General features: G+C 39.4%; 2 protein-coding genes across 3 annotated transcripts; one reads left to right on the forward strand and one right to left on the reverse strand.

The window, feature by feature from the left end:
• Positions 1-30,271: 30,271 nt before the first annotated feature.
• ZIC1 (Zic family member 1) lies at positions 30,272-34,608 on the reverse strand. The gene is made up of 3 exons (XM_066599275.1): positions 33,301-34,608; positions 32,362-32,525; positions 30,272-31,335 (listed from the first exon to the last, which is right to left on the reverse strand). The coding sequence occupies exons 1-3, from the start codon at positions 34,271-34,273 to the stop codon at positions 31,138-31,140; spliced, it is 1,335 nt and encodes a 444-aa protein (XP_066455372.1). The 5' UTR covers positions 34,274-34,608; the 3' UTR covers positions 30,272-31,137.
• An 8,374-nt stretch (positions 34,609-42,982) lies between these two features.
• LOC136610373 (zinc finger protein ZIC 4-like) lies at positions 42,983-48,304 on the forward strand. 2 transcript variants are annotated; one of them, XM_066589614.1, is made up of 3 exons: positions 42,983-43,511; positions 43,620-44,231; positions 47,059-48,304. In XM_066589614.1, the coding sequence occupies exons 1-3, from the start codon at positions 43,073-43,075 to the stop codon at positions 47,490-47,492; spliced, it is 1,485 nt and encodes a 494-aa protein (XP_066445711.1). In that variant the 5' UTR covers positions 42,983-43,072; the 3' UTR covers positions 47,493-48,304. The 2 variants fall into 2 exon arrangements, with proteins under 2 accessions (XP_066445711.1, XP_066445705.1); XM_066589608.1 differs by having other exon boundaries at positions 42,983-44,231.
• The last annotated feature ends 23,785 nt before the right edge of the window (positions 48,305-72,089 follow it).

Genomic DNA, 72,089 nt, shown 5'->3' on the forward strand with positions numbered 1-72,089 from the left:
TGGATCAGACCAGAGCCGCTGTTGGCACCCACTTTGTCTAGGTGCTGTGATAGTAACATAGTATGTTAGGCCAAAAGAAGACAATGTCCATCTAGTTCAGCCTCTTTCCAATCCCCTTGTTGATCCAGAGGAAGGCATGCGCCCGTTCGGCTGAGTGGGCGCATGCTGTCAGCACCTCAAACACACAGAGGTTGGCATGGAGACTTCGGCTGCTTCTGCTCCGTCCCCTGTGTATTTGCAGTTCTGACAGCATGCCCCCGCTCAGCTGATCGGTCGAGGTTCCGAGCAACGGACCTCAGACGATCAACTATTGATGACCTATCCTAAGGATGGGTCATCAATAGTATTTTTCACGGAAAACCCTTTTAAATCAATGTGCTCTATGTAATGCAGGACAGCACAGGTCCTCTAGAGCAAGAGACAATCTTTGTAACCTCTCTCCACTCTGGTCCTATCACATAGCAGCATATTAAAGCTTGTATAACTGATCTATATCTCATCATTGGTCGGGCTCTAAGCACACAAACTGAACTTTACGAAGAATTTTTTGGCGACCAAGTTTATACCATATCTGATGCAACTTAAATACGGTATAAAGTTGCTTTTCTGTTTTGGAGCATTGTCCTTTAGCATTTTCTTCTTAAAATGTTCGCGTGCAGTGCAGAATTTATGATTCCCTTAATAATGGATACGTTGTCAGGTCTTGAGGCAGTAAAGCATCCATGAAACACCGCCACCTTTATGTCTGACTGTTGCTGTAATGTTCTTGCTTTTGAATGCCTTATTTGCTTTTTAGCAGACATAATAGAATATATGTGGCTTGTTCTATTTTCTACTTCTTTTCTAACTGCTTGGGGGTCACCCAGGTGTTTTTCTTAATATGAACTGGACCTTGATGTTATTCTTGGGTAGCAATGATTTTCATCTTCCTATTCTATTATTCTCATTTTTGTAGAGCGTCCTGCAGTTTTCTGGATATTCTTCTGTCATGTTTTGTGACTTCCTATATCAGTTATAACTGTGCCCATGAAGTAGTTTGGTAGGCCAACCACCAATGGGAAGTTTCACTACAATTCCAGGTCTTCAGCATTCGGAGATAACGCCTCTCGATGGGCCTTAGAAATGATCATTTAACACTTTCCACATATTTTTTTTAACTCATATTTTTTTTCTTCTGGAATTTTCCTTGTTTCCTATTATTATGATAGTTTCAACATAGCTGGTAGCAATGAACCTAGCTGTGTTCAGTATCTAGTTATCTGTTATATTTGGTGAATTGGTTAAGGTAACTAAAGGGGCTATTACTTTTTCACATGGTTGTCAGGGCCCAAGAAACAAGGATGAAAAAAGGAGTCTGCTTACAACCAATACCTCCACCTAATACTTGGTTTGGAGCAGGGTCCCAGCAGCAATGGGGTCCATTAAATTCTCCAAAGTGCCATGATCTTGTAATGCCAACTGCACATCAGCAGATAAACTCATCGCTCATCGGGCAGTTTAAACAGCAGCCATTCAATAGCGAATGGCCGCTGTGAAACTCAATAGAGAGGGACCGGGGAGCAAGAGGAGAGAAATCTCCTGCACTGCTCCGCCCCCCTGCTGGCCGCTCCGTGTGCAAGCAACTCTGCTAGTTCCCGTGTAGGAGCATGGGAGCACAGAGACGCCCGACACTCGTCTTGTGTAAATGGGCCTTAACTCTGGATCCCCTCATCTCAAGATAATTAACTGCAACAATAAATATCTTAGTGCGGATATGCTCAACATTAAGATCAACATGTTGGCCTGAAGAAACAAGTGTGGCTCCTCATGTGTTTGGGAAATGAGGAATGCTTCTTCAGAGAAGAACAAGACTCCACTGTCAGGAGCTTGAGGTGGGTCCTAGTTTTGGGTGTAGTCTGGAATTTAATTCAGGCTGTGGTCTGCATAAATTTTGGGATCTCATTTCAGAATTAATTTAAGAGTCTAGTCTTCGATTTGAATTAATCTAAGGGCCTGATCTGGGGTCTAAAATAATTTGGAGGTCCCTGGCAGAGTCCCTCCCAACATATTGTCTCTACCCTACCCCTACACATAGCTCCCGCCAATTTGTGTTTCATTTCACCCTTCAAGACTAATGAGGTACAGACTGCTTGGTTGCATAAGGCCCAAAAATTGGTGGCCATGGCCTTCAGCAGTCGCCTCAGCTATCAGTTAAGAGGGGGGTGCAATTTTGGGGGATTGGAAAAAAAAGCAAAGGACAGAGGTGAATAAAAAAAAAAGGTGAGGAGCTACAAGAGCTAGCAGACCCTACAACAGATAAGTGGTAGGAGAACAGCACATGGGTATAGGGAATGGGCCTGGATAGAAATGTTGAGATGGTAATACAAAGAAGAATACTAAGGATTGTAGGAAAGAGAGAACAACAGGGGGTAATTAAATTCATAAGTATTCATCAACCACTACCATGATGAACTTTAGGGATCAAGGATAGGGGTACATTTTGAAACCCCTATGTACCAAGACAGCTTGTCCTGCTACTGAATCTGGATAGTACTTTTTCACAGTACTGTATACATTATATATTGTCTCAGTAATATGCAAATACTTCAACAATTGGTCACACAGTTCACAATTCCTTTACAAAATACTGAGTGTATCTAAATGCCATCTGCTTTAATTTGTGGGATTGGATGTTCTGAAATACTACATTTATGTTAGATTTCCTACACTGCACAGCCATAAAGTTTAGATAAAGTTCTTCCATATCTTTCCTTTAAATATAATTTCTCGTTTGATGCACAGCAGAGATTAGTAGGTTTGGATTCTGCGTTCCGGTGATAGAAAGTATCTATGGATCATTCGCAGGCAATGTGAGATGAAACCAAACACTGATTTGTTGACTCTTATCACATGTTAGAATGACATCAGATAGTAGTAGGTCCCAGGCAGGAGATTAGAAGGGAAATTACAGTCTGCTATACCTTGATGGACTCAGATCATGTGCGCTGGCTCAGTCCATATCTTTAATAGCCATTTCCACAAAAATGTATTATTTTGTAATTATATTTTGTGCAGCAAGATATCACATCTCTATATACATGTTTGGATGACATGATAACATCAGTTTAAAATGTGCAGTCCTGATTTGTCTTTCTCACAACTCATTTTTTTAATATATGCTTATCTATTCTATTTAGAGCATGTATAGAGACCACCTTTTATTGCTACAACGACACATCGCCAACAACGGTGTTCTAGATATACAATGTATTCGTATACTGAGATACACAATATATTGATATATGAACATATTGTGGCTTTAATTCACCATGCACATTAACAGCCACAGACTAAATACAATTATCCATAATTACTATTATGTGGATATCGATGTGGATGGTAATTCGGATTTAAGTGGTCTTCCTATGCAAGGATTAACTGACAGATAACTGGAAAGGAAGTGTTGTCATAGGAACAGCGGAATAAAACAGCAGCATACCTGTGCCTTCCAGTGTTTCTCAACTCCAGTCCTCAGGACCCCCCAACAGGTCAGGTTTTCAGGATTTCCTCAGTATTGCACAGGTGATGTAATTATTGTCAACGCCTCAGACATTGCCACAGGTGTTCTTACTATAGGAGATCCTGAAAACATGACCTGTTGGGGGGTCCTGAGGACTGGAGTTGAGAAACACTGCGAGTTTAATCAAAGATATATCCAAATGGGGAAACAAAAGTTTCAGTCAAGTACAGGTTCTATGTGGGGCTTGATTCTGCAGAAATTTGATCCACACCAAAATCTGAAGCATATTTTGCACTGTGGATTTTGGTGCAGATGTGCACCAAAATCCATGTCAAAATATGCACTGTTTAGTGCTGATGTTGATGCAGAATTGAATGCGGATTTTGGGGCAGATTTTCTGCTGTGGAAACGTTGCACCAGTTCAGCTACATGTGAACGTACCCTCGAGGAGTTTGAAAAAAATAAATGAGTGTGAAATAAATTAAAGGAGTATTGCGGGATTTCTGTTATTTTTTCTTCTGATGACTGACAGGTTATCGATAGATGATCAGCAGGGATCTGGAGACCCGCCTCTCAGATCCACGTTGATCATCTGATGCCCACAGAAAGCACTGACAATGGCCCCAGTTGTTACTACAGAGCAGCAGCCACGAAAATCAACTTATTAACGGGAATCCCCCCGATCATCTAGTGATGACCAGATAGTCATCAACAGAAAAAATAAGAAAACTTTCGGACTATCCCATTTTCACAGGAGCAATAGTCGTTTTGTGAATGAGTGGGCCCATGATCACTTCGAGCCGCCTGCCTCCATTCACAGTAAACAGGCAGTTGTTCATACATGAGCGATTCCTGTCTACACGGGCCGCTTGGTTGTTAGTTCAGCAAAAAAACAAACGACTCTGACAAGTGAGCGATTTTTCATTTAATGCTCGGGCAGCGGCTCTGTGTTTATGGCATGACTATCTGAATTTGCTGTTTCCAGCGATGGTTCAGGTGGTAATCGCGCCGTGCAAAGGTACCTGAGATCAGGAGAGATTGCCAAAGACTGATAACAATAAAACTATTTGTGTGTGGTTACAATACTGGAATCCAGGATGGGGGTACTATGGTAATGGTCACAAGGTGCGCCCATTGACTAAACTACTGGACACTAATAATAAATAATCAAAAATAATAGGTCAGCATACAAAGCTTCCAAAAAACAACTTTTCTATATTTTATTCATTACAATTAAAAAGATGTTACAATATAACAGAGATGAGTCTCCAATGTGCAGCAGACAGGCAGAAGGAAGGCATACAACATATCAAGTTCATAGAATAATATATAAGTTCAAAAATGCATGTATGCAAAACCAGATATCAATCAATAATTTAATCATATAGAATGACATATCAAGCATACAAAAGATTGAACCTACATACCTACGTAACAGTACATAATGCATAAAGCCCCCCTTACAACCTGCAACCCCGACACGTGTTTCGCCCCAAGCTTCCTCAGGGGGTTCAATTCAGCATTGAATTCATTAAATGTCCGAGCACTGCCAGTGATTGGCTGAGCGCTGTGACCAATCAAAGGCAGTGCTCAGATGTCATTCAATGAATGGCTGAGCACTGCCTGTTATTGGCTGAGCGCTCAGCCAATCAGACACAGTTCTTTCAGCAGGCAGGGATTTTAAATCCCCGCCTGCTGAAAGAACTTCATTACAGTGAAGGGACCCAAGCGGTTAGATGCTCCTGAGCCCCGGCAGTGGTGGAGAGGTAAGTATGTATTTTTTTTTATTTTTTACTACAACAAGGATTGATTTTCAGGGAATGGCTTGCATTTAAAGCCCTTCCCTGAAAATCACTGTAGGGATGCCGGCATCCTATTGGTTTCAATGGGGCCACTGGCAGCAGCAGCCCCATTGAAATCAATGGGAGAGCCTTGCGATTGTCTGCCACAGCTGTGACAGCTGTGGCAGGGGATTCTTTACTTCCTGTGGGAAGTCCCCTTGTCACTGAACACTGTGACAGTGCTGTCACAGTGTTCAGTGATGAGGGGACTCCCCGCGGGGAATATTGACATGCACCACGGACCTATGCGTGTGTATGCATGCATGTCCTATCTTTTACAGGTGCACACATTTGCATGCCTGTAAAACACGGACATGTGAACACAGCATAGGAAACCAATGGTTCTAATAGACATTATGTGAGCATGTATGTATGCACATGAACTTGCTCGTCTCAATGCACCCTAAACTTAACATGTCATTGGCAATGACAATGACATAATTGCATTTTTGGGGTTTTTTTCTTTCATTTTACCCCACTTACAAATGTTTCAAGTGTTTCAATGCATTAAATGGTACATTTAATAATATCATTGAAATTTCAACTCCTTCTTCAAAGGACTCATATGACTCTGTTGATGGAAAAATAAAAAACTTAAAACTCTTGGAATGAAGTGATAAAAAAACTAGAGTGAAAAACTGAAAATTGCCTGGTCTTTAAGGAGCTTAGATGAACAACACCTGAATACGTTATATAGCTTAAAGTATGATCCTTATGTACTACAAACTATAGTACTACTTCTGACACCATGGCCTCATGCACAAGCCTGGAGAATGGATTCAAGTTTTGCAGGTCTGTAATATGGTGCCCATAGATTACTATAGGCCCATATTATACTTCCGTGGGCCTCCATATTTATACAGAAGTCACAAGAAAAAAACTTGTAGAGACTAAATGAGTTGCCTACAGGATCTAGATGCTGGAGAGCTTCTTTTAGAGGACTTATAGGAATTCATAGACTTGGAAATTTCAGATGCAATTATAAATAAAACACTTTATAGTATGATATTTGGAAAGTGGATATTTTTATATACCTGAAGTCAAGGGAGTAATTCCTCCTTTTCATAGTATGCCGAAGTCTTATCTCAAATATCATTAAAGAGAACTTGTCACCACTCCTGACGTTGTCGGTTCTAGTAAGTACTTGCATTCCTCATGAAATGACATTTCTGGAGCATCTTTTCTTATGACTCTGCGTTGTGCCATTCATCTGTTATCCTTCCAAGAAATGCATGAATAAATTGACTCCTGGGTGTTACCAGCATAACGTAGAGTTATGAGAGAAGCTGCTCCAGAATTGATATTTAAAGGGGAATACACTTATTTACTAAAGAAGATGTGTCAGGAGAGCTGACAGATCCTCTTTAAAGAGGACCTGTTATGTTGTAAAGTCAACAGGGCTGGTTGCATGGCCGCAGCCCCACTGACTTTATTGCCTCTTTTCTTTATTTCATGCAGACTCCAGTTCACTCTTAGGGGCTCCCAGTAGATCTGGCTCCCATAGCTGTAAATCTGTCAAGTGGGCGATCCCTAACACTCACCGTCAATAGCTGACGTTTAGCCTGATTGAAAGTCTGGCATCACCTACTGACAGTAAACAGTGGGGACCACCCACTTGATAGATTCACAGCACTGGGAGAAGAATCTAAGAAGAGCCCATACAGGTGAACCAAGGTAGATATCAGACTACATTGGTTCACCTGAGAACAAGAGTTAACATTAACAATCGACAGAACCAAGGTTAAGGACCAGTTTACCTCTTGAGTCTTTGTGGGTCTGGCCAGTGCTTTCACGCTGGGATCGGACACAACTGATTCCATTTTGGTGAACTTCTTGCACCAGTCTTGCTTCTATAGCTAGACCTATTCAGACAGAAAAAGACCCCATACAGCATTTTTCTGTCCGGTACAGGGAGACGTCAAAACTGATGCTTCGGATATGTTGAACTGTCCCACAAAAACTATGGGGTCAATTTTGGCATGAGTTTCCCACCGGCTTATCACTGCAACAGGGAACACTGGAAACTGGCCATGAAATGTTTAACCTAGCAGAATCGGAAGAAGACTCAAGAAAAATGCTTGCCAATGTGCATTTTTCACACTGATGCGAGGTATTTTTCATTCAAAAACGCCTCCATGACTTCTGTGAAATTTTGATCCTCAGGCACGTTTCACATGTGTCAGAGGATTGCAAGTGTTTCCATTGATTTCAGTAGGATGAATCCCATCACACTCGCATGAACATCGCACAGCATGCGAGTGCCATGCAATGTCTTTTAAGGTCCCACTGAAAACAATGGGTGAGCCGTTCCGCGGGAACACCTAAAGATAAAACATGCTGTCATTCTTATCCTCACAGAGTCACTTTATGAGTAAACAATCACTCATGTAAATAAGTTCATTCCAAGGAATGGAGTTCATATTCGTGGAAGTTTTTTTCATCTCACAATGCACAAAATTTGCTCCAGATTCTCGCCATTGTGAATAATCCCTCAAGGAAAGAAATGTGCCTTACTCTGGATCAACAACGGGGGGTGGAAACAGGCTGAACTAGATGGACATTGTCTTCTTTCAGCCTAACATACAATGTTACTATGACAGACGTAGTAGGGCTGCAGCTAAAGAACTACGCAGCTAGCCCTACTGAATTCACAACATGATAGGTCATCTTTAAGTTTATGCAATTAAAATGAGGTTTTAGTTTTACACAAAATTCACTGAATGCTAAAAAGTTCTGCAACTTTCTATAATAATTTGTTTTCAATCCATTGTTATCAATGGCCAAAAACAATCTTGATTATATTCTGATCCTAAAAGCCTGTATAGTTTGCTGGCTCTAGCAAATTCTGTAGGTCCCTTCCAAAGATGATTCTTATGATACTGCTACATATATAGATCATTTGGTTAAGTGTTTATTAGAAAAATCACCTAATGATGGCCTTTCTGTAGCTTTGGAATGTCACTGGCAACCTCTCAAATAAGGGGACTTGGTTTCAGCATCTATTTAATGATATGAACCTGTTTTGCTACCTTGATGCCACAAATCCCTAGATCTCTAATTCCTGCATGACTGTGGCCTCGACATTAAATTCTAGATATACAAAAGCGGCATTGTTTCGGAGAAATTTATAAGGGAATTTATTAGATTCAACTGTGGTTGTTCTTTTTATGCATATAGCCAAATTGTTCCAGATGTACTTAGAACTCCACAAGGATTCAGTTTACACAGTTCCACTATTTTTACAATTCATTGAAAACTGAAGAGTGCTATAAGTAGAACAATAAGCTTCACGGTTGTCAAGTGTTTTGTAATACAAAGTATTCTACAGACATGGCATTTCATTTTTATTTGCATAACAGAGACAAGTTATGAGCTTTGGCTATGAGTTTCTTCCAATATAACTTAAAGTCTTCTTCCGATTCTGCAAGGTTGAACATTTTATGGCCCGGTTCCAGTGTACCCTGTTGCAGTGATAAGCCGGTGGGAAGCTCGTGCCAAAATTGATCCCATAGTTTCTGTGGGACAGTTCAACGTATCCGAAGCATCAGTTTTGATGTCTCCCATGCTGTATAGGGTCTCTTTCTGTCCAAATAGGTCTAGCTATAGGTGCAAGACTGGAGCAAACAGTGCACCAAAATGGAATCAGTTGTGTCCGATCCCAGTGTGAAAGCAATGGCCAAACCCACCAAGACTCAAGAGGCAAACTGTTCCTTAATCTTGGTTCTGTCAAATGCTAGTGTTAACTCTTGTTCTCAGCTGAACCAATGTAGCCTGATACCTACCTTGGTTCACCTGTATGGGCTCTTCTTAGATTCTTCTCCCAGTGCTGTGAATCTATCAAGTGGGTAGTCCCCACTGTTCACTGTCAGTAGGTGATGCCAGACTTTCAATCAGGCTAAACGTCATCCATTGACAGTGAGTGGTGGACATTGCCCACTTGACAGATTTACAGCTATGGGAGCCAGATCTACAGACCTATAGACACAAGACTGGTGCAAGAAGTTCACCAAAATGGAATCAGTTGTGTCCGATCCCAAGGTGAAAGCACTGGCCAGACCCACCAAGACTCAAGAGGTAAACTGTTCCTTAATCTTGGTTCTGTCGAATGATAGTGTCAACTCTTGTTTTTATTAATTGCACACAACGTTCTGACTAATGGAATTCTTCCAATTCCCTATGGGGTTGCAGTTTGTTTCCACTCCATAGGCAGAATACAATCATGCTGCATGGCGGTCTTTATTCTGCTGACAGATTTGCAGGACATTAGTGGTAAGATTGAATTCCCTGCAGGTTATAAGCTTACTGTCTAATCACTACTACTTGTAAATAGAGAAGTTGCAAAACTGAGAATATATTAGGAAACTGCTGTTTATTCAGTTTCATGATATGTTTGTGCAAATTCTGAAAGCTGAACCAACACTGAAAGGGCATGTATCACCTATATATATTTTACTAATGAAAATCAGGTTGTGAAACATTTGCCATTTTTCTATTCTGTCTTTATTATCTGCTGTAAAGATATGTTTTACAGCAGCTTTTAGAGATATGCTGTAAACCAACCTCATACAATGGACAGGAGCTGACTCATTGACTTCTACGGGAGAGTCTTCTAGTCATGCTCTATGGCTTGCAGAGGTCATTGTGCAGGGAGGGAGAGTACATAAGCTGTGGTTATTGACTATAGTGAGTGGTGGATCCTTTGTTATGTACATATAGGCGCCACATTTCATTGTAATCCCGCCTGTGATTATAATGAGATTACTGCTAAAATGTTTTCTCTACAGAACAGAAAGTGTCAGACGATTATTGAACTTAGTGATTAGTGTGAAAACTGCTGAATTTTAAGATTTTTATTTTTAATTTTAAAATATAGATGGTGACATTGAAAATTTACAAAATCACAAAAAATTCTTTAAAAATGTGTAACTAGAGATGAGCGAACGTACTCGGATAGGCACTACTCGTCCGAGTAATGTGCCTTATCCGAGTACCTCCCCGCTCGTGCTGAAAGGTTCGGGTGCCGGCACGGAGCGGGGAGCTGCAGGGGAGAGCGGGGAGGAACGGAGGGGAGATCTTTCTCTCCTTCTCTCCCGCCCGCTCTGCCCCGCTCCCCGCTGCGACTCACCTGTCAGCAGCGGCAGCTCCCGAATCTTTCAGCACGAGCGGGGAGGTACTCGGATAAGGCACATTACTCGGACGAGTAGTGCCTATCCGAGTACGTTCGCTCATCTCTATGTGTAACATGAAAAAACCTGATTTATGCAATAGGTCTTTTTCTGATAACACATTCCCATTGAATGAGATGCCTGATTTAGGATCCCATTTTTAAATAGAGTTAGTAGAGGGGGAGTCAACTATTCAGGACCCTCATTGAGGGTCTCTAACTCTAAAGAACCCTGACTGTTTGTACATTACATGGACAGTTCGTTGATTTCAAAAGGATTTGTGTAATGCTTTATTTCTCCTGCGGAGGTGCTGCAGGGGAATTGAACACTTGCTAGTAGGTTTCCTCATAAATTATAGCTGATTTCTGGGAATCCAAACAGCAAGATACTTTCTAATAAGATTATCATTGAGGGACCATTCTAACAAAAACCCAACAGCCTATTGAAATATTTGTCTCTTTATTTCATTTATTGAAAACCCATGATCTAACAAGATTATTATGGTGGTGATATATACAAATCTGAAATGCTGACCACTTCCAAGTAATAAGGAATCAATAATAATGGCATATGTTCACCAGACTACAACGGCATGTGATTTCATTTATTAGAAACTCTTGCCCATAATACATCACACATTTTGGAAGGTGTCTCCACCTTCATTCTGCAATACTAATGTTTCTAACGTACTTTCTATTCAAGGACTTCAGTGTTGCCAATAGGGTTTAGGTGAAAGTAGGGAAAGGGATCGTCTTCCTTTTTTCCATCTCTAAATGGAATTATCTGTCCAGATGGCTGCGGATGTTACCAACAGAGCATTCGAATTACTAATGTTTTGGAAAAAGATCAAAGGCTCAAGTTCACTGAAATGCATTTATGAATTGATGTATCAGTGTTGATGTTGCAAGACTTTTACGTGAAAACGTTGCTCAAGATGGTCATACATATAGGATAACCATCAGTCAAATGTGCTGATTTCAGCAGAATCAGCCAATGATCTAATGTGCATGGAGGCCTCCTAACCCACTGATCACAGATATTCAGTCAAAGAAATATAAAGCATGTTGAATTTCCACATATCCGATGCTTTCTGCTGTCAGAGGAGTTTCGTTCTGCTATCTGATGTGCAGTGGGCATCATGTAAGGTCCATCTACACTAACAATGATTGTGAACAAACGTCATGAGAACGTCTCTTCACCCAATAATTGCCCCAATCATTGAAACTAGAGCAAATGTTCATTTGTCAACTGATTGACTCACTTGTACTGCTTGAAAAATTATTGTTGTCAACAGAACATATCTCTGTGCAAACAGGGAATGTGCTGCAAACAGTGGTGAAAGTATATGGGGACAAATGATCGTATGAACAATCATCCGTTCTCCATACAGTCTGAATTGGACTGTGTAAAGGCCATTTAAATGAGTGCCATTCTCGTTGATCAGCATAATCTGGGAGCATGATAAAAGGGGGAAAACTGTTTGTGAAATGAACTTTGGAGTCATTGTGACATCCACAGAAACTGCTATGTGTCATTTTTTTGTTTCTGGATAAAGACTAAAAGGTTAGGATGCCATCAAGAGCTATTTTACCAAGTGGATGAGTTTACTAAAGGATTCATTGTAAGGTCTCGTTCACATGGCCATATGAGTACGATGCTGCAAGTCTCACAGCGTTGGCTCAACGCAGCCCCTATGCTCTGTTGGCAGAACAGTGGGCAGAGATCGCATAGGGGCTGTGATAGGCACTGTGCATGCCCGGGACTATGACGTCACGGTCATGCACAGTGTAACTTTTTTTATTTCAAATGATCCGCTCTGTACATCAGCACTTTATCAGATTAATTGGCATGTAACATTGCCATTGTTCTCGCATGGGCTGTCGGCATGAATACAATGTAATCTTCAACTCCCGTGCAGAAGACAGCATGCGGCCCCTGTTATCTCTCTCTGGCTGAACTATGGATTTTCAGCTCACCTTAGAATCATCGTTCAGCCGAAGAGTGAACAATGGCAGCATTTACACACAATGATGATCACTCGTCTGCCATCGTTCTAGCAGATTTTGAATGATAATCGTTGCATGTAAATGGCCCTTAAGGTAAACTTTAGAAGAAGTATAAAAGCCTTCTGTATACAGAGTTTCATGGGCTACTCTAATATCAGCATTGAAGAATTAAGCATTGAGAATTAAAGTTTTAAATAAACCAAATATAACAACTTTGGAGGCATTAACCAAAAATATCCTGAGAAACATGAGAAATACAAGTTGCCCCCAAAAAGTCATGTAACAATAGCTAGAACTCTTTCAGGAAACAGAATGGCATCCACAATTCAGGTTTAAGGGTTTTTAAGAAAAGGTGCTGTTCTGTTATTGTATATTTGTCCCACTCTATACTTTCTCAAGTCTTCATAAATGATGCATTGGATAAAGTGAACGCATGTATAAAAAACGTGTGACGAAAACTTCAGACGCGTTTTTCATTCGCACTTGTTGTGCAATCACACGATGGTAAAATTCACTCATAAAAAAAGTGCGGCCCCCTTCGCTATCCGCTGCTGCAGCTGTGACAGCTGCAGTAGGATATTCCTTGAATGTGATACCTCTGGATGCTGTCACATCCAGGGGTTTCACCTTGTGGTCAATTGGGTCAGCAGCAGCGCCGGACCCATGGAAAACATGGGGAGAAGATCGTGCTGCTCTGCCACTGCTGTGACAGCTGTGGCAGGGGATTCCTTCATCCCCGCGGGGAGTCTCCTCATCACTGTAACAGCACTGGAAAAATAAGCCCTGGATGCTGGGGGAGAAAAAATTAATACATCACCAAGACGCGGTGTCCAGGGCTCCACTGCATCTTCTCCCCTGGTCTCCAGCAGTGTTCTTCCTCATTTTCTTCTGTCCAGGAATTGAAAAATCCGCACCTCCTGGAAGCATTGCCTCTGATTGGCTGAGCGCTTTCACCAATCACAGCCATTCTAAAGAAGAAACTGAAGAAGAACAGTGCAGCGGACCTGGGGAGAAGATGCGCCGGAGACTTGGACAGCACTTCTAGGTGATGTATTAATTTTTTTCCCCCAGTACCTAGGGCTTATTTAAGGGCTTTGACAGTAGAATTTCCTACTGTCACTGTAGGATTTCCTACTGTTAAAATGGCATCAATTTGCACGAAAACCACACTCTTGTGTGAATCGAAAAACGCAGTCCTTTTTTTTTGTAGATGCAAATTTTATTCACTTGTAAAAAAAACGGACATGTGACCGTTTTCATTGTAAAGCATTGGTTCTAATAGAGCCGGACTTTTTTCGCACCTATGCATGCGCGGAAAAAACGCTTGTCTGACTGAACCCTAATTCCCAAGTTGAATGGGTAGTTAACCCCTAATGACCGCTAAGGTCATTAGCACTCATGCAAAGCATTTACACTGAAGGACTTATCACATGATCTCAGGCTTCTCACTCAACATTTCACCTTCTATGTGAAGCGCTGAGCGGGTAGCGTTTCCACATAACGAGAAGCCAGCGATAGTTTTTTCGCTGACTGAAAGTCACACTGCACAATTAAAGCTCCAATTCCTTCTTTTGAACGAATTTTGAGCAATAATCGTTACATATAGATGACCCATAACATCATAGTCCGAGATATACTTAAGTAGAGATATGCAACCTAATCCTTGTGCCACAATTCAATCGAAATTAAAAGCAATTTTGCAGGCTCAGTGGTACAATTAAAACATTGTGAGTGCCATTATGTATAAACTTGAGGAATTGGAACGGAGATGATTCTTTCCAGAAGTGTCTGTCCTGCCAAAGTGACTTGAAGAACATAGCAACAGTTCATCGTGGAACACAAAACATCCAAGAACTACGTATAAGAAGAAAAACAAACCTAATGGTCTCTTAACTAATATCATTGTTTGAATCTAAAATGAGCAAGAGATATGGGGCAAAGGTTTGAGAATTACATCTTAATTGCATACTAAGGGCAAAGTCAGACAAGCATGTGCACGTGCCTATGTGCACAAAAAAATGTGCGTCTGATATAACCATTGGTTCCATATGATGTGTTCACATGCCCATCTTTTACAGGCACAAAATACTTGCACCTGCAAAAGATAGGACATGTGTACAGCGGTAAGGTCCATGCTGCGTGTGAAATATCCCCTCATCATTGAGCACTGTGACAGCACTGTTACACAGAGGATCGCGATCTTCTCACATTGCTTTCAATTGAGCCAATGCTTCTGCAGCCAGCCCCATTGCTTTCAATGGAATGCAGGCAACCTCCGCAGTGATTTTCAGGGAAGGGCTTAATATATAAGTCCTTCCGTGAAAATCATCCCTAGCTTGTGTGAAAAAAAAAAAAATATATATATATATATATATATATATATATATATATATATATATATTGTCGCTTGGTCCCCGGCACTGCTCTGAAGCACTTTCTACTTGCCGGTGGTTTAAAAATTACTGCCTCCAGAAAATGCTAGTCTGATTGGCTGAGCACTTAGCCAATCACAGGCAGCGCTCAGCCATTGATTGAATAACAGCTGAGCGCAGCCTGTGATTGGTCACAGTGCTCAGCCAATTAGGGGCACCGCTCAGCCAATTATTATATTCATATATTTCAAGCCCTTCCCCGAAAATCACTGTGGGGGTTGCCTGCATCCCATTGCTTTCAATGGGGCCGACTGCAGTAGTGCCGGCCCCATTGAAAGCAATGGTCATGGAGCTTCGGTCATGCACATTTTTAACACGCGTGAAGCAGAGTTTTTTTGCGCACATAGGTGCATAAAAAACGCTCGTCTGACTGAGCCCTATAGGTGGTTTTATACCGGCAGATAGTCTATCCATTAAAGAGCCATATTCAACAATATAGCATGGAGTTTGATGCTTGTTACATGTGACAGAAATCACTTCTACAGAACAAACAATTTTTAATCATAGTAACATAGTTTGTAAGGCCAGAAAAATATGTCCATCTATATGATCTTGCGTTGTTGATCCAAAGGAAGGCAAAAAACCCCAATGAGGTAGAAGCCAATTTTTCTCATTATAGATTTTTAAAAAATCCTTCCCAAATTGAAATCTGGCAATCAGAATAACTCCCTGGATCAAGAACCCTTCTGAAGTAATCCAGTGACTCTAACGTAATATTGTTGGCCTCTCTTGAATCCTCTTAGTGAGTTTACCATCACCACATACTCAGGCAGAGAGTTCCATTGTCTCACTACTCTTATAATAAAGAGTCCCCTTCTATGTTGGTAAAGAAACCTTTTTAGTATATTTCACCACTATACGGATTGTATTTACCTGCAGCACATCACCCTATTTACAAGAGGAATGTGTTGCCAACCAGTGAGCATTGTTATGCCAGCACTAGAGATCCAATCACCCAGCCAACAAAGGATTGTTTGTTTGTTAGCTGATCGCAAGCATATTTACATGGGCTGATGATCAGGAAAATGAATGTTCTTACCAACATTTAAAGAGGTTGTCCTGTTGTAAACTATTAATGACCTGTCGATGGCATAGATCATCAATAGTAGATCAGCAGGGTCTGCCGCCTGGGATCCCCCACCAATCCACTGTTTGCCGGTCTGGTGTGCTTGTGCACTGAGTTGATTTCTGCAGGAAGCAGACAGCTCCGTTCCCAGTGCAGTGGCCAGGCTTGAAATTACGAGCAAAGTTCCCATTGAAATGAATGGTTGTAATACCATGTCTTGCCACTGCAATGAGAATGAAACTGTCTGCTTCCTGCAAAAATCAGCTCAGTGCAGGAGAGCACGAGCCCAGAAAAAAAGCTGATCTAAGTGGATCTCTGGCAACAGACCCCTGCAGATCTATTATTGATGGTGTATCCACAGAATAGGCCATCAATAGTTTACAGCTGGACAACCCCTTTAAAGCAACCCTCCTATACAAACAAACATGGCCGAACTGCTTCTTTGCCTACCTGATGCATAATGTGTATAGTATGCATTGGTAACCTAAGACACCACATGCTCCTCTGATTGTCTAGAACTGCTCATGTGAATAGCATTCGTCAATGAAAGTGGGTGTAGGGTCTTAGACTAATGATGCATAGTGTGCATCAGGCAGGCAAAGAAGTTGGTGTGGCTATCCGTGATTGGCCAGACCCTGGGGGTCACTTTAAGACAGTCTAAAATTAAAAAAAAGTTTAAACAGGGGATCTGTTTGGGCAACATAGGTTCAATTATGTTATATAGGAAATTCAATTTCCCACAATTTCAACATTGGTAGGTTTTTTTTGCTGCCTTGGGACCAGGGCTACTCTCTAGTGAACAATTAATTCTGCTCTGTACCAGAAATTTCTTCTAATAGAATATCTGATTGGCTGTCCATACGCTGTAATGGTTTGAAAATCTGTCCATACGCTTCCAGAAGAAACTGAAATCAAAAAGCGAAAAGCTATTTTACATATAAATGGCATAGGAAGAATAAAAGTAAACTTTGTGAGCGGCCTGGTTATAGTCCTGGTTTAAACTCAACAGAGATGACATGGTAGGACATGAAAGTGGCAGCTCACTCCCAATCATCTACCAATGGTCTAATAATGAAGGCTAATAAGCTTGAAACAACTGTATGCAAGTTGGAAAAATGATTCTGTACGTCTTAGTCCTCTTTCACACGAGCGTCATTTTGATGCAAAGTAGGCGCATCAAAAAATCGCTTGCTATAGACATAGGACATAGGCGCGTTATTTCAGTGTCCAATTTTCTATCGCGTCAAAAGATAGGACTGTCCTATCTTTTAATGGCACAACACAGTAGACTCCATAGACTCCTATAGGAGTCTATGGGAGCCGTCTGAAAAACGGAGGGGGAGGGAGTTTAACAGCAGCTTAAAGTGATTTAAGTAGTTCTGCTGATCGAGAGAATTCATTATTTCACCGCAGCCAGATGTTGAATTGATTTTTAACCGAGTTAGTTGCGATTTTTTAGCGCAGTAAACTCAGCATCAAAATGACGCTCGAGGGAAAGAGGGCTTAGGCTGAATCGGGATTGATTTCTTTGTAGACATGTGATGAAACTGAGTGAACGCTTTGGTTGAAGCAAGCTTTTATCTGTGGAAATGTGGTGGAAGAGAACATTAAAAGGCCTTAATGTGTTTGACAGTAATAAGAAAGACTAATAGCAAGTTATGGTATCTGTTAAGTTGTAAGTAGTGCTGTTAAAGTTGGTGCAGTCTGTTTTTGTTTTTTTTAAGAACATGCTGCAATCTATTTCTCATGCGGATCTATACTCAGTGTCTACACGCACATGTGCATGGGTCAGTCAAAGTCCATTGACTTCCATTGACTCCATTCACCTTGTATCACACGCCCGTGCAACGCACACATAATACGCGGTGAAAACACGGTCGTGGACATGAGCCCTCAGTCCAGAAGGGCATTTACTTTGGCACATGACTGGCATTGGTGTTTGTTAATTTTAGTCCCTAAATAAATACAGAAGTGGTTCAAGAACGGTATTATATATTTATTCAGACCCCTTTCATATAATATTACATTTTGCTTTAGACCACAAGTCACTCAGTGTTATAATATTCATTAATAGGGGAGATCTGGAAGGAAGGAGGAATACGTTTTCACAATACTGGGAATATAACACATTTTTATATGAATTACACATATTATGTGTACAGTATCTGGTAGTTGTCGTTGGGTTTTTATGTGTTTTGCATTGTCGAATTCCGATAAGGTAAACCACATTTTATCTCTGGTAATCAGTTTGGACGGCTGAGGTAAAATGCAAATCCAAGTGCGGAGGTGGGTTGGCCTATGGTTAACCACAAGCTAAGAAAGCATTTGCTGCTGCAGTTGAAATAAAATTAATGTTCTGCACTTTATAAAATCCTGAATTTCTTGTACAAATATGTAATCCCCCAGCATTTTGTTAGAGCAGATTTGAAAGTCATACGTAATCCTATAGAGTGCCACTGGGACCTGTAACACATTGTGCTGTAGTGCATGTAAAGGCTCAATGGCACTAAAGGGTTTAGTTACCTGCCATCTGATACAATTTTACAAGCACTGTAGCCAGGGGAGCCTTTGCTATAATAATTAAGTTATCATAATAATGCATTCAGTACATTCACATGATGGGATTTATCAAGCTTCTTGCTAGATTCATTCCTCTGAGATGTATAATGAAAACATAGACTTCTAAACTTCGCACTCTGGTAAAGTTACACAAACCTCCTCCCCACTTAAAATAAATTTGTTCAAGATATCACATATATGTGGTTACTGTCTCCATATCATAGCTTTACTAGGGAATTATATCCTAAATAGACCTCCTAGTTTACAAGTATAACTCATTGTGGACACAGAAACAAAGACTTGTAAAATAAGAAATATTAGTATTTAGGATGCAACGTATGTGGGTGCTGTGCGTGTGTGTCTGTGTGTCTGTGCCTGTGTGTATGCAAGTGTGCTGCACTTGTAATAACAAACATTGTGCCACCCAAGTGTATAGAAGGAACATAAAAATATAATTAAATAACATAGCACTTTTTTTTCTCATTATCGATCTCATATCTATCATATTAATGTGCTATCTACTGTATTTGCTCTGTGCAGCCACCCATTAGCCAGATATGGTAGTACAAAGCTATGTGATGTATCTGCTCCGAATTGTTTGCTTGTGGCCCATTTTTTAACTTAGTAGTTCAAATTTTACCAATCAGTTCTAGTTCTAATTCTTGTGCAGTAGTATCATGGTATAGCAGTCAGTTATAAAGCATATACCCTGAAAATAAGACATACCCTGAAAATAAGACATAGCAGGATTTTCCAGAATTTTTGAGGATGCAAAATGATTTTTCAGGCTTTTTGAGGATGCTTGAAATATAAGCCCTACTTCAAAATTAAGCCCTGCTAACAGTTAATTAAAAAGTCCATTTAAATAGTGTCCAGGCAGCTATACATGTAAAAAAAGTTAAACCTTTTTGAACAAAAATTAATATAAGACACTGTCTTATTTTCGGGGAAACACGGTAGTAGATTTTGTCTTTTGTAGTGAATCTATTCATACCCTAAGCATTATTATACTAGAGATGTCAAAGTACATGCACTATATGCCCTGTGCAATGATGTCCAGCTAGGATTACATTGGAAGGAAGCCCCTGCATTCGACTCAAAATCCCTGCCTATTTTAAGTGCAGTCATCACCCTGCTTGAATATTATCTATGGAGGGATTGAATAATGTGACTTCTCTTTTCTGTTTTTGTTTTTCATTATTTATTTTTTTTGCAGTTGGAGTTTATTACTAACTTTTAATTATACTAGAAAGTTGAAGTGTTACTCCATCTAAGCCTCCAATATTTGAACCCTCCCTAAAAAGTGCTTCAGAGGATCTTAGAGTAAGTCCGGTTTCAGACCAGTATAAAAAATGTCCATTTCTATGGATCCGTATTACATACGTGTTTCAAAAGACATTGCATCCGTATGTCATCAATTTTTGTTATTATTTTGTATTGGGCAAACACTGATTTGTGTTTGTCTGATATAAAAGAATATAAATAAGGAGGCAAATATACAAAAAAATAGATCATGCTACATTTTCAAAAAAACAGCTGTAAAAAATACAGTGATGTGATTAGCCCTATAGATTTACATAAGCTCTACATTACAGTCCCCTGAATACGGACCTAATGCAGAGCAAAAATACAGCAGTCTGACAGTGGCCTAACTGCAAAAGTCATACAATGATAATTTCTTGGCAACATCCTTCAAACACTGAACAAATGCTATGAAGAAATATCACACTGCAATACAGAGAATTAATCTGATGTAACCTGAAGGCTTTAACCTGTCCAGCTAAAACTCTTGAGACATTATTATTATGTTCAGATAGTAAGGAAGACTATGTTATTGCTGTTACCAAAGCTTATCTGCCAGTGTATCTATAGGACGGAGATACCTCCCAGTAAAAGGCAGCAGCCACCTAGTGGCAGAAGTGCAGCACTAGAATATGAAAAACACATTGTGTCACAATCCATTCAATAAATAGCTGAATCATAGTAGGCCTAACTGCTTTATATCACTAGTGTATTATGTATATGTACACTTTTAATGTGCTAAAGTGAGCTGATATGCAAAAAGACACACATAGGAACTATATGTAGGATGGTGTTTATTAACCTAACCATGATACATAAATGTATAAAAACAAACATATTATTATGCAACTGAGTTTTAGATCCCAATGATAGATAGATAGATAGATAGATAGATAGATAGATAGATAGATAGATAGATAGATAGATAGATAGATAGGAGATAGATAGATAGATAGATAGATAGATAGATAGATAGATAGATAGATATGAGATAGATAGATAATAGATAGATAGGAGATAGATAGATAGATAGATAGATAGATAGATAGATAGATAGGAGATAGATAGATAGATAGATAGATAGATAGATATGAGATAGATAGATAGATAGATAGATAGATAGATAGATAGATAGATAGATAGATAGATAGATAGATAGGAGATAGATAGATATGAGATAGATAGATAGATAGATAGATAGATAGATAGATAGATAGATAGATAGATAGATAGATAGATAGATAGATAGAGATAGATAGACCATGTTGACAATATATATTTTAAACAATCCTGATTGTATTTTATTATTTTACACCATATTCAGCATATATCACACAAAATCACTGAACTGCATAATATAGACATGTCTGTGATTTAAAACAAATAATAAAATGTTTTGAATAATTAACTATCAAAACTTTAAATTAAAGACGCAGCCTGGTAGGTGTTTATTGGTTACTATTAAAATGTTCAAATATTAATCAAATTAATTTTAAAAAAAAACAATAACGTGTCATTATCTATCATTACTTGGGTGCATTCACATTGGTGTTTTTTTACACTGTATGTTAATGGGATTGCACGACTGCTTACATAATTTATTTGATCCCCATTGATAAAAGAAAAGAATACCAAAAAATACAGGGCTGTGAACAACTAAATGCAAAGAAATGCATCAGTCGTACATTCCCATCGGAACATAAAAATATATAGTGTGAAAGTTCAAAAGACCATTGTGATGATGTGTTCTTTTTTTGATCCATCCTAGCAGTAACTGTCCAGTGTAAGAGCACAAAATGTGTGCTCTTACACATAATAAATTACACATAATAAATCTACTATTTAGCCTTGATTTAGAATTTGTTGTGTATATATATATATATATTAATTAATTAATTGTTATAGTTTTTATATGTAAATGCTTGCCTTTTCTAATAAGTATATCGATACTCCTCTAATCAAATTTATGTTCAAAGATGGTAGTGTATGTGCGCCTATTGTGATCAACTTCGGTGACACCAGTTGTTACTTAAAAAATAGTGACTTGTGAGCAGCCTGTACACTGGTTTCATATTTCCATTATTTTGCAGATTTTCTATACTGATAGAAAAAAGCTGTTGACAGTCTTTTCAATTACATTCTTCAGATATACACCCATTGATCCTCATGGTACACACACACACACACATATATATATGTGTGTGTGTGTGACTGTGTGTGTGTGTGTGTATTTAATGTATGTGTGTGCAGATGCTGTAAAGTAAAGTCAGATAGCAATACAACTTGTAAGGTTTACTGAATCTTGCAAAGATGAATTGCATGTGTTGATTGATTCCTTGCAATATTTTTTTTTACCAATAAACATGTTGCAAAAGGGTGTGAATAAACATTTACATTGACAATTTGTATGAATAGATAAATAGATACAACATGTTACATTAGACAAAAGAGTGGTAGTACAAGCACTTGTGGTCCACATTGATTCTCCTATCTCTGCCCAAAGTGAAGCTAAAAGGTGCACTGTACCTTTAACTTGATAAAGTGATCAAATGTCCATTTATAAAGTGCAGTCAGAGAAATGTTAAAATGCCTTCATCATGTTTTTTGCCAATATGTGAACTTGATTTGCAAATCTCATGTGTCTTGTTTCAAATTAACCTAAATAAACCTTCCCTGCTCTTATGTAAATCAGAACTGCTAAACATGTTCCCTAGCAGTGCGGGCTCTGGTGTGCTACTTTCCAAAGTGCAGGCAATCCAATGGTAGGGTAAATTTGTTATTAATTATTCAGGGTGCTGGTTAAGACTCTGCTGATTGCCTCCCTTATATGATGATGCTGTTGACCACTGAATTCAAACCAAGCCACTCTTTAAATCAGCAGCTTGATGAATAAAAAGCCATTAAATGAATTTAACAGTACCATACAGGTTTTCTCAGTAGGAACCCAACACTGCATATGACAGATGATATCATGCTATTGAATAGACCAAAAGATGTCTGGACTGTGCATTTTATGTCTGTCACTATACAGTAGTCTTAGCTATAATCACATTATATAGTGCAAAAACCATATTGCAATTACTAATAGTGGAACAACTTGGATATGCACTTGAGTCATTGGAAAATAGCATTTGTTGTTGTTGTTGTTGTTGTTATTATCCTCTTTATTCATTATAACAACATGTAATATTATAAATCCTCAAAACATTTATCATGCTAGTGAATTTAAATGGTGACCTTATATATTCTAATTCTCCTTACAGCCCCCATTGAGTAAAGATGATGTGACAACTTTTTGTACAGACACATATGCATCTGATGAAATGCTGAGTGGGTAATTTAGTACATTTGGGAAGCAAATATCACTCGTGTGGAAAGATTCCATAGAAGCTGGTATATGAAGAGGTGGTTGTATATTGAATGGTGCTGGCTTAGTGTTAAAAACAAGCCCTGTTCTGAGGCTACAGCTATTTCCACTAGTGACAATACAAGCTCTGAAGCACAGGAGACACCTGCAGAGTAACTGTATAGGTTTCTAAGATACAAAGAGCACTATACAGGCATTAAAGTGTGAAATGGTGCTGCAATTATAATGAACAGTTATAACAGTTATAAAGGGATTAGATCATCTACAAAAGAAGGAATATTTGCAAGTAAACGAATATATAACATAACAGCTATCTGTGTGCTCTGCAAACGTTATATTAAAAAATCAAATAAACAAATAGTAAGCTGAAATATCAATAGTGATCTATTCCTCATCGCCGCTGGATTCACTGGCAGAAAAGTACAGAATATAAGAAAGGTAAAAGCGCAATAAGTTGCATCATTTCTATAGAAGAATAGAACTAATTACGCTGCATCTCCGAAAATCTGTAAGTACCATTCTATAGGACTACACAGCATACAACTATTTGGACATGCTGACACTTTAGTTGCCATCGTTACACTATAGCTATAGATTAAATAATAAAATGTTCCAAAAATTTCGCACATTAACGCAACTGCATTTGTAGAAAACTATATTACACGTTTGTCGTTTTCCTGACTTCAAAATTAAAGAAATTTAACGTTCTGAGCCCAAGAAATGTGTGCGCCTGCTTTTGTGGCAGACAAGGACCGCGTGCTTTTCTCTATAATGAAGTGTTACAATGTTGTAATGTTATGTTTGTAATGCCCAGTGTCTTTTTCTATCATAAAGGAGCAGTGTACATGTGCTTGACATTGTGCCCTTGTCACCCCTCCCCCATCACCAAACACACCCACCCTGCCCCAGCCCCCTGCGTCCTACCAACTCTCTCGCATTAACCCTCATTACTAACGAGAAGTATTAACCCCTATCCCTTCAACTAATAAATGAATATATATAATATACACACACACACATATATATATATATATATATATCCCTGTTTTTCTTTTCACACTTTCTCTCACCCTCCTCTCGTTCTTTTTGTCTATATTCTTTCAACTCTCCTTTTATCGCTGTTTACATCTCTTGCTTTCTCTTTCTTTCTCTCTCTCGTTCCTTCTCTTTATTTCTTTTTATGTTTATCCAGTAGTATTCTAATATAATTGATACATATCAGCTTTCAATGACTAGCTATGGTAAATGTGGTCGCCAGTACATATATGGTTAAATAGAAGTGGGATGCGTCTAATAATCTGATAATTAAGATTCCTGTTTTTCAGAAGAGGTCAGTAGGTGTACAAATATTTATCCAGCCTTTAGTTTCAGTAAATGCTTCTGCAATGACGCATGTATTAGAGACCCCCTTTCCAAAACCCCACAGTCCTGAAAGATTTGCCTGTGGGTTTTTGCTGCCAAATTCCTACAATCAGATGTCACTCAAAATCCCCTTTCCCCATACAAAGTGTATCTTGTTACAAGATAATTAAATCTCCACTTTGCACATTAAACACTTGCTCTCAATGTGACTTTGTGTGTTTTCAAAATAAATATAATCATCTAAATAAACAAGGCTTAAAAATTGACGTTATGGGGCTTCTTGCCAGAGTGTCTAGAAGTTTATGCCCCCCATGCAGCAGTCCTCATAACCAGCAACGCCAATCATTTCCTGTATAAAACTGTATAACCACCTCCTAATATTTATCAATGTGATGTGCACATGAAACGTGTGCTTCCTACTAAACGTTAGAACTGAACTGGAGAAGAGATTAGGATACACTATATTCATATAAGTAAAGATGAAGTTCTAGGAGGGAGAACTGGCCGGCTGCACTTGTTCCCAGGCACCATGCATGCTGCACAATCACATAAAGACCTGTAGCTGTTGCCTGTATCACTTACCCAGCCCGAGGAAAGGCCATCACGGTGCAAAAGCCGAGAGCACAAAATAAAGGAAATCTCCCAGACTGGAAGTGTAAGCTGGGTTCCTGGAGAACTTGTGTTGGAAGAGGGTGGGTGCTTGGGGGGATCAGAGCGTTCCCATACTTCACTCCGGCTACCTTGTACACAGATTATTACCAGCCACCAGTGCCTGACCACTCACAGCCTCTACATCCTGCCTTTAAGCCTATGGGGCAGCACAGCTGCTGCAGGACAAACCCTGCCTGCAAGCCTTCCAATGCTATATTATTGTTTGTATTATTATTATTTTTATTATTTTTTATTATTATTTTACTTCAAATGAAAAATCTATTTTTATTTTTTCATATGTAACATGTATTTGAAGTTTTTAGTATTATTATTATTTAACTCTTTACCATTCGAAATTCATGCTTCAGTGTAACTACTTCACTTATATATCCCACTAAAAGTTTTTAAAAAAATCATATTTTCCAAATTACTACAACATGCATCTACAAACTTTTCCATAGTACTTTTCATTAATATTATAATACTGTATAACATGAGCAATGTGATTAAATGTTGTTTTTATGTAATATCTAGCATATGTTGTAATATGTACTATGTAATATGTAGCATGCACTATAATATGTAATTTGAAATGTGCAGTATGCATTATAATATGTACTAAACAATTTTAAGTATGCACCATAATATGTACTATGTAGTGTGTAGTATGTACGTACTATAGTATTCACTATAATATGTAATATATAATGTGTAGTATGCACCATAATACGTGCTATGTAATTTGTAGTATCCACTATAATATGTACTTTGAAATGTGCAGTATGCATTATAATATGTACTAAGGGATGTGTAATATGCACCATAATATGTGCTAGGTAATGTGTAGTATGCACTATAGTATGCACTATGTGCACTATAACATATATTATTCACCTATTTCATGACAAGACTAAAAGCAAAATCAATAACATTATCAACCTGCAGGACATATGTGACATATATGCAGTGACATATATATGTCTCATCACTAGATGTATGTTAAATTATCCATAGTAATCGTCAAATTAAATTAATTTAATATAACAACCTAGTCAAAGAATGTAATCGCAACGCTGCTGTACTGTGTTCAGAGCAAGTTTGTGCTTTAGGACAGTTGTACATACCATACCATCATATCATAGAAGTAAATCTAACAAGGACATATGAGTCTGATATAAATGTGAATATTCACGTAGTAAATGAAACGGGTGATCTGTAGCACAGAGAATACATTGGAGGGCTGCAGACTTGCTGTGTTTCTCGTGGGAACGAAGTTCGCAGAATAATCGTCCTGTTGTGTACATGATGCACAATAAATGACACAATGCTGATCAGTGCTCTCTGATAACAGGTCACACAGTGCTAAATCTGAGAGCCAATGCCAAGCACGGCCACTTTTTCATTGTATATGTTCATGTTTACTCACAAGATGCTGCTAATTACCATGGCAGCTGATGATGATAGACATTAAAGTAGCATGATGTGCAATAAACGTGGTATCCACCTCATACATGCATAGCAAAGCACAAAAATGTAGTGTACACACAACTGTACACCAAGAGCACTGCTATTGATAGTGGCAGTCATATTATTGGTAGTAGGGTTGTTGTTATATTATTATTAGTGTTGACGATAATATTATCATTGTAATAATAATAGTAATAGAAACAGCACTGGTATTATGATACCTTTAGTGCTGGTGTTGCTAATAAGGTTGCTTTTCTTAAAGTAGCAGTGGTAGTAGTATTGTTCTTATTACTATTTTAGTTGTAGTAGTGTTGTTACTATTTGTTACTGTTACTACTATGTTTATTATTGCTAGCAGTAATATAATATTAATATTGATATTACTAGTAGTAATGTGGTTATTTGTAGAAGCACTTGTATCTTTGTTGTTGTGCATAATATTAGTTATATGATTAGTAATATTATGTCTTTTAAACGGCTTCTTGTACTTTCGTGCATGCTTTATGGACAATATCAAGTACACTGTTCTTCACGTGTGTTTAATGTAATCAGATTTTTGCTTTCTGATTAAAATGCATTGTACTTATCATAGCCATTATTTAATTTAAGAACTAGGAATCATTAAAAAAAACTGGAAATTTCTGGCATAAAACATAAACAATGCTATGACATAACACGAGTATGTAAACTCCTATGAACTTTATCCTCAAATATACGCTATGTTATTTTTGCAAATATGTAATTAGAACATCAGTGATGAAAACAAAGATGATTGTGTCTATTGGAAGGGGGAAAACAGGACAGATACGTACAGGTCAGCTACACGTCTCCTTCAGATAGCAGCTCTCCAATGTTTCCATGGGCATACTTATATGTAAGGATTCTGGGGACACTTATACATATTCATTAGCACTTAAAGTTGGGGTACCAAATGCTCTTCATGGCGCATGCTTAGCATTGACTTATCCTGGCCTATACTAAATTGGACAACCTATAGTAGTAAACCTGCGGGTGTGTGGGATAATCGAAAGCACTATGCTGTGTAGATAGATGATAGATAGATAGATAGATAGATAGATAGATAGATAGATAGATAGATAGATAGATAGATAGATAGATAGATAGATAGATAGATAGATAGATAGATAGACAATGTTGGCATAAACATGAGGATGGGTGTGTGCAATTTGCAGTGGATAGAAGAGGAGAGCCCCACTGACTATGGAAATGAATTTTATTAACACGTTCCTTTAGCTGATAGTATTTGATTAGATAGATAGATAGATAGATAGATAGATAGATAGATAGATAGATAGATAGATAGATAGATATGTTGGCATTAACAGAAGTAAAGGTATGTACAATATGCAATATACAAAGGATAGTCCCACCAGTATCACTTATATAGACCACAAAGTGTATATATGCTGTATGCTATTACGGTACTCAAATAAATACTATTATAATTTCATCTCATAAAATCAGAATATTAGTGTTAGAAGAGGGACATGCTAGAAAGAAGAAAGGAGCAATAGGGGTGGGCATGTTTGTATGTATAGAGACAAAATATATTATGTTATTGTCTAGTACTAAGTATGGAACTAAATTTTATTATCACCTTCCTTTAGCTGATGGTATAAGATTAGATAGATAGATAGATAGATAGATAGATAGATAGATAGATAGATAGATAGATAGATAGATAGATAGATAGATAGATAGATAGCACAAACAGTTAAACATGCCGGATTATGAAAATATTAAAAATATATTCAATCTTCTCAAAATAAGCCTTTCTGTATATTTGTCTGAAAGAAAAGGAAAAACACATAGAAACGCACACACACAAACGCACACAATAACCAGGAGAGCTCACTGCTTTGTATCAGGCCATTTGTAACACAATCTTGGCTTCCTGCTAAATAGAGTTGAACAACATATTTCACTGATAACATTCATGTATTTCAAAAGCTAATAGCCCGTGAAGTAAAGTATGAAATATACATCTCAAGAAGCAGACATTAAAGGTAGGAACAAAGTAATAGACTACATTTAAGTTAAAAAGGCCATTTCATCTAACCTCCATCATTAATATCGGTCTGAGAGATACAGTAGAGTGCAGACAACAGAAAACGGTAATGTTTCTAGTTAATTAGATCACAGGATGACTGATAATTGACGTCCACAACAACAGGAATGAAAAGCCAGGTTACCACAACAGCAGTTGTAAACTATCTAATTTATCTGTGTGTATATTTATTTAGTACTATATCCTTATAAACCAGCACTGCAAAACTTCGGAAATGTGAAACATCTGAAAACCTGAACGTTTAAATATTGTCAGAAATTATTATTTATTATTATTTAGTCACAACCCCCTCCCCCACAAAATAAGCTGAAATATATAATATATACTGTTCCATTACTACCACTACTAAATTGCATTTTATTCTGCACTGATTTGTCATTGAGAAGTGCTGCATTGCTAACCTTTCGTATTTTCCTAAAGTTTTGTTTAGTACATGCAAGGTGGCGCTCTTCTCTTCTGCTGCCACTATTCCATGCTTTCTTCCTTTCCTCTGCCTGATCCACACTGCAATAATGTATTACTGTAGGACACAACACAGAATTTCATGCTGGAATGTCAATAATTCTCTAAAAACGTGGAATAAATCAGAAAGAACGGTAGATAGAGCAAGCATCACATCCTGTCTCTCTGAGAGTGCCAACTCCTGGGTGATTCCTATCCCAGCTTGCTCCGAACTTTCTATGTGCTGTGTGTGTCTCTGTGTGCATAGCAGAGCTGGCAGCAATCAGGACAATAGAGAGCACTCCATAACCCCCAAATCTATCAAACTAATCTGCAACAAAGACAATTTGATTTCCAGAGAAGACGTCCTGCAACACTCATTAAGCACAAAGTCATTTCCATTTTTTATATCGCCTCCTCATTTACAAATCTACTGTATCAACGCCAGTCAATGGAACGAATTTCTTAAGTAAATTAAGAATAAATAAAAGACATAGATAATCAACTTACATACAATTAGTGCGCCTTGATTTATTTTGGAAGAGTCTGTTAATAATTAGCAAAAATGCGGCGATAACTGCAACCCTAAGTAATTGATTTCGATAAAAATCAACACTTAAGGCGGTTACAATGTACTGCATAATATACACTGGGAATAAATATATTACCAGTTGTAATATTAGGAGGAGCTATTTTATTATTCAGCCACCATAGACATGTATGTATTAGAACATAATATAGTAGAACATAATTTGTTCGCATTAGAACAAATAGACGTCATTTTTCATAGCTACTAATATGGTAAAGGTACTTTTTAAAGTCATATTATGGTCTTCTTAGCATTTTGTAAGCGTCTAGAGATGAACAGGAAAATACAAATTCAATTTACTAAAGTCAATGCAGTTAGTAGGATTTCTATGTGGTAAGGGTTCCTCCATATATCACAATGGTACTCTAAAGTGGGTGGGGGTTGGGGGTCATTTATTAAAAAAGGATGCCTCCCACAAAGTACTGAGATTTTCATAGTCTTTAATCGTGTACGAAATATTACGAAACAGCTTTGCGAACTAAAATTTTACATACGAATTTTTTTCTATCCATAAATATTGAATATTCTGTTAATTACATGTATAAGCCGGCCTTTTACATGCGGATAAATAGGAAAATGATGAACTCTATATACATGGATGGTGCAAAAGCAACGGACAGATATATATTTTTTTTATCTTTTAATATCACTTTACATAAACAAAAAATGTAACAGATTGTAACACGTAGTTTCAGGCTTGCACTGAACGAATTCATTGACATGACGTGTAATAACAACATATCACTGCACTAAATAAACCGGACTGGACTTTGGGACGAAGAGCTTGCACTTTATACAGAGAAGCACATTGAAACCAGAGTCTGTTTAGATGGACGGAGACTGTCATCAGAATACAATGGAGTTCACATTTTGGTACACATTTACTAGAACATCCTTGCTGTCCTTCCCCACCCCAACACACATAGATGCAGTGATCACAATTCCACATATCCCTTGTTATACAACTATTTACAAAATCAACAGTACATTTCTTCTTCAACTAATAATTCTGTATTTACAACAAAAAAAGGCCGCCAGAAGAGACATGCAGATTGAGACCTCTAATTAGTGGTTCATTAAACCCTACACAGTTGGCTTTTGGCCTGGGAACTCTTCTCATGCATCCTACAATCCCCTTATATTTTGTTCTACCAAAGCCTGTAGACATTGCAATACAAGGTTGCAATACAAGGTCTCATTCTTCATTGTTATTCCATCCTGGGTCTATGTGGCAGCTTTAGGATTAGACTGGAAGTGTTCATCATTAATGTGAAAGTCTTTTTTGTTAAATATGTGTTTATTTAAACGTACCATTCGTTAAAATTTGATGAGAGCGTGCTGTGACTGGACGTGTGATGTACTGCTGAGGAGGAAGGGGATAAGGAACTTGTGCTCTGGTTTTCTGAAGTAGGAGACACAATTGTTGGGGGCGTTGAAGATTCATAGCCTGAGCTGGCTGCTGGGGAAGGCTGGGACCCCTGGGAAGAAGATTCGTGGACCTATGTAAGAGAAAGAAAAAAAATATATATGTATCTATAAAAGCCATTTGAAATCCTAATCACTATAGATCCATTATAGATTTACTATACATCCACTGTAATAGCAAGCAATTGGTACGGAGTTTGCTGGGTTCCCTCCATCTTTTATTATCTAACACACACAATCCTTGTTTATTCCTTGAAGAATACAAGAGATTGGATGCGGGGTGTAGACTGTCAGAAAGCTTTTTGTTGGTTGCCAGGAGAAATGGGCTTCAATCACAAAGTGGGCAGCATTTGTTCTCTGTTATCAAGGAGTCAAGACATACAGTATAGACTCTGTACTATATATACAGTACCGCAGCAATAAGTAAAGTTAGGGTTGTATACATTGTTGACTGTATACAATGCAGTAACAATAGATATTCAGGAATGCATGCATTCTATAGAATACATTTATATTTATATATATATACTCTCAAAGGTGGCAGTAGTATACAGGTATAAGGGCATACATTAAAGCAATACCCTGTATGTAAATAGACCGTACACGGAGTAGCAATACGTAAAAGCGAGACTATCTATGCTGTTGCAATAGGGTGTTAAACCTAGGATTGCATTCACAGGACGAATCAGTTAAGCTGTAATTGAATACAATGCAGTATTATATTCAGTATTTTATACTAGGAATGTAAACATTGCAGCAATTTAGAAACTTAAGGATATATATATATATATATATATATATATATATATATATATATATATATATATATACTATGAAATCTACTGTAGTATCACATTATTCAACTATATAATATAGTACAGACACATATAAACATATAATATATAAACTATGACGATGTAGTAAATGCACACTCTGCAGCAGAAACTAAAGGGTCACATTTTAGTAAAGTTTTTGCAAGTGAATAAATAAAGCACAGAAAACTCTCACAATAATATATTGGAAAACATGAGCTAAATGAATTTGGTTTCTGTGCTGAATTCCTGGACGCCAGAGTACAATACACAATACAGTTTATTTACCTTCATGTGTTTTCTGAGGGAGCTTGGGTGGGTGTAGGACTTGTCACACATCTTACAAAGATAGGGCTTGTCTGAAGTATGGACGTGCATGTGTTTTTTACGGTCGCTGCTATTTGCAAATCGTCTGTCACAGCCTTCAAACTCACACTTAAAGGGTTTCTCTCCTATTATAAAATGCACAAGAAAAACAAATGGAACACAATCCATTACCCAGTGAAATATGGATGACATGAATTTATAATGAACATCTGAACATATTTTATACTTTTTATTATCTATGCAAATTTATTTTGATAGTTTTACGTATTAAAATAAAATTAAATATTATTTAACAATAAAATCCGTATCACTTTAATGATGTATCCGTATTTCCTATATACCGTATATTTAAGCACAAATATTAAAAGCTAGATGACACAATCACCATGCCCCCCTCCCAGCCACCCCCTTTTCTTCGCTGCCTACATTTGTTTCCCGGTCACTGCTATAGCTTGGCTTTGATTGATGGCGATGACTACATAACTCGATTTTTAACAAATATTTGTCAATTCCAAATGAAAATTGGATAATTGAATATTTAGCACGAATTTCCGCGGTAATACAATTAAGCTTATCCAGCACTGAGACAGTTCTGACAGCTCGACAAGTTTATTTTTGTGCTGCTGGAAGACAGCAATAAATAAACATAGGCTATGAACTTGCCGAACGAATATATCGCCGATAACGGATGTAAGAAAACGCACAATGTGTAATTCATCAGTTTTTATTTTTAGGCTGCAATAGTAAACGTGCAAAATATTTAAAAAATAAGATTTTTTTATCGGGTTTATAATAACATTCTAACGACTATAATAATATTTAGCGTTTCAGATAATGATAGCTTGAGTGAACACAATACTATAATAATTGTAGCATTTTTAGTAAAATAGTAACAAATACCTGTATGAGTTCTCTTGTGGATTTTTAGATTTTCTGATCTGGCAAAGACTTTCCCGCATCCAGGGAAGGGGCAGGGGAAAGGTTTTTCACCTGTGTGGACTCTGATGTGGTTGACCAGTTTGTATTTGGCTTTAAAGGGCTTTCCTTCTCTGGCGCACTCTTCCCAGAAACATATATGATTGGACTGCTCGGGTCCCCCAACGTGCTCCACTGTGACATGTGTGACCAGCTCATGCATGGTGCTGAAAGTTTTGTTGCAGGACTTTTTGGGGTTTGACAACTGTTCTGGTTCAATCCATTTGCAAATCAGTTCTTGCTTGATCGGCTGCCTCATGTAACGGAAGAAGGCCCCTGCTCCGTGATGGGCAGCCATATTCATGTTCATAGGGCCGTAACCATGAAGTTGGGTAGATGCATAGTGCTCAGACCTGGGGCTGGTCACCTGTCCATACTGATCTGGTCTACCATACATGTCTCCAGAAAAGCCCAGTCTCATTTGTCCGTTCACCACATTTGGGGAACCATGGCTGGCGGCTTGATCATGTAGTCCTGGGAAGATCAAGTGTCCTGCGGCATCTGTGTGGCCGTGGGGGCCACCAAAACCCCCCGCAGCGGAGGCAAACAAGCTGTGCTGGGCACTGGCAGCTTCACCGAAACCCCGATTACGGAAAAGAAAGTCCCGGGTGGAGTTGAAAGCTGCGCTGGAGTACGAGCTGACATGTCCTGGGTGGTGGTGATGCCCCAGCGCCGCCGCTGCAGCGTAGCCCGGAGCCTGGGAAGTGAATGCAGTCTGGCCAGAGGCAAGATCATGGCTGCTGGGGTTAATCTTGAAGGCGCCCATTCCATCTGCAAAAGGGTTGATGCCCAGACCCACTTCGCGATCCGTCACGTCGCCCGTGGAGTGATGATGCCTGGAAGAGCCGAAGGTAGTGACTCCTATGGCCGGATACTGAGGTCCTGCGTCCAGCAGCATTGCTTCTTCTGTCCTCGATCGCCCAACAACAAGACTGTGCACGCTCAGGAGGAGATCGATCGTGATCGCGCTGCTTTACATCGATGAGATCTCAGAGATGGAGCAAAACTGGAGCTGTTTGTGCACCGGGATTGCAGCAGCACAGACTGTAGACAGAGGATCGTGCATGGGAATGTTGTTGTTATTATTCTGGGAGATTTCTTCCTTTTCTTGTTTGATATTTTTTTTTCTCTGTGATCAAATCATGCACAATATTGTCTTTTGCGGTTTATCTTCCTGGGGAGAAACTTTCACCTCCTCAGCCGGGCGTTGAGCTGGAGACTGATAGCGGCAATCATTCCTGCAGATAAATGAATTGAAAGGACGACTCAGTCCCCCCTTGATGAATGGGAGGAGGAGGCGGAGTCACGTATGGATGGACGTCAGAGCCCATTGGTGGTCGCCCTCTCCCCCTGCACCCCTGCCTCTCCTAGCAAGGCCTCCCAGAGGCCCAGCCTCCCAGTCATTGGCTGCCTGCAATCATCCATCCCAGGTATTGTGTCAGGGAGGCTGACACTGCTCAGGACAAACAATGTTTTTAGGAGTAGCAACTTTTTTTTTCCTGCCCAAATTCTATAGGAGGGAAAAAAAATCTTGCAAAACCCCCATTACTTCTTCATTTCTCCACATCTTATTCCTACAACAACAAGGCTTCTTTATTTTCTCAGTATACATCTACAGTGCAGTCTCTACTTACACCCCATCACTTAAACATTATATTACAAGGGAGGTGAATTTTCTGCATGCCTTCCCTTTTTTTTTCAGAATTATTCCTTGTATTCTGTACCCATCACAACACAGGTGGGTGACAATTTGTTTGTTATTTTATTATTATTTTGTTATCTTTATTATTACTTTGTTATTTATTATTTTTCCTAATCTGTTATTCTAATTGTTAACTCTTTGTGGGTATGTTTCATTTTCTCGCTTGTCAGAATCTCTCTCATATTATATATACATTTCTTTTCCTTCTTAGTTTGTAAATGGAGCAGTATAAATTTAGTGACACTGACAGCTCCTTTTTTATAGTTCACAAATCAGTCACAGTTATTGAAATTCCCCAGGACGGTGGAAAAAGCAGGAAAAGTCATTGTTACTGACCGCCAGAGAGAATGTACTTACCTTCAGATGAGTGAGCAGGAAAAGGACTACACTCCCTTTGATTTGCTCAGGAAAATACAGAGCAGTGCAAATATACAACACTTGCTTGTTTTATTTTAGAAGCAAATCACGATTAACCTGTCTGTCCCCTCACAGCAAAGTCTATAGGAATAATGAGCATATATTCTGATTGTGCGACCTACAATAGCAGCCAAGACCATATATTACACTGAGGACCGAATAGCCTATGGGCTGTTTCTGCTGCAGCCTGTAATGTACTAAAATACATGTGATATGAATTTTACACCATCAGTTGCCCCTTTATTTACCCTGCCATTATTCCCTCTTGCTCATATTCATTAGCTATAATTATGTAAGCTGAGGTAGGGTCGGAATTATTTCATTTGCTCTTTGTTATTGCCTCAATGACTCTTTCTTGCAATTCTCGCTGCTTGACAAAGAAAACTTAGAACATCTCTTCAATAGAAAGCCTGAGTAAACAGCCAGGCCAGGTAGCAATGCTATTCAAATGGCAATGGGTTCACTTTACATGTTCTTAACATAACAAAGGGCAAAAACTCACATTTCCAGCTAGGGAAACTCACATTTTGGTCACGTGAAATACCCCAAACCCATCCTCATTATTTGCATTTTATTGTGCAGGCATTTATTTTAGGAGAGGAAAATAAAATGGCAACACCATCTAGAGATTCTGACTGTCTATACACATGGTTAGGGAGAGGAAGAGCATGGGGTTAGCCATACCTTTGTATTGCTGTATGACAATACATTTAATAAAGCAAGACTAGTGTACTGTAGATATGTGCATAGTGCAGATGATCGGTGTTGCAAACATCAAGATAGGCTTCACATCATTCCCTTTTCTATGTATATAAAAAATGTTTAGCATACACACCAAATAGATACTACAATGTTGCAAAATTTCGTTTATTACAGTTCTGATCCAGTACAAATTAGGTAGGTATAGGGAAAATGTGTAAACTTCCATGCAAAAAAAAAAGTTGTAGTTGTAGTTGTAGAAGTTATCAAGAGGGATTTGCGGCGCTCTCTGCAGGGAAGGAGACTTGTGCTAGTTCAAAGCCACATGCACCAACGTGACAATATAAGCCATTAAAATATCATCCTGACGGCTCATTTCTGCCTCATCATTATACTTTCCCTAACTGCTTCTAGACAAACAGGAAAGCAAGAAATAAACGATGACAGCATGTAGGAATTTCTAAGTTTCTCCCAAGAAGATCTGAAACCCCTTTTCAACAGGTGGAGTAGGTAAGCCAGGGTATTACATAAGTCAGTACTGCTACTATTTCTAGTTAACTGCCCCATTTCCACCCTGTCTTATGCAGATCGGGCATATCTTTTCACATGGATTGTTTGTTCAGAAAACCCATTGTAGTGACCCTTAAATAGCAATCAGTAAGAATATCTTAGGTGAGAATAGGATGGAGGGACTATTACCATGCCAATAGACTGTGGGAATGGGAAGAACAGGCTTCCGCTGGTGCTTTCTAAAGATCCCCTAATTCTGTGTTTTAGCATCGCCTCAGGATGGAAAATTAGGGGAAAAAATCAATTCATTGGCTCTTATATTTAATTACCATCTTCATTGTCCGCTCAGATTAATTTTTACATTACTGAGCAACCAGTCTTTCACCTATTAGGACTCCTTTACATCTCCACCTATGTATATAGTTTATGTGTGTATACATATATGTATGTGTGTTTATAGTTGTAAATAGATAGATAGACAGGCAGACAGACGGACAGACAGATAGATAGACGGATGTGTGTGACAGAGAGAGACTATTACAATAGAATGGTTTTGTTTGTAAGGTTTATTTAAGTCCACGATTAGTTTAGTGGCGGGGTTATTTGATTGTTCTCTGGTCCAATGTGAAGTAATGCTAATTTACAAGATACTTTAGCTTCACAATGGAGGCACAATGAGTAGTGCCAGAACATGATGGAAGGAAATGTCTGCAGTATTTTTAGCTGTTCTTTGCTGTATGTGAATAGGATTATAGTTGTATTATTATTATTGTTGTTGTTTGATGAGTCTTGATGGATTTTGCAGGCTTTTGAAATACCATGGAGTTTGACCTCTGACCTAAGACCAACCATATGTGTATTTGGAGAGCCCTAATAATACATTGATACATCTGAAAATCCTCATAATATACTGTTGTCCTTAGCATGTAACATGTTAAATCACACTACCATTGTTCTACATTAGTGTATATTCCTGCATAATACATGGTTATTTTCTGAAACATTTACACATGGACCTCTATTGCTCTATCAAACATTGCACTAGTTTACCCAAGTGCCGTTATATGAGACACGTCCGCAAGTTCTAGGGCCAGCAAGTTGCGAGTATAAAGAAGTGCATACTTCCCCTCCATTCATGACTCACATAACTGTGTGATGGCTATGTCGCCATGTGTGCACAGTGAGACAGTGGAAGATATCATGTGTGTGTGTGTGTGTTTGTATATATATATATATATATATATATATATATATATATATATATATATATATATATATATATATATATATATATATATATATATATATATATATATATAGTGCGTGTGCTTATGTATGTGTGTACATATTTTTCATTGTAACTGGTAAATGCGCAGGTGGAGCACATTCTGCACATGCATGTGCTTTTTACAGGCTTTTTAGATTGATTTTCAAAATATATAGGTGGGAATGTGTGTGATAATTATCATATTACTGTTATAGAGTTAAAACTATATATAATGTGCTGTCAAATGACATCCTACACACAGTGTATTTGTTTTCCATACTATATGAATGTGCAAGTTAGAGCACCTGAGCTATTACGATACACATCACTCGTGGTTTATTCTACACTATGCAATATGATATAAATATGCAGAACACACATATTAAATATGTATATATGAAGTATACTTTGCACCTACTGATCAGTTTTACAGCTGAGCTTTTTACTAGAACTGCATAAAATCCAAAGGAATGCAGGCAGGAATCCCTAGCTGTATGCCATCAATAAGTGGAAACATGACCGGTGCATTCACTATCATGCACAAAAATCCTTCAGGGAGCTGTGCATGCAGAGCCTGGTCATGCTTCACATGTGTGTCATACCTTCTAGACTTGGCAAAGTACATAAAAATCCAGTAGAGGAAATGGAGATTATGTATTGCTTGTTATCACCAATGTAAATATGTTTACAGGGCAGGGTTCCACTTATCCTTAAGTTACATTATTTTCTAAGATGGGGTTCGGCTACGGCATAGGGACCAAGTTTGGGAAGTTCTGTTCCATCATGAAGAACTCCAGAATGTATAAAATATATCCTTGTTAAGGCTCAGGGGGGATCATATATTTTTTAGCTTTGTTTCCAAGTCCATTGCCTGAACACAAATCAGTGACAGAGCATCTGCTTAATCCTGCTCGCTGGCCATTCATTTGGAGGTGCTAGAATTAATATTTGACGGCTCTCTCATTGTAACATGCACCCCTGACCCGGGTTGACTGCATTGTCACATTACTCTATGACATATTCATCTGGAATTCATTTACGGACGATTTGATTGGAATGAGCTTTGACATGTATTGGATCTTATTAAAAAAGAGGACTTTGATCTTTGTGATGGGGTTTACATGATATGTCCCATCCTTACTAGGGATACCATGCTTTGACAATGTGGTGGCTACCACGTCTCCACAATGAGGACTGAGTAGTTAGTGCTGACTGACGCCTCTTTTGACAGAGATACTTTAATCTGGTGGCTGGTATGTCAAATACCCAATGCAAGGGACACTTATCGCCCACTTGCTCCCTATAGAATCATTTTGCTACTCAGATCCGAGAAGGATTCAATTGATTAGCAGCTGGTGTTGAATAGTATAGAGAAATATAGTTTCTAAACTTATTGCAAACTCTATCAAACTCAGCAGTATTTCAAATGCCTGCAAAATCCACAAACACTCAACTGACAAAAACAACAACAAACAATAACAACAATAATATTTTTTTTCAATACAAATACATTTAGACTTCACAGTAAAGACAAGCAGAGGATATTTTTATACAGTTGTAGCTATTTTAGTAATAAACTACATATATATTTTTGCTTTATTATATACTCCCCATTGTAAGAATGTGTATGTGGATGTATGTGTGTGAGTCTGTGTTTGTAGGCATGTTTTTATGCATGTGTGCAGCGAGTGTTTTTTGTGTGTGTATGTCTGTGTATGCGTGTAGCTATGTATGTGTATACAGAAGCTCATGCTTCAGATGATCACAGCCAAGACATTTAGTATATGTTGATGCCGGATCATATGTCCCCATTTATTTGCATGGTATAAATGATGATGGTGTTTACATTTACTTTTGGTGTTGGTGTAAATCAGATGCGTTCAGTAAATGAATAGACAGATCCCCCAGATGTCTTGTGTCTCCATTGAGTGCAGTGAGGATACAAGTGGGGGAAGGCGCCTGCAGAGAGTGACACATATGAAGTCAGGAGGCGCTTGGAGGCCGCAAGACAACTAGGTAAGATTTCTGTCTGCATGATCAACCTACAGGTTGGCTTTCCAAAGTTGACTAATATTTTATTCCTTTGGATCGAAGTTACTAATTTCCATGAAATAAAAGTTGACCACACGAGTAAAGACATGATTGTATTTATCCCATGGATCTAATCAGTCCCATCAAAGAGTGCAAAGGAGTAAACGGGAGAGCTAGTGTCATCTACTATGTTGTAAAGTACAGATCTTTCATTTTTCTTACCTTGGCACAATCTAGATCATTTCCCATACATTGCATCAACTTTCATAATAAAAAAATATTTCAATGAAATAAAATTGGAAAGTGTGTTATTTAGTTATACAAGTATGTGTATCGGTTTCAGCCTTGGTCTATCTATCTATCTATCTATCTATCTATCTATCTATCTATCTATCTATCTATCTATCTATCTATCTATCTATCTATCTATCTATCTAGTTATATGTAAACCATGAATACCTGTAGAGCAATTTATATGTACTATATTTGTCTAGAGATAAATCTATACCATATATACTATCTCAAATCTATCTATCTATCTATCTATCTATCTATCTATCTATCTATCTATCTATCTACGTTTGAGTAATAAAAAGGTCACTTATCAAATCTATGAGATTTAAAACTTGGGAGAAAATATGGGAGAAAATATCGCAGACGGATCATAGCCATCTTTATCAATGGTTTAATACGGTAAACTTTGCATCTGCTACTAATACCCCGACGCTTTTAAAACAGCGGATGTGAGTAGTTGCTTATGCAGAAACATATACAGTCAACTTTCTGACAAAAACTGTAGTGCTATCCTACAGATTCTCAGCACGTTCAGGTTGCAGAAATTGCATATTTTCCACCGGATGGTCATAAAGTCAGAACTATCATAAGAAATAAAAAATGTTGTACCAAGGAAAACAATGTTTCGAGACCCCAAGTATCTGCCTTTGTATACTAAACTAGTCACATATTGCTTACCTCGCAAATATTAAATAAATACATGTATTGCTACAATATCTATCTATCTATCTATCTATCTATCTATCTATCTATCTATCTATCTATCTATCTATCTATCCCTCTATCTTTCTTTATCTCTATGAGGCATTTTTTGAATTTTCATGACTATTTCTCTATAAGTATACTCAAAGTATTAATTTAACTGATTATCCATTAGTTCCCCTGAACACATTAATATTTCAGCACTCTCTAAAAACTCATTCGTCTCACTAGGAGGCCATATTGCAGAACAAAAGCAATAAACAATATTTGCAACATTAACTTCCATACACATTGAATCATAACATATCTGTCTATCTCATATCTATCTATCTATCTATCTATCTATCTATCTATCTATCTATCTATCTATCTATCTATCTATCTATCTATCTATCTATCTATCTACTATGTACACTCACGAAAACACGCATATATTCACGCCACACTGTTCCTCTAATAAAACCTTGAACTCTATGGTGTTGTTAAATAATATGAGCACCATGAGAGTGTACAGACCGCACAGGCCCTGTACCCGCTGGCGCACCATAACATAGGTTATATGTGTCGTAGAATACTAATATTGGTATTAGAAGCTATGAATTACATAAGTAAACGGTAAAGTATGGCCTTCTAAGATAGTGTGTTGCAAACTGTGACACATTACAACACTGCACTGAACTTTGTACTCAGCCTCCCAAGAGGCCAAAATAACCTTGCCAATAAATGATGAGGAGATCTGAAGAGTGTCAGAAGATCTGTAAATATTTCAGTTTGCAGGCACTGTATCTTTACTGGCAGAGTACTAGGCACATCCCGTGCAAGAATATAAGAATATGGAACAAAACTACCTCAAAGTATGTACAAACGGGATATATATATATATATATATATATATATATATATATATATATATATATATATATATATATACCCGCGCATCTGTACCATGAAAATTTGACATGACTTCATACATTATGATGATTTTCTTTGCCACAGCTAACTACCCTTTTGATTACAATGGGCTTTGTTGTGTTAAGATAGGAGAACAATAGCTTTTCTAATGGGTTAACATAAAATAACTTGTAGCAGAAAGTTATCACAATTAAGTTAAACATTGCTGAATCTATACACACATATACATACACAGATTAGTCGAGTCCTTATCATTTCACCGCTCTTGCCTGCATTATGATAATTAATAATCCTTTTAGCTACAGTGAATGGGAGGTAAAAAAAGAAGATTTCAGGCACATGCTACTAAATGACAGAGGCAGTTCCTATGCATCTCTTCTTGCCTCTCGCTCTACATAAGCCTCCTGTATGTCTATATAATGGTATGCATGCACACCATAATATGCCATTCGTATCTACTGCTTGACTGTTGCAGTCAATATCATACAAAGCCCTCGATTAGTATTGCCGGTATATCTCATTAACATAAAATTCATCTTCTAATAACTACCTCATGTCCTCCTGAGCACCAGTTCCCACCTATAGCCTTCATATGTAATATTAATATGTAATTTTTAAAATCTATTTTTAAAATGCCAGAACTGATTATCGTGCATTATACAACAAAGGTCAAGCATCGGGCTTGATGAACTGCCATCAACATTTTAGAGGTTGCATAAAGAAATATAAAGTTTGATTGCAAGATTTTTTTCCTGCACGTTTTTATCTTTCGAGTTTGAATAATGCAGAAAAAAAAACAAGCAGTGTCAGAAAGCACCAGGCAGCACAGCACTGAGTATAAGGGGGGAGATGCTGCAACCCGGGCTGTGCGCAGGCGCGCTACGAGCTCTCCTACCAGCCTTTCAGCGGGACCTGTCAGCAGTGACGTCAATCATCCTAGAACAGCCAATCAGAGCGCCTGGGCTATTGTTGAGCTCTCTGGGCAGTAGCAGTGTCTATGAATCTCTATTCAGCGTCTCAATGCTTCCTGCTGCTGCTTCTCAGGCGTAGGGGATTCCACTTTAGACATAAAAGAAAAAAAACTTGGAAAAACTTTTGGAACACAAAAAAAAGTTTTTCTTTTCTTCTCTCTCCCACAGCCGGTGATTGTAGCTATAGCTGCAATGAGTGTGGATGCTTTGGGGAACACACTGATGGACCCTGCTTTTTCCAAACGGAACCCGGCGCTGAGAATAGTAGACTTGGCAGGGGCTCATCATCATCACCACCATCATCATCATCACCACCCCCCACAGACTATGACTGGCTTCCCCGGGTACATGGGTCATTCCCACTCAATGGCTCCTATGCACCCTGGGGAGTTCGCTGCTGCGGCTGATTCTCGCCTAGGGCCAAGTCCTGCATTCCGGCCAGAACACATGGGGCATCATCCAGCGGCCCTGAAACTCAGCCCTGCCCATAACCCTCACCACCATCACCACCATCACATGGCAGCAGGCCATGCTGAGGCTGCCTCCAGTCAAACAGGAGCATTTGTCCCGGCTCACTCAGCAAGTGTGTCCTTCTCCACAATCCCCCACTCAGCTCAGTCTATCCCTGCAGGTAGGGACTACTTAATAGGGAGAGATCTGACAGTACAAGTGATGCCAGGGCTGAGTGATCAGCACTCTCCAGCATCTACTCACCATGGCATGTTTGTCTCAACAACAGGTAGCTACCCTGGGCAGCATGGCCACCACACGGATCCTGGAAGCCATCCCTACTTCTCTGGACCACATCATGAGCAGCATTCCCATGCAACCCCAGGTGGCCACCAGCCTCTAAACGGACAGATAAGATTGGGGCTACCTGGAGACATGTATACCAGGTCTGATCATTTCACTCAACCAGTGTCTAGGACGGATGCTTTTTCCTCTGCAGCTCTACACAGTGGATACGGCAGTGGCATGAACTTGAATATGAACATAGCCGGTCCTGGTGCTTTCTTCCGTTACATGAGGCAAACTATCAAGCAGGAGCTGATCTGCAAGTGGATAGAGGAGGATCAGCTTCCAAAAAAACTTTGCTCCAAAACTTTCAGCACCATGCATGAGCTGGTCACACATGTCACGGTGGAGCACGTTGGGGGACCCGAGCAGTCCAGTCATATATGTTTCTGGGAAGAGTGCGCCAGAGAAGGGAAGCCCTTTAAAGCCAAATACAAACTGGTCAACCACATCAGAGTCCACACAGGTGAAAAACCTTTCCCCTGCCCCTTCCCTGGATGCGGGAAAGTCTTCGCCAGATCAGAGAACCTAAAAATCCACAAGAGAACTCATACAGGTCAGTGCATTTTGCTATTTTTATTGCATTATTATTACTACTATTATTGTTGTTATTGTTATTATTAGTAGTGGCGGCAGTAGTATTAGTATTATTATTAGTATATTTGTTGTTATTGTTATATCACAAGTTGTATTTATACTATATATTGCGTTTGAACATCACACATTAAAATAGCCATAGAAAGAAATGGATTACAATCCCCAGAGATATTTTATGACCAGTTCTATCTTGTGATCTGATTGATTTAAAGCTCTGGGGATTAGAAATGAATCAAGCTACTAAAATAAAAGGGTAAATAGATTTGTACACGTGGTTGTAAACTTTCATTCCTACCTAATTAATATTTATGAAAAATACTATACAATTCATACGGACTACACAAATGGGATTTTATGTTTAGGAAGGAGAAACTATTAAGCGTGGATTACTGTATGCTGAATATTTTGGGTTGTAATTTCATCTGACAACTTCTTTTATTTCACTGTTGTTGAAAAAAAATCGTCTGTGCAGAATTGACACACACGATGCTAGATAAGTAGATAGATAGATGATAGATCGCTGTTGAGTCTGTCGTAGTATTCATAGTGTTGTTACGCTATTATTAGTAGTATTGTTGCTGCTATTGTTACTATTTTTTTTATATATACTGACTACATCAATTTGACGATCTATTTTATATACACTATATAAAAGACATTTTCTGAAATTCTAGCGTCATTATGCATAGGTAATTTCTCTACACACACACACACACACACACACACACTACATATATATATATATATATATATATATATATATATATATATATATATATGTGTGTGTGTGTGTGTGTGTATTTATATATACACACATACACATTTACATAGTGTTACATATTCCATATGCAGCACTGCATATAGAGGGATAGACCCCTAGTGTATTTTAATGATTCCATTTATTACTGTAAAAATAATATTCACATACACAAGTGTCTCTGTGTGCACTGCCTCCAGCATTTCTCACTTTGTTTTCTAGCAGTGTGTGGATGCTTTGCTTTCCATTCCATTTATAAAGATGACAAATTCTCAGTTTTACTGCTAGTTGTGAACAGGTGCTACTATGCATCTTGAAGAACATGTTGCCTTTGATGACAGACTGTTTTTCGAAGTAAGCAAACTTTCCTTTTTTCCTTCAGAATCTCATATTCTACAAACATGATGAAGAAAATCCTTAGTTTCTGAAATCTTCATTAAAACCCAAAGTATGAAAAGAGAAAAATTCTTTTTATATCTCTGGAGACTAGAATAGGTAGAAATGTGAGTTTCTGTCTAGGATAATTGGGAAGTTTAATATAAATGGGAGACAATGCCCCCTACATATATAATCATGTGGGGAGGCTGGAGAAAAGCATTATCAGCAAAATATCTATCTATCTATCTATCTATCTATCTATCTATCTATCTATCTATCTATCTATCTATCTATCTATCTATCTATCTATCTACACTCCATACTAATATATACAAAATCATCTGAATATTAAGATCAGTTGCAAATTTTAGATGTATATTTCTGTTTTTTTCAAAAAACAATTGAAGTCCTTCACTACAGACAGTAATGAATGGCTGTATTTACTGTTACCGAGAGGTAGTAAACCACATTGCAAATTCCACACTTAATATGGACGATTTCCCATGAGATTCCTAAGTTAGTGCTTGGATATAATTTTATAATGTGCCTGACTGGTATTTAAGGACAACAGATGGAGAGCAGTTTAGTGTTTAGCTGTTTAGACAGTGGGTTTTAGCCTTGTGGTAAAAGTGATGAAGAGATTTCAGAAGAAACTATAGAGAATACAGGGAATTGTGCTGGTTCCAAGTATATTTCAAATAAAAGACCTAGCTGCTATTAATAGCTTTTATTTATGGGAGAACTAGACATGCTAGGCCGCAGGTACATAGTGTAAGTGACTACAGTTTCTTTTGACATATATTATGCAATGGTAGAGAGAATTTTCAAAAATAAGTCATGTAAAATACAGCACAATGCAATAAATAAATATTGTATATATTACTATATGTGTAAAAGAGACTGTGTGATTGTGGTCAGAAGAATTATCATTATCATTATTACTATTAACATATTACACCCTTCATGAAGAAAGTTAAAACCTGTTGGATTATACACAGATAGTATTTTTTATTTAGCCTTCTGCACCCTGCGGCTTTTTTCTCATTTTTTTTCATTACCAGTATTTGTAATATTTATTTTATATTCTGTTACATTGCAATGTTTAATTTCCAGTTCTATAGAAGCATATATTGGCATTTAAGGCATATTAACAACATTTTTAATTATTCATTTGCCTTCCTTTTTTAGATTGGTAACAGAATACACAGTAGGAAATTCTAGGGAATTATAGTGTTAATAATAAGAATAGTAATAACAACAACAATAACAAAACTATCAATACTATGACCAACTCAACAGGAATCTATCTATCTCATATCTATCTATCTCCTATCTATCTATCTATCTATCTATCTATCTATCTATCTATCTATCTATCTATCTATCTATCTATCTATCTATCTCATATCTATCTATCTATCTATCTATCTATCTCATATCTATCTATCTATCTATCTATCTATCTATCTATCTCATATCTATCTATCTGTGGAATTGTCCTACAAATACACTTTATTGTATGTGAATATTATGTGATTATTTTATATGTATATGCTCATGGGTGTATTATGTTTTTGCATTCTAGAGAACGTTATGATTTCCTCTGTGGATACTTTGTAATGTTTTTGCCTTTCTCTAATTTTCCTTTCAGGAGAAAAACCCTTTAAATGTGAGTTTGAAGGCTGTGACAGACGTTTTGCCAATAGCAGTGACAGAAAGAAGCACTCCCATGTTCACACCAGTGACAAACCTTATAACTGTAAAGTGAGAGGCTGTGATAAGTCCTACACACACCCCAGCTCACTGAGAAAACACATGAAAGTGCACTGTAAATCTCCACCTGCAAGCTCAGGATATGAATCCTCCATACCTTCTCTAGTGTCCCCATCCTCTGACTCTGGACAGGACCCTGCTGCTGCATCCACTCATTCTGAGCCAATTTCATCTTCACAAGCCAACCTGAGTGAATGGTATGTGTGCCAGAGCTCAGGAGCAAGTGGCATTCCCACTCCACCCAGTCACACTCCTTCACCTGAGCACAGGAAGGCCTCCTACAACAATTGTGAAGCTAGGCCCAACTACTGACTACTCCCAATACTGCGGAACTCTCCTATGGTTTACTGAGTCTAAAAGTACTGTTTTTTTGTAGAGACTGCTGAAGAGAAAGGCTTTGCCTGATTAGGACAACCCAGAACAATTGAAATTAACATAAACATAAAGATTACTGTGATATGATCACAAAAAAAAACATTATATGTGGTGTGGGAATGAATGTGAGGTCAACTTTGGACGAGGATCCCTAGAATTCTCCGTCATTCATGTATTTAATTCGAAAAGCACACTCCAAACCATTACCTCCACTCCCTGTCCAATCTTCTGTTCACCTTTCAGGAAAGCCCTGAACCAAAGTGTTTTGTCAAGGATTTGTACCCAATGAATTCATTCTATTAAGTATTTACAAACAGGCCCTCATAATGTGTTGTTTAACCCTTTGTCAGCTGCAGTGCTAGTGCTTTTATAAAGTGTTTGTTATTTTATGTTATTTTATTTTTTTGTACTGGTTTGTATAAAATACCAATAAAATATTTTAATAGTTGTCATGGTCAGCCAGATGTACATATATGTATAAAAGGATTCTATAGTGTATGCTGGTATGTATATATTTTCCTTCATGTAAAGGGACCAAATTTGGCTACATGGACTACACTATGGGAATGTGTAATTATTTTATTAAATTTGCCACTTTGTTCATTTTCTTAAGAGCCATCGGTGTTCACAGTGTTCTTAAAATTATTGTACAGACAGGACAATGAAACATGTTTGTGAAGTGTCTTTTAATTATGACTCCAAGAGCTTATATCATATTCTGTAAAAATAAACTGTTTTTGTACCATGAACTGAAGTCTTTATGTTTTTCCGGGGCCTCGATTGTTTGAAGAAAATAAGAAAAGTGTGAATAGAGAACGACATATAACCCCAGGTTACGTGTTGATATTCCTATGGGTTTTCGTTGTATGTCTTCTACCGCTTAAAGGGAATATATCAACTATATATTTTTTGTACTAATTAAAACTAGATGAAGAAACATTAACATTTTTTCTAATCTGTTTTTATTTTCTGATTGTAGATTTTTTTATTGTGTTGTCTATACATGACTATGGGGGCGGCCATCTTTCCTGAGCTACATTTAACAGCATTCAGAGAGATGCTTTACAGCAGCTTCATGGGCCATTCACGTAATGGACAGGAGGGGACCTATTGACTTGTATGGGAGACTATTCTAGGCGTGCTCTGTGATCTGTGCAAAGGTCATTTCATTTTGCAGGGCGGGGGAGTTGATAGTCACAGCTGATCAGCAGTTGTGAATGGTGGATCGTATGTTATGTACATATAGGTGTTACAATGTATTCCTACCTGTGATGTTAGTCTGATGAATGATGTTAAGTTTTCTCTACAGATCAGGAAATGACAGACTAGTATTTGGCTCTGTGGTCAGGGTAAAAAAATGCAGGATTTAAAAAAACAAAACAAAAAAAACACATATATATATATATATATATATATATATATATATATATAGTCTCTGAAAATTGAAAAAAATCACCTAAATGATTAAAAAATATGTTTAGCACAAAAATGTGTTTTATATCCTTCGTCATTTTTGGATGACACACTCCCTTGATTAATGACATTTTGAAAACAATGTATCTGTGCTCTGTAACATATTGAAAAGAAGTGTTACATTATAAAGCAGTGATAATAAGTGATCTATCAGTAAGTGCCATTAGGATGGATGGAATCTAAACGCTAAGTAGCTCACTCAGGTCATCCAGACTTGACCATTTCTCTTCTCAAGATGGTGGCTGTGAGTTCTCCATGGCTAGAAAATGTATGCAGAGCATCTGCAGAGCACTTTGCATATGAGAGATAAGATCTGCTTCCCATTCTTGTCTTTGGGTGTGAATTTCTCAAACTGTTGGCTTCTATAGACTAATCACCTTTAATTTTTCATTTCCTTGTTACAGATGTCTGCCCTGTTGCTCTCAAGGTAATCTAGACAGTCACAGCTGAAAGCTTGAATATTATGCTTTAGACATCAAAGCCTCCCTCTACAAAGAAGTATTCTTCTCAACGGTGAATCTTCATGGTAAGTTAGGATTTCTATGGCAATAGGCAAGTCATACTTAATTCTTGAAAGGCTAAGTCTGGAGCCTCTGCACCCTTTTCATGGAGGACATAATATTTACGTCTAAAGAAGTCTTTCTCTTGTGTGTACACGTAGATATTTTTGTTTGACTCCAGCTAAATCATTTAATTTCCAGTAAACAAAAAACACGCGAAGGGGCACTTGTTCCAGATCATAATAAAAATGGATAATAATGTGGAGTGAAGAAAAGGGGCCTCCTGAATTGAGGCGTCAGGAAACTTTTGTTTCTGCTTTTCTTCAGTGATCAGAGAATTCATTTTGATTTGATGGCCAAGTTTCAAAAGGCAAGGAAATGGTTTTTAAGGAGAAGAATGGAAGAAAGGACTAATCAAGTTCGGGTTGTTCAAAGAGTCTGGTTTTGGGGTTGAAAGTGTGAGTTTTATGGTGCATCAGCATGCCACGTTAGGGTCTCTATGGTAATGAGCCCAGCAATAGCAAGCTGCCTTCAAAGGAGGCACACTCCATTTGAGACACAGTCTATTAAGATACATTTGGGCTGACCTTTGGTTCCTTTTTTTTTGCTTAATATAGCAGATTTCCCCATTTACTATGTAACTTCATCTATATGTGAACATATATATATATATATATATAGAGAGAGAGATGTAGGGTATATTCATCTATCCATAGTAATGGCCCCATCTTAGGCTGATAAAGGGGCATTAAGTAGCTTGAAAACAGGTATATATAATTTTTCTGGTCAGCCAATAAAGAAATCAACTCAGCAATACTTGTATCCTTTTCCATAACACATAAAACAAATAAACAAATCTAAAACGACACATTCTAAAAGGCGGGGAGTGTTCTGTACTCTTACCAGCCACATATACCTTTATATTTGTATACATTCCTCAAGCAGGTCTATATCCTGGCCACTGGATCTGGGTTCTTTTAACCCCCTCTCTGCTGGGCGGGTTCAGTGATTGCTGGCAGAAAATGGGATAAAGGTTATGTGCAAGTAATTGTCTTGTTGTTTATTTTATCCAAGTACCTCTATGAATAGGAGAAAAATAAACACGACGAAAAAAATCCAAACAGTTCACTCCCTTTAGTGCTAGTTCATGTGGCTGAATAAAAAGGATGGTCCGGCTTCTATTGAGCTGGCAGATCTTTGAAGTGGGAGTTATTATCTGGGACATACTTCCTTGTTGTCCTAACAACGTTGATGAAACGTTAAAGGTTCTTTGTCAGCGATTTGTGAAGTCCAAGCAGCCAGTTAGCTGAAAAGCTACTCAGCACCCCTGCAAAATAGATTATCTCAATGGGGACATGGCCACAAACAAGACTTATATCACATTTAATATTAGAATGTTGTAATGTGTGCGGCTGTAGTGAAGATATATCTCAGAGGATCGAATAAATCAAAGGCGTCAATCAGGAAAATGTATCGTTATTAGTATTAGAAGTATCACTTCTATTGTTTGTAGAGTATTAGAAAAGTAAAGAATACACTTTTTACTTCTACTTCTGCCATCTGTTCTATTGTTCCAGCTATGATGAAAATGATAAATTGCATAAACTATGTGTTATCTGCATATATGAATCGCAAGGTTTTTTTAAGAAGTACGGCGGTGCAACATGGAGGGCAGCGCTGCTTTGTAGTCATGTAATACTGACGGTGTGATTTATAATCTTTGTAGTGACGCCACGTAAGCGAGTGACTACAATATTAGGGTATATTCACATGGGCGTTTTTCTTCAGTCCTTAAATAGTGGACAGATTTTTTTTGTGATTTGCACGTGATATCTCTGTGTTTTTGCCATTTTTCTTGTGATTTTCGTCTATTTTGCATCTGGTTCTTCAAGGGTAAAAAAAATGCATGATGGGTTGGGCCCACTTCCTGATTCTGCACATATTTTTTTAACGTTCGTATGGTTACATGCTATAAAAGCGGATCACAATCGCATCAAACAAGTGCAATCCGTTCTTTTTTAAATGCACCTATAGACTTGAATGGACAATTTTTGTCCGCAAATAACAATAAAATAGGACGTACGGCGAGGTTTTTTGCTCAGAATGCTCTTTTGATTTAAAAAATTGCCCGCGTGAATATAAGCATTTAAAGTAATATGTTTTAAGCCGGTGTCACATGAGCAGCGGTGCATTTACGTGTGCATTTGTGTCACGTATTTGCGCAATGGGCATTACGTATTTGCGTGCACGTGCGTGCTTTACTGAACTTTTTGTGTGTGCAAACTGTGCACATTTGCACATGCAAAAAAGCACGTAACCATGCTCCCATTCATTGAAAAGGCCAATTATTGCAATATATGCTATTTTTCTGTGCAAATGCACAGGAAACAGAGCATGCAGCATATTTTTCGTGCAAACGAAAAGCGCGCATAATATACTTATTCGAACAAACCCAATGACATCAGCGGGTTCTGTTCACTGCGTATTACACATGCACATCGCTGCACAAATATGTCCGTTTGAAACAGGCCTTAGGCCTGATTAATCTGGGGTATTTGCGCACACACGTTTTCCATACACTATATAGTGTACACTATATATGTAGTGAATAGAGCGCATTCATTTCACGTATTTATCCTGTGAATTTCAGTTGTGCAAAATAAAATTTCCTGTGCAGTTGCGCACCCAAGTCAATTGGAATACGCAAATGTGCGCAAAATACGCTAGAGGATCCATGAAGCACTGCGTAATTGCACAGGAAAAGAACACATCTTGAACCCATAAGACTAATTTGCCATTTCAATCAGTGCGTATTTTTTGCTATGTACAAATGTGCATGCCGTGAGCGCTGAAAAAGTACAGTAAAATACGCAGATGCGCACCAGAAAAATCATTGTTCGTTCTGAAAAAAACCCTATGCTTATGTGCGCACAAATAAGCCCAAGACCGTGTGAAGCCGGCCTCAGGGTATTCTCACAAGAACAGTGTTTCCATGAGATGTTTTGTATGTTAAAGATTGGACTGAAATTGGATGGAAAAAGGTTATTATTTGAAATGCTCATATTCGGGTGCAATTTTTTCAATCTGACCAACAGTCATGTCCTATTTTGTTGCGATTTTCAGACGTGTTTGATGCGATTGCCAACCATTTTTAACGCATGCAACCATGGTAACCTAAAAAAAAAAAATTGTGCAGAACCAAGAAGTGCGCACAACCCACCGTCAGTTTATTTTCTACATGCGTAAAAGTCGGATACAAAACAGATGAAAATCACACAGAAAAATCACAGAAAGGCATAAGAATCATGTAAATTCTGTATTTACACAGATCATTTGATCATGCCAGTTTTGTGCCTCACAAGATGCTGCAAGACTGAAAAGTTTCACAAAGTCCTATTTCTTGGGTGATATTGTCCATTAAGTTCTATGGGAGGCAAAAACTGCCTTGCCCTTTTATCCCACCGGCACGCCATATGCAAGTGTGATGTGGTGCCATTTTTACAGCTATAAGTAGCGAAGGAAGATGCAATTTTTTTTCATTCACGTGAAAAACGCACGTGAAACGCTCATGTAAAGTGTTTGCAAGCGCGATATTGGTCTGAGTTTCTGGGACCAACATTGGGCTTGCCTAAGGCTCCATTCACACAGGGTAGTTCGATTGCAATAGAAAACCGCACCAAAAGTGCATTGGTGAAACCATGTGTGTTTTTACTATGTTTGTAGTAAAATGTGGCAGTAAACGCACGCAGTTTTTCAAATGCACTTTTTGGTTTGGTTTTTAATTACAACTGAACTGCCCCGTGTAAATGGAGCCTTAGGGCTCCTTCACATGAGGGTATTAGCGCATGCAAAATGAACATGCGCGACATACAGAAAATAGAACCAATTTTGCGCACTCAAAAAAATAGGAACTGCTTTTGCACACCAACGGTCCCCATAGAAGCCTATAGGGGCGCGCAAATGTACATGTAGCTGCGCAATACACTACACAATTCAGTGAAGAAAGAGAACAAATCTGGAACTCATTAAGCGAAATAGTATTTAAATCGGGACATATTTATCTGCCACATGCAAATAAACATGCCCAACGTGCGCAGAAAGTACAGTGAAGTATGCTGATAGGCCCGCACAAAGCCTTGTACATAGTGCAAGTACATTGTGCTGAGGCATACACAAAAACGAATACATCGGTCTGAAGAAGCCTTAAATCACACAAAAACAATTGGCATGATTTTTCAGTGAATATACTCGTATTTTTGCCCAATTTTGGTCCGATTTTTACGAACAAATTTTTTTTTTGTGTGAATATGCCTTAAAATACGGGCTGCGATTTCTATTCTTTGCAGTGATGCCCTTTATAGCAGCAGGTCCAACATTATCTTCCCGATGTCGGCACCAGCATGTATAACTATGCACTGGGCGCGTAATGTTAGAGTGAAGCTCCTATCTCCAGAGCAGGTGGAGACGGTGTTGACAAAGTACAAGTTTAATCCCTCTCTGCCCTGTGAACCTCTTCAGCGCAGGGAGATTGGCTGCTTTGCAAATGCCCCTTTTTGAAAGCGCCTAGAGTGGTGATTTGGATTTCCCGGCTCAGTCATCTGTCCACAGGGAGCTGGGCTGTGATTACAAAGTTACTTAGCATGGTCCATAGAAAGGTTTTAAGGTCACTAGTAACTTAAGAACTATTTAACTGACAAGATTAACTAGCTTCAACAAAAGGAGGCAGCATTTCCCGCATTCCCTTCCAGGAATTATTCGGGAAAAGAAGATACACATACGGTACTACACAGAACTGCAGTCCCTCCCGATCCTTTATGGTGCTCTGCTCATTCACTCCATAGCTGACAAAAGAAGTGCAGTGCTTCCTCTGACCATTTCTGATGGGGCGCTGTTGCTATAGCGGTTCTTAGTTTATATGCATTGGATTGAACGATCTGATTCCATAGCAAAGTCATGTTGCTTGTATGGTATAATAAGCTCCTTCTTAGCTTCTACTATTCACAATCAGCTTTTATCTTCTGCGGTGATGGACATTGGGAGCAAATATCAAAACTGGGTGCCGCATCATTTGTAATGTTAGCTTTAGACTAGTCATATAAAATAAACTCCAATCACTGGGTTCATAATAGTTCTGTCCAGCCGATTCTTTCCCCCTTGAGCTGGACAGAGCTGATAAAAAATATACACTTTGCACCTACCTGGGATCCTATTGCTACATGCAACTTCAAGAGGAAGTCAGATAGGTGCACTTAAAAAAAAATCAATCTTTTTTGCATTTTTTTTATAAACACACAAGTAAATCAGTTTGTAATCATATAAGTCTTTCGTTAGGTCCCTCTCACATGAGCGGTATTTTTTCTGCGCTCACGCGGCCATAAGTGTAAAATACTGCGGGGGTCACGCAGGCTCTTACAGCTCTGGGGCTGGCGGTGACCTGGTGTATTTGTACAGGCGTTGAAATTGTAATGCATTGTCATGCACAGTACATCTGTTATTTTTGTTTTGTTTATCCTGTAATTACGTATGTACATGCGCATATACTTGTATGTACACACCCATAGAGAACAATGGGCTCTATCTCACGAATATACATGGAGAAATAGAACTTGCTGCATTCTCTTTTGCTCTCCCATATTCCAAAATCCGACTCGCTAATGTGATCAGAACTGCAAAGGCAATGTAATTGATTGCCTGTGAGTTACTGTGTACCACACAGACGTACAGCGCCCACGTAATACGCAGTAATCATACACCCATGTGAGCCTGGTAAAATACACAGCACCAGAGGCGTGACTTGAAGCTCCTGGGCCCCAGTGCAAAACCTGTAACGGGGCCCCCAACTATAATGCTTTATTCATAGTACTGGGCTCCCTATATGGAGAAGAGAAGCCTTATGGGCCCCCTAAGGCTCCTGGGCCCGGGTGCAACCGCATCCCCTGCATCCTCTATAGTTACGCCCCTGCACAGCACTAAACCTCCATGTATTTCAATGGGGCCTCTCACATTAGCGTTTTTGCGATGCATATTTTAAGTGCACTTAATCACACGCAGCATGTCCTATTTGTGGCTTCTTAGCGCATGTTTCACATATAAATCGCTTATTGAAATGAATGGAGTGTGGAAAAAATGCAGTAAATAAGCAATTGCACACATAGTAATATGTTTTACTGCGTTTTTTGCGCAGGCTGCTATGCTACCGGGAGGGGAGAAAAAAATTGTGGCATCATCAGCTCGCTTGTCTGTGTTTTTACTGTGCAAACATATGCAATAAAAACGAGACAAATGCGCACAAAATACATAAAAACGCAGATTGCACGCAGTACAATACTGCGCACAAAAACGCAGCGTTTTTACATAACTTCGTGTGGAAGCGGCCTTACAAAACATTAGATTATCTACTAAATAAGCGTATATAAGATATACATGAAAGTACATCCTATACTGTATATAAACAAAGATTTCCTATGATATTATCTAAACTCAGCTAAGAGAAAGACAAAAAACGGAAAGAAAGGAAACTTCCCGGGGTGCAAATAGGAGAGGGGAAAAAAGGGCAGCATTTGTGTCAACAGGCTGCAGGATAAATATTGTACACTTCTAATCATTTTTGTATAGGAGTTTAGGATCTGCGAGATTTAAACCATTATTATTAACTGTTTAAATTCCCATACAGTTTCACATTACCCCCAGATACGATCTCCCTACTCCAAACCAATTTCCCCTTTACATGGATGACGGGGACATTGGGCTACTTGGGCACTAATTTAACACAGTCATACAACTTGCTATATGCGCAAAGTTACATACCACTCCTCCGTAAACTCAGACTACTTCGGGAAAGCTGGGGCCGATACCACATCTCTTTGATTGAAATTCCCAAAAAATGACATTTCTGCCTAAACTACTGTACTTTTTCAGAGCTCTTCTGGTACATGTACCTGGGCACATCCTGAAAATACTTCAGCAGATCACTCTCCATTTTATTTGGAATAAGTCTATTCCTAGGGTGTCGCACTCTACTTTGTACAGACATAGACTGCAGGGAGGATTGGGAGCCCCAAATATATGGAAATACTACCAAGCTGCCCAGGTGGCCCAACTAGCCCTCCTTCATTTCACAACCATTGCGCCTCTTTGGCTTGCTCTAGAGGCCATGGAGGTATACTCTCTCACTGTGGACTCGATTTTGTGGACTCCTCCGACTCATAGACCCCCTATCTCTAACCCCATTATAAAACATTCCCTCAAAGTCTGGGATTCCATAAAGTACTCTAGGAAACTAATCTCCCCTTACTTACCCCTTGTACCATTTTTGCATAACTCCTTATTCCCACCAAAACACAAACTCCCCATTTAAAACAACCCCCTTCGAAATATTGTGTCTCAAATACCCACAAGCAAAAGGCCTTATCTCACAAATATAGCCGGGCCTTGCACATACCTCGTATTGTTCGCAACTACCATATATCGCAAAATAGGAGCGAAATATAGGCAACATTCTAGACGACGAATGGTCCCAGATTTGGAGATCAACCAGTTGTGGTGCCCGCACTACACTGATGTAATAAACCTCGTATAACATCCTATTACGCCGGTACTTAGTCCCCACAAGAATTGCTCACGCAGTTCCAGGTTCCTCGAAAGACTGTTTCCGGGGATGCTCCTCCCCAGGAGATGTTCCACATATGGTGGTTCTGTCCTCGAGTCAAAAGACTCTGGATTAGGGTATATTTCCTTAAATATACAGTAACTAATCATAACCTGTGTAAAAACCCATGGGAAGCCTTACTGAACAAATGGATTACAAATATATCTCCAAACTCTAGAAAGCTGATTTCATTCTTCTTCCTAGCCACAAAACAAACTATCGCTCGATCTTGGCAAAAAACCTCACTGGACTTCTCTGAGGTTAAATGCAGAATGAATTTGTACCTGATTAACGAGAAACTAACATCAATATCAGAGGATAGGTATGACAGATTTCTAAATATTTGGACCCCATGGATAGAATACACCCTCCTTACAGTGAAGGCTGACACCGCAACTGCACTATAAATACAAAGCCCGAAAGTTAACCTTAGGGATCCCTCCCCCTTGGATTGCTGTCCCATGAAAGAAGAACCTTCCCCCTCCATACCCCACCCCAATATCTGCCTACCTCCCTCCTTCTCCCCTTCTTCAAGTTGACCCTGGCCAGGCCATTGAGGTTTTTGAATCGTTTCTATGACAAAAACAACAATGAAAGGCGGGTAAGAATCTGGCTATAACGGATTAGAATTCTACTAATACCGGTACCATTAACCCCGACAGCCTTGTACGCCTCCATTCATTATCTCAATGCTATATTCCTCTGTAAATTGGAACATTTTAAATAAAAATTATTGTTAAAAAAAAAAATTCCCACAGAGTTCGTACTGATATATGAAACGCCTTGATCCGCTAAGAACGTTATGAAGCGGCTCACTGATATGTAGAGGAAGTTGAAGTGTCCACCACATATTAGAGATTATGTATTACAGACGAGATGCATCGTAGAGTTGCCGGAAAATTGTATTCTTCAATAACTTTAGCAGAGCTTCTTTTACATTATCTTGTAGCTATATGTTAGCCACGTAGTAACTTACCGTATGATCCGGCAGTGTAATGTCGTGAACATAACCTATAATGACCACAGCCCATCTCTATCACAGGAGAATATTTCTATGTGTAGTAGATTATATGGCTATTATATTCAATGGGATGGGGGAGGGGAGTTGCCTTCATTGACAGCTCTCTTGGATAAATGGATATATATGCATTGATTGCTGGTCCTGTGAAGATTACACTACAGCCCACTTTGGTGGATTTCTTCCATAGGAGATGTGTTTAACCATTGGTTGTCTCAGCATCCTTGTTTTTAATATGCTTTTCGCACATATTGTATACTTATATGAGCCACTTTAGTTGATAACATATAATATAACTTGGGAAATACACAGATGCAACCTCCCAATGTTGGCTTTTATGTTTACTTGTGTAGTGCACCGAGCAGATCAGTTACTGATGGTAGCATGTGGGCCTGAAGTATTAGGGGACATAGCATAGCCGAGGTGCATGGTACCTGACCCAAAGTAGCCTCTGCCCTCTTAAGGGTGGATCCCACTACAAACAAATCTGTCACAAAGTCTTCCTTTTTTATGTTGCAAAGGGCATAATCCACAGTAATTTTGCATTAATTCATTAGCAAATATCCAACAATACCTGTGTGTTAGGACTCCTTCAAATGACTGTATGTGTTTGTATGTTCGCCCATATGCGCCGTATAATCGCATGTATGAAGATTTGCTGCAATCGAGTCCTGATCTTTAGTCGCATATTCCAAGCCATTGACACGGCGAGCTGCTGCGTAAAGGAAAGAAAATACACTAAAGCGTTGAAAAACAGCGATCAGCAGAGATCCTCGGAATGACTAATAATGCTTAAATAGAGGCAGCTGTCTTCTTTTCCCAGTGCTGGAGGCAGCTAAACTCCCTCTCCCTCCCTTTTTCCCAGTTTCCATAGAGGTCTATGGGAGCTTACTGCATATTTCGGCAAAAGAGAGGGCAAACCTATTTTTTCACACGGCATATAAAACTGGCTACCAAAACGGTCACATATATGCTATTTTGCCCGTCACGATTTTTAACCTGGTCAAAAATCATTCTTCTACTTTGGAATCCAATGCTTCACATGGCCGTGATTTTTGGCTTCACTTGCTTGAAGTTTGAAAAAGCTCAGATCATTTATTAAAGTATTATTCGTAGTAGCGTGTCACTGTAAAGGGAAAAAAGAACAACTCAAATGACTGCCAGCAGCCATATCTACCTATATACTAATAAAAAGATATACAAGGGCAGGTACAAACACCACTTCCCGGCAGAATGCAGACAGGCCAATTGCTATATGGAGGAGTATTGCACAAGTGCAAAAGTGCAAGATACTGATAGACAACCACTCACACACTTACCACGTACTGGGGGGCACTTGGCACCTTTGTATGCCTCATCTATGTGCAATATATGGCAGGTGTGTGAGTGGATTGTTTATCAGTATTTTACACTCAGGACCGGAACAAGGGGTAGCTGAGGTTAGTGACCACCTAGAGCACCACCTCAGATCAGTCAGTGGGGTTTAGGGGGGTGCAAACTACTTGGAAACGTAAATGTTTTAATGGATGCAGCATTGTGGCATGGATGCTGCAATTATATTCTCACTAGCCCGCTCAGTGTTCTACCTGTGCCCAACTCCAGCACTGTTGACTTCCATTACCATGACTATGCCGTGCAACGGCGCTGGGAGAAGACATCAAAGGGGAGGGCAGGCCATGCAGAAGAGGAAGGACACTACCCAATGTGCATTTTTGTCAATTTTGGTGAGGACAACACTCATTGCCCATTGTTCCTCTCTTCCTGTGTGGCCTATCCCCCTCTGATGCCTGCTCCCAGTGCATTGGCCCAGCATATTAATAATAATGGAAATTAACAGTGCTAAGGCTGGGCGCAGGCAGAACACTCACTAAGGAGGCTAAGAACATACATAAGGACAAGCTGCGTGAACAACGGGCGAGTGATAGGTACCCTGAGTATCTGGCCAAAGATGGGATGTAGGTGAGACCAAGATCTGCTTGTGGTTTAAATCAGACTTCACTTTTACAGTCTTGGAGGCTTCTGTAAATATCCCATTAGTGTTTTTAACCCCTTCATGTAGAGATGAGCTAGTATACTTGCTAAGGGCAATTGCTCGAGCAAGCATTGCCCTTAGCGAGTACCTGCCCGCTCGAGACTAAAGGTTCGGGTGCCGGCACGGTGGAGCGGTGAGTAGCGGCAGTTAGCAGGGGGGAGCGGGGGGGAGAGAGATCTGCCCTCCATTCCTCCCCTCTCCCCCCCGCAGCTCCCTGCCCGCCGCCGGCACCCGAACCTTTTGTCTCGAGCGGGCACGTACTCGCTAAGGGCAATGCTCGCTCGAGCAATTGCCCTTAGCGAGTATACTCGCTCATCACTACCTTCATGTCCTGTGCAGTAATAAAACATTGTGGCTCACAGACACTTAATGTGAGCCATCATACTATTACAGCGCTGTTATAGCACAGGCTCAGGAGCTTTGCTTGCGCCATCACTTCGAATGACTGCTAAATCATACAGTTAACACACTGCATGAATATCCGAGAATGGAGAAAACTTCAAATCAAGTCGTTTAACCATTTAGATGTCGCTGTCAATGCTGACCGGGGCATCTAAAGGGTTAACGGAGAGAGAGGCAGCTCCATCTGTCAGCCTATCGGCTATGCAATCATGGAGAGCCAGTAGGTCACCGTAGCAATTGGAATCTTAACAGGAGCTTTAAAACTGCCATGACTGTGCACATTTAAAGAACAGGCCTCTATTGGGACATAGAGTAAAAGATAAAAAAATAAATAATCCCCCCCATTCTTTAAAAATAAATAAATATTATTCCATAATTTATACAAAACATAAATATATTATTCCACTAACTGAACACTGTAAAAATAAAAAAAGAGCTAAATAATCTAGCCAAAATGCTGTTTTTGCTTGTCTCTTCTCCGAAAAATGCAATATAAGTGATAAAAAAAATTGTATTCACCCCACATTGGTGCTAATAAAAATGTTAGCTAGAGTTGAGGGAACATACTCTGCTTGTTCGAGTATTAGCATACTCGATGGTGCTCGTTACTCGAAGCCGTGTTTTTGGCTCCTCCCCGCTGTGACGTGCCTGTTATGGCCCCTCCCCGCCACGACGCAGCGCGCGTGAATGGCAAATGTTTTTGGCTGGCAGGCAGGGGGAGAGGGGGGGGGGGGGGGAGAGAGAGAGAGAGAGAGAGAGGAAAAAAGAGGAAAAAAAAGCTTGGGACCCGGCGTCCCACATACAAAAATGCTCGAGTCTCCCATTGTAGTCAATGGGGTTCGTTACTCGAGTAGAGCTCTCGAATTTTATGAAAAGCTTGACTCGAATAACGCGGACTCGAGCATTTGGGTGCTCGCTCATCTCTAATGTTAGCTCATGATGCAAAAAAAAAAAAGCTCTTTGAAAGGAAAACTTAAAAAGTTCTGGGTCGGAAAAAGCTACATTATTATTTTTTTTTTAAAAAAAAAAAAAGCTTTTTTAAAGTGGGAAAACCCAAAAGAATATAATGTTGGTACCTCTGTAATTGCACTTACCTGCATAAAAATGAAACACATAAAGGGCTAAATTCACAGAAATGTTTAGCCCCTGTTCAGGCTCTCTGTCTCTTTGTTCCGTTTTTGGAGCAGAAAAACAGAATGAAACTGTTCTGTTTTTACCACTGTTGATTTGTATGTTTGTTTTTTTAAATAAATGTAACGTTTTTAGTTTGCTTCCCTTCTGTTAGGTTTCCTCTACAGACTGCACTATTTGTTCTGTTAAAAAACAGAAACCTAACGGAACAGAAGTAAACTGAAACTGAAAGCCTGAACCGAGGTTAAATGCTAATGCGACTCAGCCCATATATACACAAAAGAGCAGAGACATGGTGTGATGAATGGGTATTCCAAAAAATGTATCACTACTTGACTCTACTGGTTTGTGCATTTAAATATATATATACTCATACTCTACATATCTCTATCTATCTACTATCTATCTATCTATCTATCTATCTATCTATCTATCTATCTATCTATCTATCTATCTATCTATCTATTTATATATAGCCTGTGTGCTTCTTCAGAAATCTAGCAAAATTACGCCTGATGAAGAAGCCTAAGTAATCTGGAACGTTTGTGCTGTAAGTATTTAGTTCTTTTTGTTAGCCACTAATAGATATCCCACTTACAAGATTTTTTTTCTTACAGACAGCAATAACATTTAGTTTCCCATGGGCAGATATGCTGTATGGGAATGAATGATTGTTAACATGATCGCTCATCCCCCATTTGCATGGGAAGATATGCAGATAACCAACAAGCATTTTTCTGCTACCATAAATGATATGGTTATCTGATTAATTAGTTTTTGCTTGTCTATCATTTGTCATTTTACATGACCCAACAATAATGCAAACAGAAGTTTAGTTGAACGTTCCTGCCTAGTATAGGGCCCTGTAAAAGATCATTTAGGCTCCTTTCACATCACGTCTGAGCCATTCTTCACACACACACACACACACACACACACACACAAATATATATATATATATATATATATACACACACGCAAGTGGATTCCCATACATATATCTCAAACAGAAGGCTCTCACCTATGCCACTAAAAACAGCTATTTATAGGTACAGTATATGTCTTTAATAGTTAAATCATGAAAAAAAATTGTCAATCATTAAAAAAGTATGCAGATATATACCACCCCAACAAGGGTTTTATAAGCAAACTTGGAGGGTGCCTACCTAGAGTACCAAAATATCTTCTCCTGGCACTGCATCTATCTCCATATCTATCTATCTATCTATCTATCTATCTATCTATCTATCTATCTATCTATCACATTTAACAAAACGCTCTGCCTCTATCAATCTGTCTATTTTTTTTAAGCACTTCTGATGATCTTTGACATGAGTGTTAGGCTGCAGCATAATGATATGTATTGCATATATGTTTTGTAAACAGCATTAGTTAAAGCATCTGTGGCCAAAATGGCAGCAACTATAGGGGATTCCTCTGCAATATCAATTTAGATGGGCAGATTGTAGTGATCTAAACAAAGTATGAGAATGATGCTAAAATGCATTTGATTTCCTTTACATTGAATAAAATGCATTAAATCAGTGAATATGATAGTAGACTTTATGCTTAAATCTTTCTGTATAAGTAAGGCCCCCTATCCTCGGGCATTGCGGTATCCACCGCCCGGGAGCAGGAGCTGGCAGACGAATCTCCGCCAGTCAGCCTATCTGATAGATAGGCTGACCGTGGAGAATCGAGGTAATTCGCAGCATGCTGCGAATTGCGTCCTGTGAGTGGAGAATTGCAATGATTCTCTGCTCGTGGACACAGGGCCGGCGCTTTCCATAGCAACGCTATGGAAAGCTTCAGATGGCGTGATTCGCCGGCAATTTACCGCTGGCGAAATCACGTCCGTGGACAAGGGGCCTAAAGTTCTATAATATTATCTTTTCTCATCCCTGAATCAACAAAAATGCTAGTGCATCATCTCCTGTCTAGACTACTGCCACATCCCTTCTCTATGGCCTCCCTTCTAATGCCCTTGCACCCCTCCAATCCATCCTCAACTCTGCTGTCTTGCCTATCCAACTCTCTCCCTGTTACTCTTCTGCCTCTCCTCTTTGCCAATCCTTTCATTGGAAGCTACTGTCCAGAGAATCCAGTTCAAGGCTCTATCAATGACATACAAAGCTGTCCACAACATGTCACTTCCATACATCTCTGACCTAATCTTCTGATACCTCCCCATATGTAACCTCCAGTCCTCACAAAACCTCCTCCTCTGCTCTTCCTTAGTGTGCTCCTCACATAAACGTCTCCAGGATTATGATTTCTGTCTTGCATCACTTATACTTTGGAACTTGCTACACCAAGTTATCAGACTCTCCATCATCTGGGAAAGCTTCAGAAGGAACCTGAAAACCCATCACTTCAGACAAGTCTACCTTGCTACCACCACAACAGGAGCACCTTCTACCCCATCTACTGTCTCTTTCCCCCTTCTACTATAAACTGTAAGCCCTTGCACGTAAACCCTTGCGAGCTACCATTCTACCCCTAAGATATGTTTGATGATCTAGGTTTGTTTCCCTCTGTTGGAAGGAAACAAACCCAGTCGAAAGGAAACTTATGCCAGAACAGTTTGGGCATCTGACGCGTACATCAGTGTTGATGCTGGATGCCTCCCTGAGCTGAACAGTTGCAGTTTTCTTATGTGTGGCTATGAACTCTGGATTAATGCACAAAAAAAGTGTTTTAGTGTTGTGTCCAGCTCAGGAATAAAAAAAAAACGGTTTGGACACAACTTCTATATGCTGAATGGTCACTTACTAGTCTCCACTGTGTCCTGCATTGTGCAGCAATCGTGTTTGACAAAGGTTCTGGATGGTTTAACCAAAATGTTATATTTTGTATAAAGGCATACTTAATAAAATCAAAAGTCGAATTCTGCTAGAATAAAGAATTCTCTTCAATATATGTATTAATAGGTTAGGATCAGTTGGTGTCAGGAATTTAGGCTTCTCCAGTGCCAAAACAGGGGATTGCATGTCTCCTGGTTGCAAAAAAGAGTTGGTACATACTCAGGTACTAAACTTTTTACTCTATACATGTTTCTTCTTATTCCGATGCATATAGACATATGTACCCAAGCAATGAGTACAGGCAAATCTTACTTAACTGTGATTAAAAAGTAACTGCATTTTCAATAACTGCATTAGAAAAACCATTAGGACAAACCTAAGGTTCAGCTCCAGTCAAGTTAGTGTCAAAAGATTAATTCTCCCTTCTAAAATGTATTCACCCCAAAACAGAAATGGATCATAGAATAGGGGTCAAAGGAAAATATATTTTGGATCCCTCTGTAGTTAATAATCAAAGGAAAGTGGCAGCTCAGCCAACTATGTAGGTCACTGGTGCTCGGAGACCAACAGGGACCAGTCGGATGCACAAATGTTGGAAGCACAATTCCTTAGTCATACTATGTCTAAAGTATAATGAGTTTCAAATGTACAATGCTTTTTAAAGCCCATCTGCATCACTTGCACCTGTATTTTCTGTATAATCCTCTTTTTCTTTTTGTAGGTAAAGCATACCTTCAGTGGGCCACTTAAGAATGTCTTTGTACCTCAGAGTGTAAATGCAAGTTCATAATGTAGAATAAAAAATATTCTATGCTGTTTACTATCACCATTCACTTGCAGGTTGCATACTCATTCATTTCTACATGAGGCAGAGTAGGAGGGGACGTGAATTACTGCAGCCCTTAACTTACTCTTAAGAGAGAGAGGTAGTGTAAAAGCTACAGCTAAAATAACTTGAATTTCCTCTTTAAACAGGGAATTACAAACTGTCCACCTGTCTGTAGATGGGAACTTGCTTGCTAATAAAGTCCTTTGATCACAGCAGCATCAGCATTGATTCAAGCCCACAGTTTCTCTCTGCAGTGTGGGAGGTGAGGGGTGGGATGGCATGGGCAATGTGAGCTTGCAGGCTTGTAGAAATAGTAACTACTGACTGACTTGCAGCTCCACTGCATCTGTAACGTGACACGCAGTGATACCAGAGGTGCAACTTGAAGCTTCAGGGCCCCAATGCAAAATCTGTAACAGGGCCCCCAACTATAATGCTTTATTCATAGTACTGGGCTCTCTATATGGAGAAGAGAGGCCTTATGGGCCTCCTAAGGCTCCTGGACCCGGGTGCAACCGCATGCCCTGCATCCCCTATAGTTACGTCCCTGAGTGATACGTTCCTGTTAGTGAATTTCAGAGGAGAGGTATGAAGCACAAACAGGCAGAGATTCTCTAATGATACTGTACTTGAGGATCTAAGATTCTTGAGGCTCATTTGCACATTAGGTAAAAGTTGTTCAAACCCTCTGATTATGGAGGGACCTGCAGACTCCTCTAACAGATGATATAAGGGGAAAGAAGGATCAGGTAAGTTTTATTCTCACTGGAGATAAGCTGCTGCCAGAGTTGAAAAACACACAAATAATTGGCGGAACTGAACATTCATGTGTATATCAGACTTAGGAGAAACAGCTGTAGGCCAATAGTTTGGCGGACAGCTATTTAAAGTGTATGGTCACCTTAACTGCACTTGGGTATGCTTTGATGAAAATGTAGCCTAAGCTGGTTGTATAAGATTTTCTTCATTGCTAAGTTAATGGGAACATTAATAAATGTATATGACCAGTATTACGTGCATAAGACAAGTACAAACATCTTCTATTATTCTTTACAGTATTTCACCACAGGCAACAAGGTTCTTGGGCCCTAAAATCTGTAACAGGACACCCAACTATCAGATTTCAATTGTAGTATTGGTCTCCCCATAAGGAGCAGAAGGCCTCTTGTGCTTCCTTGTGTTCCAGGGCCCAGGTATGATTACAAAGAAAAGAAAGGAACCAGCTCACCACATGTATGCATGTTCAGATAATCTGGAGACCCAGGTATGACTGCAGCCTCAGTACCACATAACTAGGTCTTTGGCTATAAGTTGCTATTTCGGAGAACTATGTTCACTCAATTGCATAAGTTGCAGCAAAGTACAATCAAAGCTTGCTACTCTTTTCTCCCCTTTACATCAAATCTCCTTTTTTCTGTAATTTTAAGTATGTCATGCCGTATTTATCTACTTGGAATATTATAGTGCACAAGCAGAAGGCACCGTTGCATTGAAGCAGGAATGCTGACTGGCATGCCACATTCTGCACCTCCCTTTAAGGTGTCTATGTTACCTTTAATGGAAGCAGCTGTTATGCAAAAATAATAAGTAAATATGGTGAGGTGTGAGTTTGGTAAATCTTTTCAAAATCATTCCACTCTTAGTATGACACATGAAGTATGAAAAATCTCGAGCATTTGGTGACAAACAATGCTTTTTCTAGAATGATGGAGCACCATGTCAAAAAACAAAAGTGATAACTAAGTGGCTCGGTGAACAAAACATTGAAATTTTAGGTCCATGGCCAGGAAACTGCCCAGATCTCAATCCCATTGTGAACCTGTGGTCAATCCTCAAAAAGCGGGTAGACAAACAAAAACATAGAAATTGTGATAAACTCTAAGTACTGATTAAGGGCTCAGTCACACGGGCGCATCGGCACCCGTACACAGGCGCCAATGCGCCCGTGTGACTGAGCCCTCACTGCAGGAGGAAGACGGCCGTACCTCAAGATGGACGTCTCTTTGTAGCGCTGAAGATAGAACACATGACCGGCAATGAAGCCGGTCACATGTTCTTTCTCCGAGCGCTGCAGAGAGACGTCCGTCTTGAGGTACGGCTGTCTCCTTCCTGCAGTAACTGAGCCCTAAGTAAGAATGGGTTGTCATCAGCCAGGATTTGGCCGAGAAGTTAATGTCCAGCATGCCAGCGCAAATTGCAGAAGTCTTGAAAAATAAGGGTCAACTTTGTAAATATTGAATTTTTGCCTAAACTTGACATATTTGTCAATAAAAGTTTACAAATGTATGACATGCTTATAATCATACTTCAGTATACCATAGCAACATCTGACTAAAACATCTAAAAACACTGAAGCAGCAAAATTCAATCTCAAAATGTTTGACCATGACTGTATAGAATGTTTTCCCAGAAGCATTTCAAAGTTTGGGGATTTTTTTTGGACGACAGCAGCTTCCTTCCTTGTGTCTTTTTATGATCCCCATTTTTGGTTAGTGTTTTGCTAACAGTGGACAAATGAATAGAGGTTTTTTCCTGTGTGTGGAGACTTTTGTAAGTCTTTTGCTGTTAAGGTACCATTACATGGGGTGATTATCGCCCAATTTCTCACTGGAAACAGCAAAATTGGGTGATAATAGTCCCATGTACATGTGGCCACGGACAGGGCACTGAGCAAGAAATAACTGCCCTGTTGGAGTCGCTTGGTTTTTAGCAAAAGTTAAAAACCAATTGACTATCAGGCCATTTAAACAGGAGCCGCTCAATGTTTCAGTGAGTCCTATTTACAATGAATGGAGGTGGTCAGCCGGAACAATCTCCGGCTGCTCCACCTCCATTCACTTAAATGACCAGCACTCCTGTATAAAGCACAGAAGCGATAGTGGGGCGGTAGTCTATGGGAAGGCTGTCGGGCACTTAGGTGCCTGACAGTCGTCCCGTGTAAAAGTACCTTTACCCTTGGGTTTTTCACCTCTTTCAGGATTACCATTGTGCTCTTGCAGTGATCATAACAGGATGTACAAACCTAGGTAAAGTATCAACAGTCCTGCATTTTCTCTATTTGTAAATCATTTTTCTAACTATGGATAGATGCACACCCAGACCTTTAACAATGCTTTTATAGCATTTTCCAACTTTATGTGTCTCTATAGCATGTCTTCTGAGGTCTTCTGATGTTGTTTGCATGGAGCCATGGATCACACTAACAGATCTTTCATAAGAAGAACAGATGTGTCAGAAACCATGCTTTGTGTGCCTTTATTTAATGGGTAAACCACCTGTGAAATTCATACTTTCAATCTCATCACCTTACTTGAAACACCTTTTGCCAATTCACTCTTGGAGAAGTCATTAACACAGCAGTGCACTTATTTTTCTCCATGCACTCTGGATGTTTCCTCAATGTGCTCAATAAAAGACATGAATGTTACAACTGTTTGTTATTAGTTTAGTTTGATTGTGTTTGTCTATAATTGTAACTTATGTGAGGGATTAGCGTTTAGGATCGGTAGCAACCTGGGCATAAGCAGTCAGAGACAGTGACACATAGGATAAAGTCTTTAGTCCAGGCTTTGCCTGGGTTTATTTCCAAGCAAACAAAAGCAAAATACAGGCCTTAACATCAGGCAAACATAACGTAAATCCTGCTCGTCTGAGCACTTACTATACATGTAGCGTCCCTGTCTACACACTGGTAACACAAATGGCTCCTGCACACAGCCAGCCAGGACTCTCAGACCTGCAAAGGTCTCAGCTCTCTCTCTAGGCCCTGTAGGCCCAGGCTTTATAAGGCCTGGTACCAGCCCCACCTGGTACGTGGGAGTGACCATCCCACCCTTCGCTTTGGTCACTCCAGGAAAAGCCGGCCCGGATTATGCGGCTTGGAGCCACTTACACACTACAGCGTGTTAGTAGCTTAATGCTACTAACACTATACTGCCGGCTTCCTCCACCGAGCCCAGGCTGCTCGGTGGCACGTATCTGCCCAAGCGCTCCCCAAGGCAGCATAGGAGAGCATCCTAGGCGACACATACCTGCCCTCCAGCACCTTGCCGGTCACCGTCTCACATACCCTCCCCCTCTGTTCGAGCCTGTGGGGTCGGACACCTTTAGCCGCCATACAATGCGTCCTTGATAAGGCATCGGCATTGCCCTGTAGCTTTCCGGCCCTGTGCTCTACCGAAAAGCTAAAATTTTGAAGGGTCAGGAACCATCTAGTGACTCTGGCATTTCTTTCTTTTGCCTGTGACATCCAGGTTAAGGGGGAGTGGTCTGTGATCAGCCTGAAGTGCCGACCTAGCAGGTAGTATTTTAGGGATTCCAGAGCCCACTTGATGGCTAGGCACTCCCGCTCAACGATACTGTAATTTTTTTCCGGTGGCGTGAGCTTCCTGCGCAGATAAATTACGGGATGTTCCTCTCCCTCTACTTCTTGGGACAGAACTGCTCCCAGTCCCACATCGGACGCGTCTGTTTGGACAATAAATTCCCTTTTAAAATTAGGTGTGACTAACACTGGACGTTTACAGAGGGCCCGTTTTAATTCTTGGAACGTCTTTTCTGCGTCAGGGTTCCACTTGACCATGACTGACTTACTGTTCTTGGTCAAGTCTGTTAGGGGCGCTGCTATGCTAGCAAAGGTTTGTACGAACCGCCTATAGTACCCTACAATGCCTAAAAAGGCTCTCACCTGCTTTTTAGTTGTGGGTTGTGGCCAGTTCTGAACGGCTTCAACTTTATTGACCTGGGGTTTTATAATACCCCTACCTATTATATACCCCAGGTATCGTGCTTCTTCAAGACCCAGGGCGCACTTCTTTGGGTTTGCTGTGAGCCCTGCTTTTCTAAGGGAGTTCAGTACTGCCTGTACCTTGGGTAGATGGCTGTCCCAGTCTTCGCTAAAGATGATGATATCATCTAAATATGCTGACGCATATTGACGATGGGGTTTGAGTATGATATCCATCAATCTTTGGAAGGTTGCTGGGGCTCCATGCAAACCGAAGGGTAGGCAGATGTACTGAAACAACCCTTCTGGTGTGGCAAACGCAGTCTTTTCTTTTGCGCTGTCCGTAAGGGGAACCTGCCAGTAGCCTTTAGTAAGGTCAAGAGTGGAAAAGTACCTGGCATGACCCAGTCTCTCAATTAACTCGTCCACTCTCGGCATTGGGTATGCGTCAAATTTTGACACGTTATTTTGCTTCCGGAAGTCGTTACAGAAGCGCAGAGAGCCATCAGGTTTTGGTATCAGCACGATAGGGCTGGACCATTCGCTTTTCGACTCCTGAATTACTCCGAGGTCTAGCATTTTCTTGACCTCCTCTGAGATGGCTCGTCTGCGGGCTTTTGGAACCCTGTACAGTTTCAACTGAACCTTTACCCCTGGTTCAGTTATAATGTCGTGTTTTATGACACCAGTACGCCCTGGTATATCAGAGAACACATCTGAATTACGTTGTATAAATTCCCTTGACTTTTGTTGTTGGGATTTGGACAGGGACCCTGATACACACACCTCTGGGACCGCACCATGGGGGGTGCTCACTGCAGTCAGGGCTTCTCTGTCCTTCCATGGCTTAATTAGGTTTACATGGTACAACTGTTCTGGTTTCCGCCTACCTGGCTGGTATACCTTATAATTTACCTCTCCAACTTTCTCAATTATTTCATAGGGCCCTTGCCATTTTGCTAGGAATTTACTTTCTAGGGTGGGCACCAACACTAGTACCCGATCCCCAGGGTTGAAGGTTCTCACCTTGGCGGACCGGTTATATACCCGGCTTTGGGCTTCATGAGCCTGCTGTAAATGTTCTCTAACAATGGGCATGACCTCCGCAATTCGATCTTGCATGAGGGAGATGTGTTCAATAACACTCCTGTAGGGGATGGACTCGTGCTCCCAGGTCTCCTTAGCTACATCAAGGAGCCCTCGGGGATGTCTACCATACACTAATTCAAAGGGAGAGAACCCAGTGGAGGATTGTGGGACTTCACGGATTGAGAACATTAAATATGGCAGCAGACAGTCCCAGTCCTTCCCATCCTTATTGACTACCTTTTTTAGCATGCTTTTTAGGGTCTTATTAAATCTCTCAACCAGACCATCCGTCTGTGGGTGGTACACCGACGTCCGTAAGTGCTTAATATTCAGCAGCTTACACAATTCCTTCATGACCTTTGACATAAAGGGGTTCCTTGGTCCGTCAGGATCTCTTTTGGTATGCCCGTGCGGGAGAACATGTGAAGTAGTTCCTTTGCAATACCCTTGGATGACGTATTGCGTAAAGGAACGGCTTCGGGGTAACGGGTGGCATAGTCTACAACCACTAATATGTGTTGGTGACCCCGGGCAGACTTTACCAAGGGCCCAACTAGGTCCATAGCGATCCGCTCAAACGGCACCTCTATGATGGGCAAGGGCACTAAGGGGCTCCGGTAATGGGGCATAGGAGCTGTTATCTGACACTCCGGGCACGACTCACAGTAACGTTTTACATCACCATGTACCCCCGGCCAGAAAAAACGCTGAAGGATGCGTTCCTTAGTCTTTTCGCTCCCGAGATGACCTCCCAGCACATGCTTGTGCGCCAGGTCTAAGACCATCCTACGATAGGCCTGAGGTACCACCAGCTGTTCCACAACCTCCCCACGGACCTTGTCAACCTGATACAACAATTCTTGGTTGACTGCAAGGTGTGGA

Source organism: Eleutherodactylus coqui, chromosome 1, assembly GCF_035609145.1.
Source record: "Eleutherodactylus coqui strain aEleCoq1 chromosome 1, aEleCoq1.hap1, whole genome shotgun sequence".
NCBI classification, from domain to species: domain Eukaryota; kingdom Metazoa; phylum Chordata; class Amphibia; order Anura; family Eleutherodactylidae; genus Eleutherodactylus; species Eleutherodactylus coqui.

What these genes read in the sequence shown, in the direction of transcription:
- ZIC1 (XM_066599275.1), bottom strand. Translation starts at nt 34,273, where the DNA reads ATGCTGCTGGACGCAGGACCTCAGTATCCGGCCATAGGAGTCACTACC. An exon ending in CCACAAGAGAACTCATACAG is followed by an intron (nt 32,526 to 33,300) that starts GTATTTGTTACT and finishes ATTTTATAATAG; the next exon opens with GAGAGAAACCCTTTAAGTGT. An exon ending in CCCTCAGAAAACACATGAAG is followed by an intron (nt 31,336 to 32,361) that starts GTAAATAAACTG and finishes TCTCTTACATAG; the next exon opens with GTCCACGAATCTTCTTCCCA.
- LOC136610373 (XM_066589608.1), top strand. Translation starts at nt 43,073, where the DNA reads ATGAGTGTGGATGCTTTGGGGAACACACTGATGGACCCTGCTTTTTCC. An exon ending in CCACAAGAGAACTCATACAG is followed by an intron (nt 44,232 to 47,058) that starts GTCAGTGCATTT and finishes TTTTCCTTTCAG; the next exon opens with GAGAAAAACCCTTTAAATGT.